The sequence below is a fragment of the Dermacentor andersoni genome, chromosome 8 (genome assembly GCF_023375885.2).
Source record: "Dermacentor andersoni chromosome 8, qqDerAnde1_hic_scaffold, whole genome shotgun sequence".
Classification (NCBI taxonomy): Eukaryota; Metazoa; Arthropoda; class Arachnida; order Ixodida; family Ixodidae; genus Dermacentor; species Dermacentor andersoni.
In genome coordinates this window covers 30184201-30256289 of record NC_092821.1, presented here as the reverse complement: position 1 = coordinate 30256289, position 72089 = coordinate 30184201, and the positions used below count along the sequence as shown (strand labels likewise).

At 45.6% G+C, this 72089-nt stretch overlaps 2 protein-coding genes across 2 annotated transcripts; both read right to left on the bottom strand.

The window, feature by feature from the left end:
- Positions 1-3821: 3821 nt before the first annotated feature.
- LOC126526200 (sulfotransferase ssu-1-like) lies at positions 3822-5956 on the bottom strand. Its single transcript, XM_050174141.2, has 2 exons — positions 5225-5956; positions 3822-4257 (listed from the first exon to the last, which is right to left on the bottom strand). Exons 1-2 carry the CDS (start codon positions 5842-5844, stop codon positions 3930-3932), a joined length of 948 nt encoding a protein of 315 aa, XP_050030098.1. The 5' UTR covers positions 5845-5956; the 3' UTR covers positions 3822-3929.
- A 38023-nt stretch (positions 5957-43979) lies between these two features.
- Positions 43980-70286, bottom strand: LOC126526203 (NPC intracellular cholesterol transporter 2-like). The gene is made up of 6 exons (XM_050174144.2): positions 70218-70286; positions 69622-69763; positions 69292-69478; positions 49049-49147; positions 46635-46813; positions 43980-44466 (listed from the first exon to the last, which is right to left on the bottom strand). The coding sequence occupies exons 3-6, from the start codon at positions 69386-69388 to the stop codon at positions 44383-44385; spliced, it is 459 nt and encodes a 152-aa protein (XP_050030101.1). The 5' UTR covers positions 69389-69478; positions 69622-69763; positions 70218-70286; the 3' UTR covers positions 43980-44382.
- Between the last annotated feature and the right edge of the window lie 1803 nt (positions 70287-72089).

Sequence of the window (72089 nt, the reverse complement as noted above, 5' to 3'; positions counted from 1 at the left end):
ACACAGGACGGAAATATTCAGTTCTGCGCACGCCAGCGGTACAACCCCGCTATAACCGAATACATATACCCAAGAGTGGATATAGTGCACAAGGTTAACCCTCGCTGCCTACGAAGTCGGAAGTAACACGAAAATAAAGAGAGGACAGGAAAGATTGAAAGTGAGAGAAAGACGAAGGTTGGAGGGAGAGAGAGACAGGAAAAGGCAACTACCGATTTCCCCCGGGTGGGTCAGTCCGGGGGTGCCGTCTATGTGAAGCCGAGGCCGAAGAGGTGTGTTGCCTCCGCCGGGGGGCCTTAAAGGTCCAAACACCCAGCTTCGGCTCAACCCCCAGGATCCCCTTTTCCCCAGACACGGCTAAGCCGCGCACGGCTACACGCGGGAGGGTCCAACCCTCGTGTGCTCGGGTCCGTGGTGTCGCAACACACCAAACGCCTGCTGACGCAGACACCCCTGCGGGGTACCATACCATGGGTTCTGCTGGGTCAGTCGCAAGTGGGGTTCACGTCAAGTAGATTCTTCCTCATGCGTGACCGGCGGTAGCGTTCGAATCTCGGACCCTTGGACCCTCAGGCCGATACTATAACCATTACGTGACAAACACACGTGCAATTTGCTCGTTCAGTCACCAACTAGTTCTTTCACATGGTCGTCACGTGTTTATGATGATGATTTCTATACTATGTCACATAACCATGTGCCTGGTATCTCGGCGGATAAGTTTGTGGAAGCTTACGTGTGCGCTGAATGCTAGTGCCAGCCAAATGGCCGATATAACTTTTGTGCGGTGACTGACACATTGTGCATTACCACACCTCGATGCGGAGTAACCAAAAACAAATCAATAAGTTTCTACCCAAAACGTGAACAGATAATGTCAGCTCACAGGTATCTCCAAAGCACGCCGACCTGCTAATGCACTGGCGCTTGATTTGCTTAATACTTATTATTTGTTTTTATTTATTTATTTATTTATTTACTTACTTATTTATTTATTTATGTTTCAATTTGGGTTCTGCCACTGCGTGTTGCCTGTTCTTTGTCAATCCTCTAGAATGAATATGTGCCACTATGGCACAAGAGCTATAGAACCCTTAACTGTAGCAGCGAAGTCTATGTCCTATATTTTTCTGTGCATACTTTTGACTTCAGTATTTTTCCCTCAGGAAGCGCCGTGCATGTCCTACGTGCTCCTCACACCGTTGCGTACACCTCTCACACTCTGCCTCCGACTGACTCGGTGAGTTAGTTTTTGGAACGATTTTTGAGGAGTGTGCATCATAAACATATATGTCTCATGGTATCAAAGTTGTGGCCTTCCTGATGGGTAACCATAAATATTGCATGAAGTTTCATGCCGCATAAAATGGAACTAATCACAATTGTACACGAGGCCATGAATTGCACAGAATTGAATTCACTGCTTCACTAATTCTTTGTTTCACGTAGATTCCAACAAGCGTATAGAATTTTTCCTGGCGCATAGTGATCTAGGACCTGCATTTAACGCAAACAAATCAGTCAAAAATATAATGTCAGTACTGCTTTAAGCGCATAGCATGGCACGAACAGAACACTTTGCTGTGTCAGGTTAATAAAATGCATGCCAAGGCTCTTGTCGTGTTATATCAAGTGCACCCGTCATCGGAAATTACAGATCAATCATCTAAACAAACACAACTCAGTGTTGTACTACCTCGTGTATAACTACAGGAGTGCTGTTAGTTCAAAACTAATATAAGAAAAAAATGAGACGAATTCTGTTCATTGTTTGCCTCCTACCTTGTTCGAAAATTAATGACTATAAAGCCACAACAAAACTTTATTGATTTCGGAGGATAATGTGCCCGGTTCGTCTTTGGCATCGTGTGGTGGGCCGTCGTCGGTACCTCATGCTGGGCCGTCTTGTAAAGCGTGTGAAACCACCGGCTCGGCGGCCAGAGACACCGCGGAAGACAGATGCGGAGATGGCGCAAACAAATGCTGATCGCACAGAACGCCAGCGTTGTGGGCGACGCGCAGACGTCGAATTGCGTGCGCGGGAAGCTGTGGCAAAACGCCAGAAGCAAAGTCTACAGTCTGGCACTCAAGCCTGATGCCTTCAGCTAGTGAAGAAGTGTTCGAATGGTTTTCTGGGCTAATGAACTGTGAGGCCAGGCTCCCAAGATATTTGCTTCTGTGAATGGCCTATCGTTCACTCTATTTAAGGCACACTGGAGAGTCAGAGGTTGGTTATAAAAGCGAGAACAATGGCACAGAAGATGACTAAATCTCCTCACATTTGCACTTAGCGCACATCAGTGAATCCGCCATACCCATACGATAGCTGTAGGAATTAGTGAATGCTACTCCTACCCACAGCCGACACAGCAGAGTTGCGTCACGTCGTGAAAGGTTTGCTGGTAATTTCAATTTCAGTTATGGGTTGAGGCTGTATACGCGACAGTTAGAGTTCTGTGGTGCTTGCCAGTAACTGAACATGAAGGTGCGAGCGAGACTGCGAAGCTCTCTTGCTGCGTCTACACTCGATAAAGACATCCTGTAACTAACTTAGTGCATGTGAAAGTGCGATGTAGACTCATGTTTTCCTCTCTCTCTCCCTCCTTCACTCCACCTTCCCCCTCCTCACGTGTAGGGTAGAAAACTGGGTTCAGTCTGGTTAATCTCCCGGCTTTTCCTTCCTCCCTTCTCTCTCTCTCTCTCTCGCCCCCAGAGGCGAAGTCTCGCATCGCAATGACTGTGTTACGTAGTGACTGTGTAAGAATAAAAACCACTGAAAGGAACAATTAAGCTATCGCGTCGTACCCTTAACGGCTCAGGTTAAGTGTTCCCCTATCTTTTTAGTAAGCTCGTTGTTCTTAGGCATTTCGCCTTGAGATATCTGATGCCAGCCGATCATGGCACACTTTCCAGAGCCTAGAAAACGCTTGTCACTTTCACTTTCCCTTTCGCTTTATTTCCTTAAAGACCCCAGTGGGAGGTGTTACATAAGGGGTGGGTCGAAAACAATATGAAATACAAAGAATATAACATGAACAATATTATTAGGCGTAACGCGAGGCAAGTGCTTCTATGAAGGCTGGGCCTAGAAACGAAGCTCTGCGCAAGGCCGTTCCAGGCTTTGGCTGTTCTGGGGAAAAGAAGACGGATAAGTGAGAAGTACGCGTGTGGACGTGCTGGACACGCGTGATGGTGGCAAGATATATGGCGCACGATTAAGTACGCTGCGGCAAAATTTATGAAATAAAGATAAGCTGACAATTAAACGGCGATGGGAAAGGGTTTGTATGCCAAATTGTACTTTTAACGAAGTTACGCTGATATCGTATGAAAAAGCGGAGTGAATCAACGGATGACACGATTCTAAAAATCTCCAAGTGCGCTGATGAGGAAATACTTGCGAGGACTTCAATTGGCTGATGCGTATTCTAGTTTGGGTCATGTAAGTGTCTTATAAGGTAATAGTTTCACATGCTTTGGAGCATTCTTTAAGCGACGTCGTAAGAACCCAAGTGATTTGTTAGCTGATGAGACCAGGTTGGTCACATGCACACACCATGTAGCCGGTGTGGTCACTGTTGTGCTCTATTCACCGGGTCATGAAAAGGCGGTAACAAATGATCACTGTGCGTCGTGTTTCTCCAAAAGATAAGTTAAAGCACTGCACATCTGAGGCCATGACTTCTCAGGTTTCGGTAGCAAATGAAGCGAAACGAAAGGGTTGACATCCAGACTCTGAGTGAAACGCAGGACCGTTCATCATCTGTGACAGCAATTCAAGGAGCCAGCATCCATGGCCGTAGCCGATGCACTACAGGACATCATCTTCTTTATTTTCGAACGCACAAAGGATAGGTATTACAGATGTACGTATAACGCATTGCTGTGAGCATATGCTACAAACACTAAGCAAACACTTTATTGAGCATTTACAAGGCTGCTTGCAGAACTTCGTGCCATTCCTTATTCCACAGATCAGGTACGAAATGCTTTCCGACAGATTCCTCGATTTTTGAAACGGTTCTTCGCAGTTGCTTTTGCGTGAAAACTTCTTTCCAGGCACCAACTTCAGGCCGGCACACCAGGCTGAAAGTTCCATCGCCAACGTCTCTTTCCGTTAGCCCAGAGGACGCAAGCGCTGGGCTGCGGAACATCATGGAAACCATTTCACGAGTTTCTATCTCAAGAATACTTCGCAGGAACGCAGGTGTACTATGCCGTACAATCGTGGCGAGAAGCCCGTTGTCCTTCCGCAATCTATGGAGGAGCAAAATTGAATTGCAGAAGTGTAAGCGAGGACGTGATGCAGTGGCATTATAAGTAAGCAAATAAAACAATTGTTAATTTAAAAAAGCAAACCTAAAGGTTAGCGTCTTTATGAATAATGTATCTTGCAATGAGAGCTTCTTTCGTACTAATATAGCGATCCCATGTTCGATATGGACAACCTATTCGCTTTTATTAGAGCGTTCCTAAGTACAAAGTTTCATATGTCGGCCAAACTTCAAGTGCCTTGTACCTCTAGCAGCCGCTCAAGTAGGTGATCGTCGTAAAATTGGCATTTTTACCTGAGGACAAATGACTGAAAGCGACAACAAAGTCTAATATTGCGCTGTGGGCCTTTCCATGCTCTGCATGAAATGTGCTGCGCTTAGGTCTACACCGGCAGCGGGGTTACAGGCGTCGCACATCGTTGGTGCACGAGGTTATAACGAAAGAAAAACGTCGGCGTTTGCCATCTCCTATTGAAAGTATTAGACACATTTAGCTTAACATTTGCTATCTGTTCCGCTCAAACCAGTATGCATCACGGTCTGGTATACGCACATAGTTCATGAGTATAAGCGCTAATGTGCGCACGCGCCATGCTCATTCAGGCAGCCCCAGTGAGAACGCGCTACCCTGGCTTCTGGAGAGCACAGTGAGCACAGCGTGAGTCGGCATTCACTAGGCAAACTAGTTGTTACAGCCAAACGTAGCTCGTGCCTACTTCAATACTTCACTGTGGCACCGGCAACAGTGCAGACGCACCTCGAGTCTTGGCTTAATTGTGTCAGAAACAAAGACGCACAATATACAAAATAATGCCACCTTGCTTTCGGGCATTAGAAAGTTAGGTACACATTACTGCTAAGTAGAAGTTCGAAACTGATCCAGTTGTACAACTTGACCACAAATAGGGATAATTTCACTTCAGGGAAAAAAGCAACACCCCTGAACGCACCTTTCGGCGTACATCTCTCCAAGAAAGTCAGCCAAATCTAGCAGAGTCGCTGCAGTGTCGCGCATCATGCTTTCGTAAGTCGTGAAGAAGACGTTAGGCTCCCTTCTTCTCGTGTAGCCAGAGAGAACGTGCTGGAAGTAGCAGCCATTTGTAAGGGAGCCTTCGAGAAACATATCCAGAAACTCGTCGAATGTTTCTCGCATTGGGCGAAGCGGCATTTTCTGGTTCATGACGTACTGCGAGTAGCAAGCGTCCCACGGGTTGCGTGCGACGTACACGTACTTGGCATCGGTGCTGACGGCTATCCTACCCATGCGGATGTGCGTTCGAAAGAGCCGGGTACAAGACTTCTCTCCTGGCCAGTTTCCACCGCAGTCCTCCAGAAAGGGCGCCCTCGAACCGAACTCGCGCAGGTCTTTGGCGCAATGCCCGTCGTGTACTATGAGCTGTATCATCTGCTGCATCATCTGCATGCCGCACTTTGGGTACACAACCTCCACGATGTCTCCGGCCCGCGGCTGGAACTGGAGCGCCTCTCGCACCTTGTCTGGATCACGAAAGAAGATGTAGCGCTCGCCGTCGATAAATTGAAACATGGCTGGCAAGCTTTCACTGGCCATGGCGCGGTGTCCCTCCTGCGCAGTGCATAAAAGATTGATAATAAGTCTGAGCTATCACCGTATCACCCCTAAGTGCTTCGGTAAGTGCCGTCGCAACACAGCAAGCCTCAGCAGAAGGCCGACGCCGTAGCGGCATTTGCAAAACATTTGTATGCTTCCTCAAGCGCTTTGACCGTGTTTACAAGGTCGACGCGTGAAACCCGCCTTTTTCGTTCACAGCGCCTTGATTGCATAGCATAAATATGGTATTGCGCAAAAGACGCCAAATAATATAGAAAAACGTCCAGGAAAATGCGACAAGCACTGCGTTTATACGGATCGACTTTGGCTTTTAAAATAATGTGCCAAATGGTCGACCAAATTCAGACCCGGGCACCCTCCTTGAAGAAGTGATCTGCCTTATCTATATAAGCTTAGAAACGAGTGAGGCCCTTTATTACCTCGTCAGGTCTTTCTAATACCACCATAATAATGCATGAACCAAATAGCCCAGAAGTAGTCGTCTGTATGACAATAAATAATAAAGTGCATCTGTTTGACAAATATTTGTGAAGTGAGTACTCAGTGCCAGTAGCGGACGCTCCTTCTGGCTCAATTCTAAATGGCGACAAGCGATTGTATGTTGACAATCGTATGTTGAATTCGTATGTATGTTGCCTGCAATAATAACCACTACTGCAGGTTTTGTGCCATATTGTGCCCAATTACATACATATGTTGCGAGACAAAAAGAAGCATTGATATGCTGATATCGTGCGCTATAGTTTAGCGCAGCAATAAATTACAGGACGTATTCTTGCTTTTGAATCCCTTATGCCGCATGCCGTCAGCATGGCCTTCAATATTTAAAGAAGCTAGCCTGAGAAAGCTGTCGCTGGAGTTCGATTTGAACGATTTCAAGTTCGGTCACTGGCCTTAAACCTCTAAATGACGTTATGCGCAGCCGTTACCTTACTACCTGCGTCGCCACTTCCTTCTCAATGAAGTAACTTCCTACTGTCGTTTAAATGTATCCCAGAAATTGTTGACACGATCTCGGAGGTACACGTGTGCAGTGTATGATATTTCCGTGCGCTTTGTAATTGTGTCCGTCGCATAGCAACAAATATACGATGGTATATAATTTTGCTCATGAGTATCAGGTTGCGCTTATGTGGTCCGTATCTTGCTTTCGCGGCGGTGCCTTTAACGTGCGCAGATCGCGCTCATGTCGTCCATGCCCTCTGTGTGCATTGTGCGACCCACCAAGATTCCCCGAAAAAGAATACTTTATCTACATGGCGTCATCACGTAATCACGTCACGGGCACGTCATCTACATGGCGTGGCGGCGGGTCAAAAGTTAACGGCGATTCTTCAGCGCTTATATCGTCACTCAAATCACCGCTGTCTAGTTCGAAAGAGCCAGATAAGGTGCCTGTGTCGTCGGAAGACATCGTTAATTTGCGTTTTTTGGCGTTAGCACCACGTGCAGTACGTGTTTACCATGCGTTCTGCGAATTTTACATTGCGGTTTTCTAGGCTCGGACGTCGTCGATTCATTGTTGAAAACACCCGAAGCAGCCACCTGTTTCAGTTTCGGCCCACCGTTAGTTTGCGTATTTAAAATTATTGACGAGTGTCTAAGCAAATTGAATCACCTAACCGGCGATAGGACTGTCGAGGCCATTTGAGAATGATAACATCCTAATATGTTCATTATGCAAGAAAAGGCGAGGCGTGCAGACGGCATAAGAGAAGGAAAGTGGACAACACGAACACCGGAGATTTGTCATGTGTCCTGTCTGCACGCCACACCTTTTCTTGCATAATGAATCCTTACCAACTAGCGCAGCTTTCTCTCGTTCTAATCCTAATATGCTTAAAGAGAACTTGTTGGGCGAGTTGGTACATATTAGCGAACATTGTTTAACTGCGCTAACAAACGGACCACAGTGACAGCATGGGACAAGGACGGGCGCAGACTTGCAACTAATGTTTATTCCACAAAGACTACATATAAGTACACCCCCGACATACACCACTGCGCGTGCCGAAAATAAGAAAAGATAAAGGAAAGAAAACCTTGTATATGCAAAACGCGACCTACCTACGCTCGTCAATAAACCTCATGTCGTCTAACAAAGGATTATAATACTAAGTTTTTAGACAGCGCTATAAGCTTCTGTGACGACCATGTGTGCTGAAAATATAACCAAGAAATTCTTGCCCTACGACTCGGCTCATTCGAAAACGGTAAAGCGGGCAATAGCCACCCAGTGTATCATATCAGTCTTGAGAAAGTCCTGCACACGCAATATACAGGAAAGCTTTGACAGGCAGATTGTTAGGTTCGAAGAAGCAGGTTTCCCGCAATCAGTCATTTCAGCAGTAGTGCAGGCAGTGCTTAAGAAGATAAAGAGGGAAAGCAATATTACTGAAGACGCAACGGAGCGCAAGGATAAGAAACGTAAAGTTGTGCCTTATGCTCACAAGACTTCCCACAACTTAAAAAAAAGGTTGTGAAACGGTATGAAGTTGAGATAGCGTTCTCGGCTCCCGGCAAGCTCGCTGGGCTATGCTCGCGCATAGGAAGAAGTAAAGATAGGATCCAAGGGTGCGGAACAAAACACGCCATTTTCCACGTCGATTGCAGTGTTGGAGTAGTCTATCAGATACCTCTATCATGCGGCAAAGTTTACATAGGCCAAACAGAAAGGTGCGTGCATGTGCGCTTGCGTGAGTATGAATTGTCTATTATAACTAAAACGAATGGGCACCTGCCTATCCACTGATTGGCGTGCCCGTGCAAGCCGATCATGAAGGAAGTAAAGATTTTGTGCCGCTGCCGAGATAGCCGAGCCAGAGAGCTACTCGAGGCGTACCATATTAGAAAGAAGGGACAAGACTGTGTCAGTGACACCTCAGTTTATTTACACAACAGTGAGATGAGGTTTATTGACGAGCGTAGGTAGGTCGCGTTTTGCATATACAAGGTTTTTCTTTCCTTTACCTTTTCTTATTTCGCGCACGCGCATAGGTGTATATCGGGGGTGTACTTATATGTGGTTGTTGTGGAATAAACATTAGTTGCAATTCTGCGCACGTCCTTGTCCAATGCTGTCTCTGTGATGCGGTTGTTAGCATAGTTAAACAATGTTCGCTAATATGTACCAACTCGCCCAACAAGTTCTCTTTAAGCATATTAGGATTAGAACGAGAGAAAGCTGCGCTAGTTGGTAAGGATTCATTATGCAAGAAAAGGTGAGGCGTGCAGACAGGACACATGACAAGAGAAGCTCCGGTGTTCGTGTTGTCCACTTTCCTTCTCTTATGCCGTCTGCACGCCTCGCCTTTTCTTGCATAATGAACATATTAGGATGTTATCATTCTCAAATGGCCTCGACAGTCGTGTCGCCGGTTAGGTGGTTCCATTTGCTTAGACACTCGTCAATAATTTTAAATACGCAAACTAACGGCGGGCCGAAACTGAAACAGGTGGCTGCTTCGGGTGTTTTCAACAATGAATCGACGACGTCCGAGCCTAGAAAACCGCAATGTAAAATTCGCAGAACGCATGGTAAACACGTACTGCACGTGGTGCTAACGCCAAAAAACGCAAATTAACGATGTCTTCTGACGACACAGGCACCTTATCTGGCTCTTTCGAACTAGACAGCGGTGATTTGAGTGGCGATATAAGCGCTGAAGAATCGCCGTTTACTTTTGACCCGCCGCCACGCCATGTAGATGACGTGCCCGTGACGTGATTACGTGATGATGCCATGTAGATAAAGTATTCTTTTTCGGGGAATCTTGGTGGGTCGCACAATGCACACAGAGGGCATGGACGACATGAGCGCGATCTGCGCACGTTAAAGGCACCGCCGCGAAAGCAAGATACGGACCACATAAGCGCAACCTGAGACTCATGAGCAAAATTAAATACCATCGTATATTTGTTGCTACGCGACGGACACAACTACAAAGCGCACGGAAATATCATACACTGCACACGTGTACCTCCGAGATCGTGTCAACAATTTCTGGGATACATTTAAACGACAGTAGGAAGTTACTTCATAGAGAAAGGAAGTGACGACGCAGGTAGTAAGGTAACGGCTGCGCATAACGTCATTTAGAGGTTTAAGGCCAGTGACCCAACTTGACATCGTTCAAATCGAACTCCAGCGACAGCTTTCTCAGGCTAGCTCCTTCAAATCTTGAAGGCCATGCTGACGGCATGCGGCATAAGGGACTCAAAAGCAAGAATACGTCCTGTCATTTATTTCTGCGCTAAACTATAGCGCGCGATATCAGCATATGTCTCGCGACATATGTATGTAATTGGGCGCAATATGGCACAGAACCTGCAGTAGTGGTTATTATTGCTGGCATCACGGAGGCCCCAACGGCCGCACAAGTATACAAATGGCGCTGTCGGCTCCGGTCCCACGCGACAGGTCAAATAAGGCTTGTTGTTCTTGCTCCGTCTTCAATCGGTACTGCGAGCTGCTTCGATGTGTTTGTTTGATCGTGTGTTTTTAGGTTTGCTGTATTGAAATAAGACGTACGTCTCGTGTACGAAAGTGCCAGAAGATGGTTTGCGTCTCGCTGTAAACTCGCCGTATGCGTGGCGCGCCAGCTAAATGTAGGCCAACGATTTTCATGCCGTGGAGTGCGTTCGCTTTGTCTCTGCTGGTTGTCGTGGAAAGTTTGATGGACGTCGCAAAGAAATAATGCGTATTATTAGCGTGCCTCAGCTCATCCACTACGCAACGGCTTGTATGCTGCGACTAACATCGTCGACGCAACACTGGGTACTTGGAGAGCGCCTTTCGACCTCATCGTACTGTTAAAACGGTAAGCAGTCGTGCTCGCCAACTACACGTGCGTTCATGCGTGTTGTGCCTGCTTCTCGTGTGTGCATAGAGTGCCTTGCGAACGTAGGAAATGGGACACCAACGACGACTGTGAAACCTGTGCTGATGCTTGCTGCGCGCTGGTTGTCAGAATTTTGTCACTCAACTCTATTGCCACAATGCGGAATTGATAATCCTCATAAGCGTTTCCTTCCGCTGAGAAACGTTTCGCAAATGGCGTTCACCTTGTGCACCTGTGCGTGAGCTCCCGCTTGTCTGCTAAAATTGCATAGTAACGACCCGTCTGCCTCGGCCGATTCTTTCTTCAATGACGTTTTCTCGCTTATAAATGCTTCGACATTGTGCACAATCTCTGCTTGCGAGGTTTTTGGTTAACGAACAGTTCTAGGGAAAAATTGTAAGCTAATCACAGCTTGCTGCTAACAGAGCTTTATTTTCAAGACAAGATATATTGGCATAACTTTGACTTAACTAAACATGACAGAGGCAACTAATGAAAAAAAAACAAGATTACATTGTAATAGGCTGCTGCGGCGTGTCGAAAATTTTACTTTGACGAAGAGGTCCCTATTATCGTAACATTCGGTTATTTCAACCTTTTCTTCACTTGCCACATTAGTTCAAACATTGCTTTCGTGACTGTTTAGGTGCTGCTTGCATGTGTTCACGACAAGACAGCATTATTGTCCCAGTGCTATAAGCTAACAAAGAACTCATTTTGTAGTGGTGAGGCCATGACCCACAACATAAACCACAAGATAGAGGAGCCCCTAGAAATGCAGACCCCGTGGATATATGGCTGCAGCAGTATGGCGTGTGATTTGGATGGCCATGTCAGGTGTGTATGAAGTGCACATGTTTCAAAAAGTGGCCTTGGTATCATTCATTGTGAAGTTTATCAACGCATTACTTAATGCAAGTTACTAAAGAGCATAAATATTTATGCACCTTCATTGAACTTGCTGCTTATTTGTGTGCATAGCCATTTGCCCACATTTTCGTGTTCTGTACAAAACTATACCCAACCTTTTTAATTTATTTATTTAGTTGTTTGCACACACACAGTACACAATACTGTGTAGACCCATAGCCTTGATGGCTAGTTTGGGGTCCAATAAGAATTTTACATAAGAAGAACAGGGTACGTATTGTACGTGACAACTTAAACACATGTTATGAAATCATTTTTACATGGAAAAGATAGAATAAACAAAAGACTATATCATGAGATCAGGGGATACAAATAGAAAGACCCTGTGAGCATCCGTAAAATATGTTTAGTATTTTTTTCCTTGCATTAGGGGGCTTGGCTGCAAGTTAAATTATATATTTTGCTTTGTACATAGCATATCTAACACTTTTTATTGTGTTTTTATTCTTTAAAACTATTTCCTATGCTGTGTCTTTTATTTACGTTTTTTTCTTCTGTTTGTGCTACAATCTCACGCAGTTTTCTGTGCATGTAAGAATTCAAAGTACAGTGGGCTAAATACGTCGCAGGTCTAAGCATGTAGTTTGCACACCATTGGTTATCATTGACATGTTTAGTTTCTTTATTTCTGTCTCGTTCTCGTAATAACAACCACTGGGAAATACACATTTGGTGAGTTGAATTTCTTGAAAATCAATATGAAGGTCGGTATTCTTTATGCTGCGTTTACTTCAGTAGTAAATAAGCACAGACTGATTTCGATCCCATGTGATGTACACAGGATACCGTTTTTTGTTGTTGCATAAAAATGGGGGCTCACTCACATGTCTTGCAATATATGTGGTATGCCTCACTGATTTCACTGGTAGATATTTTATGGTAGATGAAAACAGATGAACGATGGTAATACAACATGAAGCCCCGTTGTGGAAATGTCCGGCCAAGTTGGACGACCATATTGGTCTTTTGAATGAAATATGGTGATCTCTTAGGCACATGATGAGGCACCTGCCAGTTTACCCTATGTATGCTTGACCACGTGTGAAAGGGATAAAGTACACTCCTTATGACACACACTGGACAAATTTGGTGGTATCTTTCACCGAGCAAGCCGCTCTTGCCTGCTTGCCTTTCTCAATTCCCTTGCGCACTGCCCTGCATATTCTGCATACTTTCTTTTTCTCTGGATATATACGCATCCTAACAAGGAAGGCTTGATTAAAGATACAACTAAACCCGCCATGGATGATTAGTGGATATGGTGTTTGGTTGCTAAGTACGAAGTCGGGGGATCGAATCCTGGCCACGGCGGCAGCATTTAGATGGGGGCGAAATGCGATAACACCCATGTAATTAGATTTAGGTGCACGTTACAAAACCCCAGGTGGTCCGAATTTCCGGAGTCCCCTACTACGGTGTGCCTCATAATCAGATCGTGGCATTGGCACGTAACACCCCATAATATAATTTTTTTTAAAGGTACCACTAAATTTGCCTTGTGTCGGTCAGGGGTAGTATAGCCTATTCCTGTGATCATGTGTATATTTTGGCAAATGTACATGCAGTAGATTGGCTGGTGCTTCAACATGTGCCTAGGAGAGCACCATAATTAACGCAAGGGGCCGGCATGCTCGTCCCACTTGACCATGCTCCCATGGGACTGGGGCTGCGCACCGGATTTAGACTGTTCATCTGTTTTGTTCACCTCCGGCAACCAACGGACCAACGAGATCGCTGAGAAATACCACATAAAAACAGTGGGTCACAATCTGGTAAATGAATTCTCCGCAACCTCTAGTAGTAAGAAATTTCTTTGTTGCTACTAGTTTCAGGCACCTTATTTCTTGCCAAATCTTCTGCTTGACCTATAGAGCAGTTATGCAAACAATTTTCGAAGCTGAGTAATTCCGGAGTATAATTGTTGTTTTCTTTTTTGCACATGCTATGTATTAAGAGGGATCCTTCTTAATTAAAACTGAATTAAATTTTCAGTTACAATTGCGAAGTCTCATCATTGTGCTCAAGATACACATCAGTGCACATACCCGTATTAGATCAGAAACTAATTGCTTCGATAACTTAAAAAGCACAAATATACTGTGCCCATTGTATCTGACAGTGACACTGCGACTGTGTTTCAAATACCACATATTGGCAGTTATCCAACATAATTTGCAAAAACAATCATAAAACATTATTTGTCCCCATGGAATGGATACTTTAACCCATTATCACGATTGCTGAATCTCAAGCTCCACATGGGAAATTTGCTACTGGCATAATAAGCATAGTACATACCAACAATGGCTAACAGCGGATGGAATATTATTTTTGTCTACCGCTCAACAATAGAAGGCAGTAGGTAATTCCCTTCTTTTCAAAAAATTTGCCTGCTATCACAGTGTGACATCTGTATAGGATTCTTAGCTCATGGGTGTTCCTGCTTGCTTATGTTATAAATGGGAATGTGTTGTCATTGCAAGATACATTTTTTGTAATTAGCAATGACATTCGCGTGCCAGGCACATTGGCCCAGTGATAATGTCACAGAATCCTGGGAAAGTGAAAATATTCTCAAAGGTGATTTTCAAGATAGCTGCCCCTCTATGTCAGAGTGGTCAGGGAGGTCGGGCCGTTCTGCCACGTTTTTGTTATCACTTTTTCTGAAATCCTTAAATGAAACTTAGCATAGTGCTAAAATTATATAGATATTTCTGGCACGCTTGTGCCTGCTAATACATTATGGCTGAATGTTCATTACATTTTTGAACATTTTTTGAACAGGGTGGCCGGTAAAAGAAATGATACATTCGTGGGCATTAGCAGGGAACGCAACTAATCTATTCACTTTAAAGAAAACCAAGTGATCTTGCAGTCGTATCGCTTGGTACAGGTAATCGTAGTTCCGAATATAAAATATACCAAAATTTTATTGAGATCAGTAGACATCGAAAAATCGCCGGATTTGCCCATTAGGGCAGGCTGTGCGATTTTAGCGAGAAAATAATTTTTCTTGGATGCTCTCGTATCACGACATGGCGCTGCGGCCTAAAGCCTGTGAAAAGTGAGAGAAAGCCTAGGCGATGCCATTAAGCAAGCAGCCTGAACAGAGAAGATAAAAATCAACGTCGGCATAAATACAAGGTCGGCGAGATCAGCGGAGATACACGTCGTTACAGTCGGTAAAACAGAACACACATTGTTATGACAAATGTTTCATAAAGCGACTGAAAGCAGTTAAATTCATAACACTGCTTGCACTAGATTAAAATTGCATATAACACAATAGCGAACGCGTGCTCAAGCTCGATATTTAATGAACGTTAGATGCGACACATATTCAAACACACACAGTAACCACAAGGTAACATGGCTTTCATCTGAGAGTGTAAAAGTTACAATGCACACGATCTGAACAAGAAATTCGCACAGCTAAGGAATAGAAAGTCCTATAGCACTACCTGTAGTAGTACTTCTATAGTAGTATCCCCCAAAAATGCATATTTGACGGTCCTACAGCTTAAGCGCCTTCCACGCGAAAAAGCTAAGGCATAGCTGGACTAAAAATATATTACGCGAATAAATTATCGTGAAAGCATAAACTCATTAGTGCGTACCTAGGCGAGGCAGCAAAAGCACTCTAAAATTGTGCACCTAAAGCTGCGTGGGGTTTTTTGCTAAAACGTGAATTAAGCGAGCCCTTCGTGACAACGTCAGTAGTTCGAGGGACGAGTCTATACCTTGTTAACAGTGGCGCAAGTAAAGACGTAGTTTGGAGGTAGGAAACTAACAACTGATGAGATATAAAATTTTATTGGAACCACCGCTGAACGCGCACCAAGTGTTCTTGCGTTTACTTTGGCTGTATTAGATGGCATGCAAGAGCGCTAATAGATCGAAGCACTCTCCAGATGTTTCACAGGAAAAACTCGCACCAACATGCCAGAGCCATTGGCTCAGTAGGTATGCAGGTCTGAAGTTTGCCCTTACTAGGAATCATGCAGCGAAAAAAAACCAAAACATAAATTGCTCACCAAGTACGCTTTCTACTGTACCTCAGGGCTGCATAGGGATAGGTGCCGCATGGCAAGTGTAAAAGAAACGACCGACAACCACGGCTAAGCTCGTTTTTATTACTCGAGCTTTGATTTTGGGCTGCACAGCTGTACCTGCAACTCGCGCCGACAGGATCTAAGCGCTTAACAGCATGGACACAGGACTCAAGCGCAGCTGTTTCATTTTCAACTCTGACATGGCATGTGGCAGCAGACTCAAACTGCACATGGCAGTGCTAAAACCGCACCTAGAATTAAGAGACTTAGATGGCCTAGTTGCTTGCTGGCTTGATGGAACATGGTTATAACTGCGTGTATTGAGGAGGTGACACAGAAAGAATGCACAGAGAAAATCGCCCAACATCAACTGAGCGTTACTGTGGAAAAATTGCACGAGCACAAATTGCTACGCAGAAATATTGCAAACAAGATTGCCACAGCGCATGGTGCCGGCATGAAAATGAAGGGAGAAGGTTGCATTAGCACCACGTCACTTAATTTTTCAGAGGAGATATATTTGCACATTAGGTTTCGGTGTCCGCGGAGACGAAGAGCGAAGAATGGTACTATACCCTAGATTATAAGAGGGTATTTAATCTAGCGAACACCAGGACATTAGGTAGAGATTTGAGACATAATGATAATCTGGTATGATTTCACTGACAATGTGCGCTGTTGAAATGTTGTTGCCAATGTTTCTGCGCTGCAATTTTTTTCCGCAGTAAAGCAGAGTTGAAATTCGGCAATTGCCTCTGTTCCTTCTTTCTGTGTCTCATCCCCAAAACGATTCGCTATAACCATGTTCGATCATGTTTCCAGAACCATTACAAGAACACGCCGATGTGCAGAGGCAAACGCATAAAACCTGCAGAGCATGGTTGTTCGATATTTGGTTTTATTGCTTGTTCTTAGCTATTTATTTATTTTGACAGCGATGCCAAGAGATTTCTTTTACTTTCACACTTCTCAACAAAATAAATGAGCAATGAGTGTATGGAAGCAGTTCCCCTCTTTCCCCCTCGGCAATCTCTAGTAAATCTAACATGGCCGCAATCAGTGTCCTGCCCTGCAGGGGCGTCTGCGTCAGCAGGCGTTTGGTGAGTTGCAACACCACATATCCGAGCACACGAGGATTCGACCCTCGCGCGTCTAACCGCGTGCGGCTTAGCCGTGAACGAGTAAAAGGGGATCCTGGGGGTTGAGCTTATCCTCACTGTCTGGACCTTTAAGGCCCCTCGGCAGTGGCAACACACCCCTTTGGCCTCGGCTTCACGTAGATGGCACTGCCGGACTGACCCATCCGCGAGGAATCGGTAGTTGCCTTTTCCTATCATCCTCTCTAGTCTTCGTCTTTCTCACTTCCTTTCAATCTTTCCTGTCTTCACTCTTTTGTATTTCTATCTTCTAGGCAGCAGGGGTTAATCCTGTGTGATTAGCCAACCTAGGCTATGTCATATTCGGTTATAGTGGTAATGTACAGCTGGCGCTTGCAGCAGCTGTGTTACAGGTCCTGCAGCGTCCCCTTGTAGTATTCCATGGTGGGTAGCTGGCGTTACTGCTGAAAAATACACACTCACTTATGGCTAGTACTTTCCCCGATTACCTGATCGCTCCCTGAAGAGGGGGCGCACCGGTGAATCCTTGCAGTCTTTTGGTCGCCAAAAAGCAAGAATTGCCCGATTCTAAGTTATCCGTTCCTAAAAATCAGAAAAGACAGTAAGAATAATTTCACCGATTGTAGTAGCGAAATTTCTGACAGAAACTCTTGGAGCAGGCTATCAAGTATCTAAGATGGCGAGCGGTGTTATTCTGGAACTCCGGGATAAGAAATGACATCAAAATCTGTCTAAGCTACTGTCATTCGGGGACATCCCGGTGACAGTTACCCCACACCGCACCATGAACACAATTCGAGGTGTCGTTCTGATGCTGTTGATAATCTCATGGAATTGACTGAAGCCGAACTTGCAGAGCGTGGGAATGATGAGAGTGTGGCCAATGTCAAAAATATCAAATGAGGCGTGAGGGAAGAGAGATCAGCACCAAGCACCTAATACTTACATTTGGCTCAAGCATCCTGCCCGATGCTATCGAGACAGGGTATGTGAAGATCCAAGTGTGACCACATATCCCAAATCCTCTGCGGTGCTTTAAGTGCCACCGATTCGGGCACAATTCAGAGAACTTGCGAAGCCATAAGATTTGCGCGCAATGCAATGCTAACGAATACACCTCTGAATCATGTCAAAACTCTCTACTGTGTAACCTCTGATGGCGAGCACGCCGCATACTCGCGGTCCTGTCCATCATGGAAAAAAGAAAAAAAATTGTAATAATCAAGGTAAAGGAAAACGCATTATTCAAAAAAGCACGTAGGTGGGTATCATACCTGCCCCAAAACAGCTTTGGCGATGTGGCGCGTCAGTGGGCCGCGACACAACGGCTTCACGCGGCTGTCCGGACCACACGCACTGAGCCGCCAGGGACAGACAGACAGAAAAACTTTATTCAGACAGAAAAACTTTATTGCCGCCAGGGACGCTGTCCGCCCCCTCGGCGGATGCAACTAGCGCTGCTCCGCCGCCCAAGCAGAAGTGGTCATCCACTTCCGGGCTGGTGGCCTCAACAGTCTCGTCCGACGTGTCAAAGACTTAAAGTCAAACACGGCGCATCTCAAGAGCTAGGGACACAACAAGCAGCCAGCGACCACCTAAGGAACGGCGAGATTGTCGCTACTGCTAAAAAAAAAAAAGAACAAACCCGCACCGCAGGGCCTGACAATCGCTCTGTGAGATTGATTACATTCCCTAAACACACATCGCAAATTTATTTTTCAATAAGGACACGCAAGTATTGCAATAGAACGTTAGGGGACTTCACCGTAACCTCGAAGACGTTAAAGAGCTTCTTTGTAGTTATAGACCGAAAGTGGTGTGTTCAGGAAGCGCATCTGAAATCAGTGCACACAGACTTTCTGAGGCATTACGCCATGCTTCGCAAAGACCGCCACGATGCTGCGGCATCGGTCGGAGGCGTAGCAATTGTTTCAGATAAGTATGTTGATAACAGAATTACATGCCTCGAGGCTCTGTCTGTGCAAGCAATTCTATTCAGTAAGTTGATAGCCATCTGCAGCACTTATGTACCGCCTGATTCTCACCACGCGAAAACAGAGTTTCAAAGCTTCATTCACCAGCTCCCGGAACTATACATGATCACCAGTGATGTTAATGCCCATCACACACTCTTAGGGGAGACTCCCAGTGCGGCACGAGAGGCCTGCTAATAGAAAACTACCTAGTAAACTCCGGTGCACGCCTCTTCCATAAGAAGGTACCAACCTATTAAAAGCTTTATCGTTATTCCTATTAATAAATAAATCTGTCGATTTGCTCTGCTTCCCTTTTCTTTGACTTAGATTGGAATGCAATCAAAAATTTATTCGGAAGTGAGCGCTTACCAGTAGCCCTAAACTTGGACAACATGACTGTCCTCCGCATGCCGATAGGTGGAAAGTAGCCACCGCCAACATGGAACATATTAAAAAATCTACTTTTTATCACTGGATTTCATCAGCGAATTCAGTATAGACGACGTAGTAGCGCATACTACCGATCTTATAATTGAAGCAGCTGAGAAATGCCTTCCACAAACTCGTGGTCGCTCATGCGAAAATGAGCACCCTAGTGGAATGACGACTGTAAGCAGGCACAACAGAAACAAAATAGAACATAGGACATACCGCGCCGATCACCGACAGCAGAAAATCTCATTCAATTTAAACACGTCATGTCACAGGGAATGAGCACTCGGAGACAGGCTAGGAGAACAAGCTGGGAGAGGTTCCTATCAAACATAAATTCTTACACGCAAGAGACGATTGTTTGGAATGGTCTCAGAGGGTTAAACGGGCAGCAAATTGAGCCATTGCCCTTGGTCAATAACCACGGGAATACTTTGAAAGACCAGGCCGACGCCACTAACATACACTTCGAACGTGTGTCAAGCTCCATACACTACCAAGATCCATTTCTTAAATACAAGCTAGCAGCAGAACTTAAATCAGTGGACCATAAATGCCGACCGAATGAACCGTGCAACCATCCTTTTAATATTGCCGAGCTGAGAGCTGCCTTGAGCGCATGTAGCAGCTCGGTACCGGGAGCTAACTCAATCATGTATGACATGACTAAAAATCTGCACACGGACACACAAATGACACTTCTGACACTTTTCAATTCTATTTGGGCTATTGGATAGCTTGCCTCCGCGTGGAAACAAGGTATTGTAGTCCCGATCTTGAAGCAGGGTAAAGACATATCCGACTGATCAAGTTACTGCCCAATAGGACTCACAAGCTGCTTTGCAAGCTCTAAAAAAATGATAAGCCGTTGTCGGTTGCACGTTCTTTAAGTGAACCAAATGCTTGACCCTTATCAGTGCGGTTTCAGGGAGGGTCTGTCGGCTACCGACTATCTCGTGCTTATTGGCGCAAACAATTGCGACGCCTTTATCAGTTCTTTCTTTTCCGTGTTTTCAGACATGGAAAACGCATACGATACAACTTGGGGATATGGGATTTTACGAGAGCTCTCAGAAATGGGCACTCAAGGCAACATGCTGAATGTAATGGAAAGTTGCTTATCGCAGCGCACATTTCGTTTTAGACTCGGCAACGCTCTATCCAGGTCATTTATTCAAAAAAGTGGGCTACAGCAATCTGGGGTATTAAGCTGCACACTTTTTATTGTAAAAATTTACTCTTTGCGGTCATGACATTGGCGGAATACGTTTTATTCCGTATACGTCGATGGAATACTGTTAGAATTCAAGTCGTGTAACCACGAAATCTGTGAGCGACGTGTTCAGGTTCGCTTCAACAAAGTTTTTTTTATTATTATTATGGGTTTTACGTGCCAAAACTTTATGATTATGAGGCACGACGTAGTGGAGAACTCCGGAAATTTCGACCACCTGGGGTTCTTTAACGTGCACCTAAATCTAAGTACACGGGTGTTTTCGCATTTCGCCCCCATCGAAATGCGGCTGCCGTGGCCAGGATTCGATCCCGCGTGTAGAACTGCAAAGACAGCATGTACCGGTGACCACAGAACTCAAATTTTTAGGCATCATACTCGACTCAAAGCTAACTTTCACCAAATAAAAAGTATTTTAAATACATCTGCCCAAATGTTATTAGGTACGAGCAATGTAATTTGTATACCCATACGCTTCTTCTTGATAATGCCACACATGATCCTGTCTTCTCCCGGCGCAGAGCTTTTGCAGGCGTTCAATGCTGCTGTAAGCTCAACAATGTTGAATGGGCGGTTATATAAATCGGTTGCTATGCATTTGCGGTCCAGTGTCTTGCGCTCTTCTATTAATTTGTGCTTAAGGGATGTCTACGTATGACACATACCAAGCTATATACATACTCAAATTGTGCTCCAAGACCGTCTGCCTGGTCTTCCAGCCTGTTTCCTTGATTATTTACCAAAGGCAGTGGGTGCAATTCCTGCCCCTTTAGTCTTTTGAGCGCATTCCACACTTTTGTTTCTTGAGAAGAGGAATTTATTCACGAAAGAAAGCTCTCCCGCTTGCTCTCCTACACTGCCCTCGCGTGCGCCTTCCTTGTGATTTAGACTTTGTGGAATCAACAAAATTTTCTGCCCCATGCAGAATGCCCCATGCTTTGTTTTCGTTCTTCCGAACTTACCTGCAGTCTTCCTTCCACCAGGGAACTCGTCTTCCACTAGAGCCACCTTTTGTTAGGGGAATGAAGTTTTCTGCTACGTTAATGATAAAAGCGGTACAATATGATACGATATGATCTATACTAAAATTACTTACAAAATCTCGTGATTCATTAAAGCATTTCCTATTAGTCAGTCAGTCAGTCAGTCAGTCAGTTTTTATTTGCAGGAAAATCACATCATCCTGCGGTTGGCAGAGACTAAAGGCAAGATTGCCTGACGAGGTCTCTGCCCCCGTAACAAAAGGAGCAGTCCACAGCAGTACAGCAGAGAGCTGGTAACAAAAGAGAGGCGGCGTTACAAATAGTACACGCATACAGCCTACATCATACATACATCATACATTCTATACAATATGGGTGCACTTAAACACTATGGACAGTTTATTTTTTTAAAAATCACATTGAAGATTCGCTCATATCACGAAAATACTTAAAAGGAAGTCAACAATTGAAACGGAAATTTACATTTGTCATTGTAACTTAACAATTTCAACGAAAAACAGAATCGACGGAAAACAAAATGGACCGCAGTTCACGTTTGAACGTTTTTCTGGGTAGGCAGAAATCCAAAATAGAAGCACAGTTATTTAACATGTCTATTACCTGATATTCCAGATTTTGTTTGCCATAATTTGTTCTGACTTTTTTATTTCTGCGTTTGGGGTTACGGATATCATATTGCGCCAAGACAGGTGTGTAAATACTGTGGAGTTTCTGTTTATAAATTCGCTGTGCCAGTATCCATAAATAGACTTTATTTGCAGGTAAAACATCAAATCTAGGAAATAGTGGTTGTGTCGGCAACAAATTAATAGGGCTGGTGTGGTTCACAAAAATCCGGAGGACACGTTTTTGCAGCAGCTGTAGCCTATCATAGTTCCCTTTTGTCGTTGTCCCCCAGACCAGAATGCCATACAAAAGTTTAGAATAGAACAGGGAGTAATATAGTGATTGCTTTAGCCAAAGGGGTATAAGAGGAGCTATTTTTCTAATACATCCAACAGACTTCGCGAGTTCGGAGAGCAGATGATTGACATGGGGGGTCCAAGACAACTCTTTACTAAACCATACCCCAAGTAACTTTTGCACACTTACTTGTTCTAAGTTAGTCTAGCTAGTTTCCAGCGAGTAACATGCGGAAGGGATTCATGCTTTGTTTCTAGGCTTAGAGTTACTTGGAACTGGTTACTTCCAAATGGTCTCTTGATTACATGTCATTCTAAGTAAGGCCATAGAGAGGCACAGCCAATACAGGTCTGTTGATGAATATGAATTATGACGAAAATTGCAATACGATGGTTTCTCCTTATTGAAGAGGCACGCACCAGAGCTGCCAAGGAAATTTGCTCTAAATCGACCTCTCGGGTAACATCGCCAATCTCCCCACAATGTGTTGCAAGCTTTGAATTCACGCACAGGTATCCACGGTGCCGTAAGCTGATCAACGACATTATAGAACTTTTTCCGAGATGATAACTTGGGGGCCCACAGTGACAAATTTAATAAGAAGTATTGCCAGGACTGACACTGCCTGAATCGCCATCTAAAGGGCCACATGTTGACAAGCTACAGACTTCTCTGCAACTATTGCTACGCCACCAGCAGACGCGATAGCATCGTCTCTGTGTTTCCGAAACATTTGCTTGTGTAGATATAAATTGTGTCTCTTGAACACTCAGCAACTTTGGATTAAACCCCTGTAGGATTTATTTAACGTCATCGAGGTTTTCGAGAATTCCTCTGACATTCCAGTGTAATATTTGTGTATCCATGCTTAGTGGGGATTTTGTGCTCTGTGTTTAGGAAAGAGGAGTTAGCTCACAAAGACCTTTCCGGGTGCCGTAATGCGAAGTTTGTCTCTTTTGGAGCGGCCGAGAGATACGCGCCGCTCCTTTGGCGCAAAGCGCGCCGCTTGGGTCGCTGTTGTGTCCATTACATCTTCAAAGCCACTGGATACGCGTTCTAGCGAGCGGTGTGCTTGACAAAAAGGCCTCGTCTCAGGGGACGAGGCCTTTGAAACGCCCAGCCTGGAGGTCAATGGCTGCTTCTTCTGAGACGGCAGCGCACCTTGAGCTGCCGCCACCTGGAGTGCGGATGGCTTCACTGCCGGCACACTGTGTGTGGGCCGGACAGCCGCCAGAGGTAGTTATGGCGCTGCCCCTGACGCATCACTCCGCCAAAGCTTTTATTTGGCAGGTATGCTCCCTGCCTGCACGCCACTTGAACGATATGTTTTCCTTAACTGATTGCTATGTCTTCTTTCCTTTTTCAGGATGGACAGGACCATGAGTATGCGGTGTGCTCGCCATCATAGTTCACTCTGTGTGGAGCATTCTCTCAATATTACAGTTGATGTTCTCGGGCAGTACATTTTGCAGAATTCTTGCGGCCTCGGCAGTTCTGTGAACTGTGGCCAAATCTTGGGCAATTAAAGCATCGTAGAGGTTTCGCCATGTAGGGTCTGACCCGAATTCTTAAGTACCTTGCCTCAATTAATAATAACTAAATATATTACGGAGTTTATACGTCCCTAAACAGCGATCTGATTATGAAGCACTTCGTAGCGGGGGAATCAGGAAATTCGGACCACTTGCGGTTCTTTCGCGTGCATCTAAAAATAAGTACAAGGTTGTTTCCGCATTTCGCCCTCATCTAAATTCGGCCGCCATGGCAGGGATTCGATCCTGTGACCTCGTGCTTAGCAGCCCTACACCATAGCCACTAAGCAACCACGGCGGGTACCCTGCCTCGATTGTCTCAGGCAGCACACTTGATTCGAAAGTTATAATTAAGTGCTACGTTTCGTTCTTTTTATCATCACCCCTCCCTTTCATTCTCTTGACACTCAACACATTCTGATCACTGCAGCCTTCTAATAGGTCAGCTTCAATCAGTTTCGTTTGACCAGCATAGGGAACCACTCAACGGGCTGTGTTCATAGTGCGGTGTGGTGCCATTGTCACTGGGAGATCCCAGAATGACAATAGACTAGACAGCCTTTCGTATTGCTCTTTTCGCGCAGTTCCGGGGGGAGACCACCGCTTGCGAACTTCGAGACTTTACAACCGGGGCCAAGGACATCCGTCAGTGTTTTGCAGGCAGAAAAGGCGAGATCATTTTTACTCCCTTTTGTTTTTTTCACAGGGTGTACTACATGAAATCTTGGACAATCGTCAATATTTCGCCCAAAAAACTTGAAAACTTATTCGCTGCGTCCTCGTATCTGTGAAAAATTGGGGAGTGGAGGAAAGAACTTCCCATATGTAAGGTTCAATTATTCGGCAGCAACGCCACCGACCAGCATTGAGCCCAGTGAGGAGACCCTGTAGGACCTGTAAACACAGGTTCCACAAACGCCATCTGTACACTACCGCTATAACCGAATACGTATAACCAAGGGTGGTTATGAAACACAAGGTTAACTTCTGCTGCCGAGAATGTTGGAAGTAAATGGAAAAGCATACTGGAGAGATTAAAAGTCATGCAGAAATACGAAGACTCAATAGAGGGACAGGAAAGCACGACTTTCCTCCAGGTGTCTCCGTCTGGAGGCACTATCTATGAGAAGTAGAGGCCAAATAGGTGTGTTACCTGCGTCCGTGGGCGTCAAAGTTCCAAACGCCCGGCATCGGCTCAACTCTCAGGATCCCACTTTCCCCAGACGCGGTTAATTCGTGCACGGCTACACGCGGGAGGGTCCAACCCTCATGCGTTCGGGTATATGGCGCACCCCAAACGGCTGCTTATGCAGACGCCCCTGCGGGCACTGCAGAACACTTGTGAAGGCCTGAGTGACAAATGCGACACAAGCTGCAATGAATGTGTTCGCTTCGTCGATGAAAGCAGGCCTCAACCACAGCCACAGCCAATCGGTCTGAACCAGGTGCTACAGAGGTTCCAAACTCCGTCGCTCCATTTCTTGCTTTTAACTTAAAAGAGGACATGAATTTTGCATCCAAGGCTACTTTCCTGTGCACAGCTGCATGAGTGCGTCACCCAGCGATATTTGTGCTTTGCTCTCTAGTTCCACATGTATGACTTTCGGAATGGGAGAACGAATTGCAAATTCAGTGTACTTTCTCATGAAAGCATTCTACCATCAAAGCATATTTCAGTGTAGTGCGTTTTTGAGCATTGTCCATAGTAATGTAGTAGTGTATGTGTATTTCTGCACAGAAAGCTTGAAAGACTGTAAGCACATTTTTGGTATTGTAACGAAAATCGGCAATTTGGCATAGAAGGCGCTACTGTTTTTACCTTCCAGAGACTTTTCCCATGGCTTAACTTTTCTGTGCTGACTAAAATTACATGCGTCTATGTGGCCAATAAATAGAAAATGATGTGATAACTTCATTTGGAATCCGGCGATTGGGAGGCCCGGGCCTGGAGCCGCCTAGATGGCCATGGGAGCTGCTGCTCCCGTGCGGCTTCGTTGGCTCGCTGGACGGCCCAACGTTGGTCTTGGAGTTCTGAGCTGAGCAGCACGGCCGACCACTGCGCCCATAGATCTTCGGGGGAGACTGCTATTTTATTTTGGTATATTTCACATCCCCAGAACATGTGTTGAAGGGTGGCTCTAACAGACTTGCATAGCTTGCACATATCGCTCTCGTATATATCGGGGTAGAAAGTTTTTAGTTTCACGGGACCCGTATAAGTTTCTGTTTTCAGTCGCCTCCAAGTAACGGACTCAGCTCTGTTCAGTTTAGTGTCAGGCGGTGGTAATACTCGCCTCCGATTTTGATAGAATTTGGTAATATCGCTATATCACCTCTGGCTATATCAGCCTTCACATTCATAAGATTTGATTAGCACGTAATACAATCATGATTGCTCATGCGCATACAAGCAAGCGCACTTTCAACAAGTCGAATATGGGTGACTTGACACTGCAATGCGCTGAAATTGGCTGGCTGAAACTTATCAACCAACGTTTGTCTCAATATTGTCGCACACTAGCAATTCTATTCTTTCCAATATGAATAACCATGGCCAATACGACACAGCTAGACTCTTCGGTGAACCAGCTTGTCCTGCGCCCGAGCTGTATGTCATCCAAAAAGAGTAATACACTGCTATTATTCTTGGATTGCATGCTGGCTTCGCTGACACGAGTTAGTCAAGGTGGCAGAAATATTCTGTGTTTATAAACGCAGAATACTGGAAACTTTCTTCAACCAGCAAATTGTAGTTTATCGCCAGGGATCCAAAAACTTGTGCAAACTTCAGTAGTGCTCCCACAGAATGCTTTTCGAGTCAGCCGCTGTGTCTCGTCGCCTGATTTTTCTAAAGAAACATCTATGTTACTGAAGGTTGAATTCACTGAGGAGCAATCGGCACAATGTAAAGAATAGGTAGTAAGGCATGCTTGCTGAACACCACGCGTTAAAATATGTAGAAAGGGAGGCAAAACATGCGTTATATGATCACAATCTAAACTCCTACCATGAGTTTCCGTTGTCATAGCAACAGATCTCTTCATGCTTGCCTGTGCGTACTAAACCAATCTCATTAATTCAATCAGTAAACGAATGGTTACTACAAAAACCACTCTTTGAGAACTTGTTCTGACTACATCGGCATTTGCTACCGCAATCACCGCTTCGCTTTTCGGACGAAAGTGAGCCTTTTTATTATTGTTAAAAACAGCCTCGTACCTTGCCTTGTTCCTCCCCGGTCAAAAACGAGGTAAATATTGAGCCTTGATTAAAATCAAAACAATAGCCAGCGCTACCCGTTGGCGTTTCCACGCTGAAGGGATCGGTTTCTGACGTATGTAAGCTCCGAATACATCCAGCAGTAACCAGCGAAAAATGTTATATGTTCCGCGTGGTTGTACTGTGGTACTTACCGGTAGTTTTTGTTCAGCCTATCAATCATCGAGCGGCCTACCTTGGACGTGGAGGGCTCCACGTCTGGTGGCAGTCCGGCGTTCAAGTTAGCCGTAACGCCCCGTACACCTTCGCGTTGCGTGTCGTATCCCGTAGGTGTCGCATATTATTTGCGCATAGCGCTATTAGGCTCTTTGTTGTTGCCGCTGACTAGTTGGTCCATTTTTCACGCACGGAAGTGAGCGTGAACCCTTCGTCCATACACGCTGCCATTTGCTGGGTGAACCAGCAAACCGAAGTTGCCAAGCTCGGTTTACCACAACCGCGGTTTCGCATGCCGTTAACATACGTGAACCGCGATTACGTCTAGCCGCGGTTATATTAACCGTCGTTTAGGCTGCCTGTGTAACAAGGATACCACACCTCAGGTTCGACGAGCCATTGGAAAAGATAAAATAACGCAGACAAAGAACCGGATGATACCCACGCATCTTTGAACGGCAGAGCTCCAGAAAAGAAAAAAAAGTAAGGAAAGAAAAAAAGAGACCTCATTTTACTCTGTCCTTGGTTGCTGCGCTACTTTGGTGACTTACATAATGAGGTACTTGACAAACTTAACGTGCAGCACCACATACCTGCTGAAGTCTCACGTTTTAGTTTGCCATGGTAACTTTCTTGTGAGGTGCTTTTGCACCGCAATTTGCACTCGTTTTCTGCTTTGTACCCTACGTGATGCCATGAATGTGGCCTTACTCGCGCATGCGGCGGCCTCTATCGAGTGCACAGGCACGAAAATACGTTTCCCGGTTCGTCAGACCTTGAACACACAGTGCAAAATTACTGGAAGCGCCGTGTCCGCCTTCGCCCCGTCGTCTGCTTCACATTCCAGTGCTTTTATTGGTGCCGTTCTCGGCGCTACTCTATTGCGCTGCCAGCGCCTTACGACGGCCGCCCAGTGCATTTACACTCTCTTTACATCCTCTTTAAGATGTCACCCATGTTGTCTGGTGCACGCTGCGATCGTTCCTCAAAACCGCGTTTCAAAGGGGATGCCAATACATCATCATCTACTCAGAGGTACAGCAGTCGCCCACAGACTCCAGTTCAGGACTCGCCGTAGTCTGGCGATAGAGGCGAAGCGTCTTGCTCTCTCCGTGTGTCTACGCATTCTGTCTGGACCCTGGTGGCCGGGTTTTTAGTAAGGAATGCTCTTTATTCAACATTCAGTTGTGTTTTTGGTTTGATCCTCTCGCGGTAAATCGTTATGGCAACAAGGCGCAACAGTTTCAGTTGTACCATTTCGCAAGTACATGTTTTTTTAAGATTTTCAAAACAATCCTAACACTCCTTACTCCCTTCTCTGAACAATCCCGTTACAGCTTACTCGGAAATATTTTTACATGTCGATTGTCATGCATGTCATGCATTGCGTAGTGTCCTTCAATGTCAACAAACTCAGCTTCTACTGCATATAACTACAGACAAGTGGTAAGCCTGACACGGTAAATGAAGTCTGTCATAATAATACACAGATTTTGGTATGCTTGCACAAAAGTGTTTATAGTATGCTACTTTTTGTGTTACATGAAGAGATAATACTGGATCTGGGCAGGCCATGCAGTGCGTAGCTTAAATAAGCGGCGGACCATTACAGTCACAGAATGGGTGACCAAGGATAGGAAGCGTTGTCAAGGGCTGCAGAAAACTAGGTGGGTTGATCAGATTAGGAAATTCGCAGGCGCAAGTAGGAATCAACTAGCGCAAGACTGGGGCTACTCGAAGGGCTACTCGAACCTTCGTCCTGCAGTGGATATAAAAATAGGCTGATGATGCAGAGCTTCTCTATTATTTTGCCTTACACGGCATCTCGAACGTTGTCGTTTGCTTCATATGTATGAGGCATGTATATAATATGTGCGAATTTTTCTAGTTCAATTGGTAAATGAAATTTGTTCTAGTGAAATTTGGTAGAACCTAGGATATATTGTTTTTAAGTATTAGTTCAATTCAATCAAGCAACCGCTCCTACATTCATTTGCATTTTGTATTTTTAACACCTAGGAGTGCACCTCAAAAGCTAGCTTTCTAGAATACAGTGCCCCATTATTGCGAAACATCACGAAAACATCAATTAAATTTGCACCTTTCTCCATTCCTCTGCAGATTTTTAATGGGACCAAACTCAAATACAAGTTTACTTATGTTCAACTCAACTCAACAAGTTAAGTTCAACAAAACTCAACAAGTTTACTTAAGAAAAACTGGTAGGGAGAAAAGGAAGAAAGGGAAGTGGAACGAGTGTGTCCAGTGCTACACTCCTCAACTGCTGCGACCCAGACATTGTGCAATCTGCAGCCCTCTCATACCCACATGTTTCGCTGCAGGGCACATTTCCTTGATTCGGTCCACTACACTGTCATGCTTAGAATGGGCTGCTAACCGTTCCATAGCTGTTCGTTTGTCTTGCGTCTGTTGGGTCTCAAAATATCAAACGTTTATTCAAACATATTTTTTTAAACATAATTAGGCCATTATTCCCTACTCAGCAGCATTTCAGTATGTTTGCCCATGTGCCTTGGTCCGCGTCTCTAAGAACATAACGCCATTTGGTTAGTTTAACAGGGCTAAACTTAAAAGTGCATATACAGCTGTATGTCCAATAACACATACACTTTCAGTGAACACACAGGAACCTTCTACACCGACCCCTTTTTTTTTCTTTGTACAGCTGCCCACTTAATACAGACTACTCCAGTTGCATTATGTGCTGTCCACGTTATTGCCTTAAGTTGCGCTTTGTGAAAACAATGAAAAAAGTGATCGTTACTACCCACGCAATCGCGTGGCTAAGAAAAACCGATGCAGGGCGAGTTTATAATAGTGTCTCTATTTGTATATCTAACAAAGCGCAACTGTATTCACGTTGATTGATAACACCCTAATAATATTCCTCAATCGCGAACATTTACGCTTTCGATAAATCGTCTTGTAGAGAACAATTTTGCGTTTGTAGAGGCAAATATTGCCTCTTGCGCCCGTACGTTTTCTTCCAACACCAGTACCAAAGCCGGCAGGTTGCTCGTACATGAATAGAGGCTCCACGGCGCTGGCGACCCGTGCTTCAAAATCGTCCATATGCGCTACAGCGACTATCATAGGTCGACAAAATAAATAGACAAGCCTATGCTACACTAGGCTGGTTGGTGCATTCCTCTATTTAGAAATGTTTATTTCAAGAAGAGACGATAGAAGAGAAGAAGAGTCACACTCACTGCACAATTCCACCAGGACGATAACATATGCACAGTACGAAGCACTGTATACACGGCACGTCTTCAAAGTAGCGTCCGAGTACTCAATCAACACCATATATCCACACAGACACACGAAAAAGGCCCAGTGACACATAAACTAATTGTCACATATGCAAAGTGATATTAAAAAGAAATCGTACAGCACTTCAGATTAAACGAAGTACGCCCATATGTGGAAGTACAGCATACAACTTCATTCTTAAAGGTCCTAGCCACGCGCAAATAACTCATTGAACTTATTAAATTTTTCAAAGCAAATTGCTCTAGAAAGCTCATAAAGTACGAATTACGCACAAGCTAAACACATTATACCATCGAATTGTAATTCGAATATACAACAAAACATAATTCTGTTACGCAGAAGCGTTTTACCAGATGCAGTTTAAGGTCTGTCTGAGTGGCTGCGACCGCTAGGCGGCGCTGCTCTTTTTGGTGAGCTTGGGAACCAAAGGTCAGTGGGTCGCCTCGCATTGGGCGCTCACGGGAAGACTACAAATAAAGCTGTGCAAGGGGATATGGGCTGGACTAGTTTTGAAGTGAGGGAAGCTCGCAGTAAAATTGAGTATGAAGAACGGCTGAGGAATATGGAAGAAAGTAAATGGGCTTGGAGAGTGTTCAGATATCTGTACAGGAAAACATTGATTCACAGTGCGGGAAAAGAACTAGGAAGCTTACCAGCAAGTATGCGGCCTGTAAGGTGGACAACACAGCAACAAAGAAGGTCAAGCGGAAAGTCAAAGAGGCTGAATTAATTTCATGTGTGGCGGCAATGGAAAAGAAACCTGCCATGAGATACTACTTAAGAGAAAAAAACGAATTCAGGGAAGAAACCATCTATGATAACTCAAAGGGAAGCTCATTACTTTTTGAAGCGAGATCGGGATGCTTTAAAACACGCACCTATAAAGCGAGATATAAGACGGAAGAAGAAGCATGTGCTTGCTGCGGTAAAGCTAGGGAAACTACGGAGCATGTTTTATTAGAATGTGAAGACGTCTACCCAGCGGTCGATTTAGGCACCACTGGCCTCCTTGAAGCCCTTGGATTCAGCGGGAGCAGTGGTAAAGCAAACGTGTCCGCAATAGACATTAGTAAGAGGCGACTGGAGGATTGGTGGAAGAACAGTAGGGAAACGACAAAAGACGGAGACGTACAAAAGCACAGTTCGCAATAGGGTATCAGAAAACTTGGGCGTGGTAGTTCAGAGTCTTTTTTTTTTTCTTTTTTCGTTCTTTAACCTAGGTAGGATATTAGGCAGTATAGTAGCAAGAGCTTGGTGGCGCAAGCCACCACCCCGTTCCAAAGGGGACGCTCATAATATCCGGTATTGTTCAAGAAAGGTGATCGAAATGACATCAAGAATTATCGCCCTATCTCAGTGTTGTCAATATTTTCAAAGGGTTTAGAAAAGATTATTCATGAGCGCCTTTCAATATTTTTTTTCAGAAATACGACCTTTTAACCCCAGCTCAATTTGGATTTAGAAAGCATAGGTCTACGGAACTAGCTTTGATAGAACAAAAAAAGTTTATTTTATCACAGTTTTCAAGTAAGATGGTTGTACTGGGCCTGTACATTGACTTCTCGAAAGCATTTGACTGCATTGTTCATTCCATTTTACTCAAAAAACTTGAATTCTATGGAGTGCGTGGCCATTGCTGGAATCTTGTAAAATCTTACCTTGGCTATCGGCGGCAGTATGTTCAAATAGGTGAACACTGTTCCGACCAAAAACCGATTGCAAGAGGAGTGCCTCAAGGCAGCATTCTTGGACCTTTTCTTTTTAATATCTATATAAACGATCTGGTAAATACATGCGCTGAAGCCAAATATATGTTGTACGCCGACGATGCCAGCATATTTTTTTCGCTACAGACTGTGAGCAAATCAGCTATATAGCAAACTCCGCCCTTGTAAAACTTCTGGAATGGTCTGTAGCAAATCAGTTAGAGGTTAACACCAACAAAACTAAGGCTGTGCTATTTAGACCGAAATCAAAGCAGGTAAATATGAACGTAGATCTTATCTATGGCACCAGAAAAATAGAAATAGTAAGTAGTATTAAAATTCTTGGGGTCACGTTTTCGCAAAATATGCTATGGGATATTCATGTAGATTCTCTTTGCACTAAACTGCCAAGTGTCGTTGGTATTTTATCCAGATGTAGGTCGATATTACCTTTCAGCGTAAAAAAGCTGATATATAATTCTCTTTTTTACTCTCACCTCTCACTGCTTTTTGGTATGGGGATCTACCACAGTAACTAACTTAACAAAGGTGTACGTCCTACAAAAAGAAATAATTAGGCTGCTTTTTGATGTCCCCTACAATTCTCATACATATACTCTGTTTATTAAAGCAGATATAATGCCTGTCTGGAAATTGTTTAGCTATAGACTAATTGCTGCCTTTAAGTGCGAATTAAAAGAAAATCGAAATTTCTTTCGCAACCTACCCAAGCTAGAAATAAAACCTACATCCTATCATCATCATCATCAGCCTGGTTACGCCCACTGCAGGGCAAAGGCCTCTTAATCTCATCCGCCCACCTAACTTTCTGCCGCCCCCTGCTACGCTTCCCTTCCCTTGGGATCCAGTCCGTAACCCTTAATGACCATCGGATATCGTCCCTCCTCATTACATATCCTGCCCATGCCCATTTCTTTTTCAGTGGCGACGAGGATGGGATAGGACCGGCTGCACGATGACAGCCAGGCCACCTGAGTTCGACGACACCACCAGTAGCTGGAACACTTACCGGGTCCGTTTGGAAGCCTTTTTTGAGGGCCACAGCATCACAAATCCAGGGAAACAGCGTGCGCTTCTTGTGTCAGCACTAAGTGACAACGTGGTTCGCGTACTTCAGGGCCAGTGCCAGTCAGAATCGGTGAACCACCTGAGCTATGAGGCCGTCGTACAGCACCTGGACAACCACTTCGATCCCCAAGTCAGCGAGATAGCAGCGAGCTATGCTTTTTTCATGCGGAACCAAGCGGAAGGCGAAAAGGTACGGGACTACATAACCGACCTGAGACGTCTTGCAAAAGATTGCAGTTTCGATAAGTTTTTGGATCGCATGTTGAGGGATCGGATTGTCTGCGGAATCCGTGATGAACAAGCTCGACGACACATGTTGTCCCAGAAGAAGTTGACCTTGGCGGAGGCCGAAGCTTTCGCTCTAGCAGCGGAAACCGCAGAAACAAATGTTCGGGCTATGCAAGAGAGGAGGTTCAACGACAACGGTGCTGCGAACTTCATACAGAAGCACAGGATAAATCCGCAGAAGTCCGGACGTGGGCATGGATCCATGACCGAGGCTACGCAATGCCCAAGATGTGGCTCGAATCATGTTTCGGAAGTGTGCAGACACAAGAAAGCGACGTGCTACAAGTGCGGCAGGAAGGGACACCTGGCAAGGATGTGCTCTAGTGGTCGCGCTAACCCCTCAGGAACGTACGCTGTGAAAGAGCTAGACGGCAGTGACGAAAGCGGAGAAGAAATGCTCTACGCTTTGGTGGCTCACAGCTACAGTAGTAACGAGTCCGCACGGCCATTCGAAAGGGATTTCATCTGGGAAGGCCGAAAACTGCGAATGTTGGTGGATACAGGATCCACTATCAGCGTAATTCCAAGGACGGTATTCGAAAACCATCGCGAATGGTGGCCGACACTGGAGAAAACTTCACTGCGGCTGACATGCTTCCTGGGGCCTCTACCGGTCCTTGGCCGAGTGGCTATGAAAGTCGAATGCGATAATACGCAAGTAGACAGCTCGCTAGTGGTAGTGGATTGCGACGGGCCTCTGTTGTGCGGCCGGAACACCATCCAAGCCTTTCGGAGTGCTGGCATAGCGCTACTGGATGAATGCGCGCCACAGAGCGTGAATGTGGTTCACTGCGACGCAGAGACAGCGAAACTTTTGGCTAAATTTCCAGAAATTTTCGAGGAGAAGTTGGGGTGTTGCAAGGGGCCGCCCGTGAAACTACACAAAAAGGAGGCCGCTGTACCACGCTTTCTCAAGGCTCGACCAGTGCCGTACGCGCTTCGGGAAAAGGTGTCTGCCGAAATTGACCGCCAAGTACAGGAGGGAGTGCTTTCACCAGTGAGAGTTTCCGAGTGGGCTACGCCCGTCGTGCCCGTAGTGAAGCGAAACGGTGATATTAGACTTTGCGGCGACTTCAAGCTAACCGTTAATCAGGCGACTCATCTGGAACAGTACCCGTTACCGAAAATTGAGGACATCTTCGCATCTTTGTACGGGGGGGAGTTGTTCACCACTTTGGATTTGCGGCATGCGTATAATCAACTTCCACTGGACGACGAGGCACGAGAAATGGCCGTGTTGAACACACACAAAGGGTTGTTTGCATACAACCGCCTCGCGTTCGGAATTGCATCGGCTCCGGCTTTGTTCCAGCGCCGCCTCGAGTCCGTTCTGCAAGGCCTCCCGCGCGTCAAGGTGTACTTGGATGACATCATTATAGCCGAAAAGCAGAACGACAACTCAACTCTCCGGCAAGTCCTCGAGCGGCTGCGCGACAATGGACTCATGTTGAACCGTGACAAATGCAGGTTCCGCGAGAAGCAAGTTTCGTTTTTGGGCCACAAGATCGACGCAACTGGCCTGCACCCTCCTGAGAATATGGAAGCCATCACCGAGGCACCAAGACCGGAGACGGTGAGCCAGCTAAAATCCTTTTTGGGATTGCTCACTTATTACGCCAAGTTTTTGCCTAACCTTGCAACCACCTTAGTCCCACTCTACAGGCTGCTGGCTAAAGGAGTTCGATGGCAATGGAAAGCCGAACACGAGAAAGCCTTCCAGGCAGCCAAGCGCGCTATGGTGGCAGCGGAACTACTCGTGCACTACGACCCCGAAAAGCCGTTGCGGCTTGAATGCGATGCCTCGCCAGTTGGAGTTGGCGCGGTGCTGTCACACCGAATTGGGAACACAGACTATCCCATATCGTTCCGTTCGAGGGCACTGACACCTGCTGAGCGGAATTACTCGCAATTGGAGAAAGAAGCACTGGCCTTGGTGTTCGGCGTTACTAAGTTTAGAGATTACTTGTTGGCGAAGCATTTTACTCTGGTGACGGATCACAAACCACTGACCGGACTGTTTCACCCGGAGAGGCCGATACCGCACATGGCAGCAGCGAGAATTCAACGATGGGCATTGCTACTGTCGGCTTACCATTATGACCTCGAGTACCGCCAAGGACAGCTAAATGCTAACGCAGACGCTCTCAGTCGCCTTCCACTGCCATGCTTAGGTGACCGAGGAGGGCAAGAACCCATGGAATACGTGCTTTATACGCGGAGCCTAAATTCCATGACCCTTTCCGCTCAGCACTTGGCGGAACTGAGCCGATCGGACGATACGCTGCATCAGATCAGGGGGTGGATCACGCATGGCTGGCCGCGGCAGTTATCGGTGGCACAGCAACACCTGATGCCATACTTTTCTCGCCGTAACGAGCTCACGGCCTGTCACGATCTGCTTTACTGGGGCCATCGAGTAGTGCTGCCAGAGGCGGCGCGACGATGCATGCTAAAGGAACTGCACGAAAGTCACCCCGGTATCAGTGCCATGAAGCGCACAGCGCGAGCGCTTTTTTGGTATCCTGGACTAGATAGGGACATCGAAGTGTTGGTTAAAAGCTGCCCTCAGTGTATACAATGTTGGCCCATGCCGGCTGCTGAAGTTCCGTCTCCATGGCCGGCGAGCAACAAACCATGGTACAGGTTGCATATGGACTTCGCGGGCCCCATCAGTGGCTTCCAAGTTTTTGTGTTGGTGGATGCCGAGACGAAGTGGATTGAGGCCATACCTTTGAAGACCGCCACAGCGGAGACGACCATTCAAGTACTTCAAGGTATTTTCGCACGTTTTGGCCTGCCCTACTGCTTAGTATCTGATAACGGACCACAGTTTTCAAGTGCCACTCTGTCCAGTTTCTTGAAGGAAAGTCAAGTGAAACACATCAGAACAGCCCCGTACCATCCTCAGTCAAATGGGTTGGCGGAACGGGCTGTACGGACAGTGAAGGAAGGGCTTCGAAAGAATCCGGCAGGTACATTGCAGGAGCGACTAATCAAGTTTTTATTTCGTTATAGAACGACACCATTGGAAGGAGGAAAATCGCCCGCCGAACTGCTGTTGGGCTTCCGTCCCCGAACCAGGCTGACAGCTTCACTGACAGACAAAAAGGTGGCAGAAAATGATTGTTCCGGTGAGCCTATTCTAGGAGCAGCAACAGCGCCAACACGGTATCAACCTGGCAGGCAAGTATGGTCACGCCAGTTTCAGTCTGCTCGGAAGCGGATGCCGGCGACAGTAGTGTCCACGACGGGAGCACGCATGGTTACATTGGAAACACCGGAGGGACCGCAGCGGCGCCACGTAGACCAACTCCGGCCACGGCTCGGCACAGGGTCGTCACCTAGCAAGCCGAGCGAAGTCCAGACCGGCGACGAAGCTCAGTGTAGCGCCGAGCAGGCCGCAGCTCATGAAGGTTCGGACGCACGGGTTGTCGGCTCTCAAGCCGAAGACCAACAGCCACCTCGTCGTTCGACTCGCCTACGGAAGCCCCCAGATCGTCTCTCTTACTCCAGCTTAGGGGGAAGGGATGTAGTGTTATCAAGCACGCGTGATGTAACGTTATCAAGCCCGCGTGCTGATGTATAGCAAGAGCAAGACAGATTACACGTGTCGCACTCTTGCTATCATGTCCAGTCATGTGACCCTTTTCTGTTTCGTATAAAACTAGCAACACCAAGCAATAAAGCGTTCTTTGATCTGCCGCTACCCGCCGGCTACGTTCGATCACTTCAATTTCAACTAAGATGTCAGTAACTCGCGTTTGCTCCCTCACCCAATCTGCTCTTTTCTTATCCCTTAACGTTACACCTATCATTCTTCTTTCCATAGCTCGTTGCGTCGTCCTCAATTTGAGTAGAACCCTTCTTCGTAAGCCTCCAGGTTTCTGCCCCGTAGGTGAGTACTGGTAAGACACAGCTATTATACACTTTTCTCTTGAGGGATAATGGCAACCTGCTGTTCATGATCTGAGAATGCCTGCCAAACGCACCCCAGCCCATTCTTATTCTTCCGATTATTTCCGTCTCATGATCCGGGTCCGCCGTCACTACCTGCCCTAAGTAGATGTATTCCCTTACCACTTCCAGTGCCTCGCTGCCTATTGTAAATTGCTGTTCTCTTCCGAGACTGTTAAACATTACTTTAGTTTTCTGCAGATTAATTTTTAGACCCACTCTTCTGCTTTGCCTCTCCAGGTCAGTGAGCATGCATTGCAATTGGTCCCCTGAGTTACTAAGCAAGGCAATATCATCAGCGAATCGCAAGTTACTAAGGTATTCTCCATTAATTTTTATCCCCAATTCTTCCCAATCCAGGTCTCTGAATACCTCCTGTAAACACGCTGTGAATAGCATCGGAGAGATCGTATCTCCCTGCCTGACGCCTTTCTTTATTGGGATTTTGTTGCTTTCTTTATGGAGGACTACGGTGGCTGTGGAGCCGCTATAGATATCTTTCAGTATTTTTACATACGGCTCGTCTACACCCTGATTCCGTAATGCATCCGTGACTGCTGAGGTTTCGACAGAATCAAACGCTTTCTCGTAATCAATGAAAGCTATATATTAGGGTTCGTTATATTCCGCACATTTCTCTATCACCTGATTGATAGTGTGAATATGATCTATTGTTGAGTAGCCTTTACGGAATCCTGCCTGGTCCTTTGCTTGACAGAAGTCTAAGGTGTTCCTGATTCTATTTGCGATTACCTTAGTAAATATTTTGTAGGCAATGGACAGTAAGCTGATCGGTCTATAATTTTTCAAGTCTTTGGCGTCCCCTTTCGTATGGATTAGGATTATGTTAGCGTTCTTCCAAGATTCCGGTACGCTCGACGTCATGAGGCATTGCGTATACAGGGTGGCCAGTTTCTCTAGAACAATGTGCCCACCATCCTTCAACAAATCTGCTGTTACCTGATCCTCCCCAGCTGCCTTCCCCCTTTGCATATCTCCCAAGGCTTTCTTTACTTGTTCCGGCGTTACCTTTGGGACTTCGAATTCCTCTAGACTATTTTCTCTACCATTATCGTCGTGGGTGCCACTGGTACTGTATAAATCTCTATAGAACTCCTCAGCCACTTGAACTATCTCATCCATATTAGTAATGATATTGCCGGCTTTGTCTCTTAACGCATACATCTGATTCTTGCCTATTCCTAGTTTCTTCTTCACTGTTTTTAGGCTTCCGCCGTTCCTGAGAGCATGTTCAATTCTATCCATATTATACTTCCTTATGTCAGCTGTCTTACGCTTGTTGATTAACTTCGAAAGTTCTGCCAGTTCTATTCTAGCTGTAGGGTTAGAGGCTTTCATACATTGGCGTTTCTTGATCAGATCTTTCGTCTCCTGCGATAGCTTACTGGTATCCTGTCTAACAGAGTTGCCGCCGACTTCTATTGCACATTCCTTAATGATGCCCACAAGATTGTCGTTCATTGCTTCAACACTAAGGTCCTCTTCCTGAGTTAAAGCCGAATACCTGTTCTGTAGCTTGATCTGGAATTTCTCTATTTTCCCTCTTACCGCTAACTCATTGATCGGCTTCTTATGTACCAGTTTCTTCCGTTCCCTCCTCAGGTCTAGGCTAATTCGAGTTCTTACCATCCTGTGGTCACTGCAGCGCACCTTGCCGAGCACGTCCACATCTTGTATGATGCCAGGGTTAGCGCAGAGTATGAAGTCTATTTCATTTCTAGTCTCGCCATTCGGGCTCCTCCACGTCCACTTTCGGCTATCCCGCTTGAGGAAGAAAGTATTCATTATCCTCATATTATTCTGTTCCGCAAACTCTACTAATAACTCCCCCCTGCTATTCCTAGTGCCTATGCCATATTCCCCCACTGCCTTGTCTCCAGCCTGCTTCTTGCCTACCTTGGCATTAAAGTCGCCCATTAGTATAGTGTATTTAGTTTTCACTCTACCCATCCCCGATTCCACGTCTTCATAGAAGCTTTCTACTTCCTGGTCATCATGACTGGATGTAGGTGCGTAGACCTGTACAACCTATACTATACGTCAGTCTGAATACTGGAAGGTGGTCACTCCCCGTGCTAACTATTCTATGGTTACACTATCGTATATTTTGCCTAAACTTCTCAATGATCTTAATAAATGTGGAATTCATTTAGGTCGCACTACAGTTCGCGAACTGCGCCACGTGATATGTTGTATTTTTTAACAATTCTAATATTGATTTCCTTGTGATACATTAAATCGAATCAATTTTGCGTTTCTGTATGTTTGTATTCCTGTATGTTTCATGTATGCTCCTGTACTGCCTTGCAGAAGGGACCGTGGGCTCTAGTCAAGCTGTTCAGCGGCTTTTACCCACGGCCCCTCCATCGTTTTGATGGAAATAAAGCTTATTATTATTATTATTATTATTATTATTATTATTATTATTATTATTATTATTATTATTATTATTATTATTATTATTATTATTATTATTATCCATCCAGTGCTTGCCTTAATTTCGGTTGCGGTCCTAGCAAACGCTGTGCGACAGATGCAACGGGCGGAGCATCCACGCATCAAGTACATATACATTGTGCGCGCATGTACGTCACGTGTACACGGACATGTGCGGAAGTAAACCAAACATCTTCATCCTATAGGCCCTCGACCAAGCGCAAGGAACTTATTAAAGAAATTGAATTTTTCAGACCAAATTGCGTTATAAAATTCAGAAATTACAATTTACATACAAGGTGCAGGCGTGATAGCATCGAATTGTAATTTGATTATAGGAGGAAAAATAATTCCGTTAAGCGGAAACTCAGGGTCAAAGGCTTTTACCAGCTACCGTTTGATGTCTGTTTGAGTGGCCGCGATCGCTAGGTGGCGGAACCTATTTTGGGTGAGCAGGTTTTGGGGTGCATTGAGTTTGTGGCTCTCTCTAATAAATTCGTGGTGAACTTCAGCAATCTGTTTCCAATGGCAATGGAAAAGGACGCGAGAACGCTCCTCCTGGGAGCACCAAACAAGAATGGCTCATCGCTAACGGGTCCTAGAAGTTGTCCTTTGAGGACACGCTCAACTGGAAGGAGCTGTTTCGACTTTGGTACCAGTGAAACTCTTGAAACAAGGTTCAGAGGATTCTTAAAGAGGCATGGCCTGAAAGATGTTATGACTTACTCTATCAGTTTATCTAGAGAAGTGGCAGGCGCAAAGCCCTACAGAGCCAGAATGAAGACTGCAAAGAGCAAAACGGAAAAACATGCCATCTACTCCGATGGAGTGACTGCCACAAGTACTTGGCACCCATCAAACAGTGTGTCTGAAGTTCCTGTGTTGGAGTTTTCGAAAGGTGCATGGCTTTCGTGGGAAGGAATGTTGCCAGAATAGAATGGGCACAACGCCTACAGCGAAAGGGTGAAGTGTGCCATCTACTCCGATGTAGTGACTGCCACAAGCACTTGGAACCCATCAAACAGTGTGCATGAAGTTCTTGTGTTGGAAATGGCTTTCGTGGGAAGGAATGTTGCCAGAATGGAATGGCACAGCGGCTACACCGAAAGGATGAAGTGTGCAAGCATCGAACAATAGCTCAGAGATTACTAGACATGGGCATGCAGGTTTCGCATTGAGACTGGTAATGGCATCAACTTGAACACAGCAATCCTTGACACAAAATTTGAGATACAATAAATGTTTATCCTCATCTGTTCATGTCTGTCAGTGAGATATTGATGACTATGAACCGTAATGTTCGCAGCTGCTGAAGAGTCAGAAGCCTTGTTAAAGAGATCAGGAGCAACACATTGAGTGGGTGAGAAAGGGAGGAAAACAGAACAAATAAGGACAGTGCTTGTTTAACACTGGATTGTGCAAGCCGATGCAAGAGGAAGTCACAAGGACATACATTGGACCTACAGTCACCCCTACAGGCTACTGCTTCTGGTACAAAGTTTAGCCAGTCTGTGCAAAGCTCTGAACAGCTTTTATGTCGTGCGGAAAGCGCTGATCAATTGAGCGGCAGCGGCTTGGTCCAAGTCTTCTTTAACAGCGAAGCTGTATATGGCTTGTATATGGATTTTCGTTCTCCGTGAGCAGAAACTTTGACCACCAATGGGTCATACCCCAGTAAGCATTCAAACTCCCATGAGCAACCAAAAATTGCAATGGCTCATAGCCCCGTAAGACGGAGGCTACATGCACTCAGCAAGGTGAAGCGTACAGTGCTTAAATTGTTTTCTAATCACGCATACAACATACAGAACAGCATGTCGAAAACTGTCATCACCAATGGCTCATGCCCCAGTGAACAATGACCCATACCGTAAGGAAGCAAAAAATTCAATGACTCATACACAGTCCCGTAAGGTTCGTGGCTACTCACTTTGTGGGAATTAGCTGTGATGACGCTACCCCTCTTGTCCTTGTCGGTGATCTGAATGTAAATGTGTCGGTACCGAAAAGCGAGAAATTTACGCGTTCCGTGTTGCAGACATATCCCTTTCCATGCCACACCGATTGGGCCCAACCGACCACCCAGCGGCGTACATGCATCGATTTGACATTGTCAAAGAATGTAATTGCAGTTGCGAGTGAAATAAGTAGCACCGATCAAGAAATTAGTGTGCCCCTATAATGACCACCCGTCAATACAATAAAAGAGTTCGTACCTGTGTTCATCAGTATGAGTCACTTTCGCATCGTATGCTAAACAGCTTCGCTGGTCGAGCACTTTCACAGAATAGAATGGCTCATAATTTTTCATTTATTTGCGTGTTTGTGCAGCGCGTGGCGTGCTCTTCACTTCAAATTTTGCCGGAGCTAGCACACGTCGTTTAATGGCAGAGAAAGATGTGGGTGCAGGCGGTGCATTATCGTGCAATTTGACGCTGCTGCATCCAACGTGACGTGACAGCCGTGGCGATTAAAGCGGAGGTATATGCGAAGAACCCTTGCATGGTGTTTGTTCACTCTTCGTAACACAAGCTCTGAGTGCACCGCATGCAGTAGTGTTGGTAGCTTGGAATGCTGTTTAAATGGCAATATGGTGCAACGCTGTCTCGTCTGACAGCTGCCTGGTATGAATACATCGCGCTGCAAAATTTGTTTTGAGGGCTTCTAGAATTCGGTGAATAGGTTTCGCATTTATTGTATTATTGTCAGTATGTGTTGGCCATACAACTTTTATCCATTGAAACATACTTTCTAATTCGGTCATCTATATTGGTTTTAGAATTGTACGCTAATAAAAGTGAAGTGGCTTTTGAAAGCTCTTTAGCAGTGTCATTAATTCTCATCTTAATCTGTCACGGTCATTACCAGCCTGATAATGTTCACTTTGAGAGAGAGGCCACTGTTATAGACACACGCTGGCGCATAAACTGAGGTGAGCTGCAATCTCAGAAAAAGAAATTTGCGGATCCCACGTACTATGAGAATCGATGCAAGCGAAGCTTTGTACGCTGATTGCTTTGATTGGCGGTAATAATTGGTGATGTTGGCAGCGAATGTTTAATTTTTTCATCGTTTCGTACAATACGAAAGTGGTCAGCTTATGTTAAACGTCACCTCTCGTGCACCACTGATGTTTCTTCGCGTAGTCCAGCGAACAGACAGGAATACGTGTTGCTTGAGGCGTTGTTGTACGTCATTGTTCATAATCTCTTAGAGTAGAGCATTACCAATGCCTCACATGGCACATCACATCGTGGCAGAAGTGTCAAAATGTAATTGAAATATGGGGCCGTGCCTAATTCAACTAATTGTTATAGAATAGAATGTATAGATTGTGTACATACATTCGCAGTATGCACCACGTTTTTCTGCGTAGCGAAGACACTCCTGTCCCGCGCGACGCTTCTGTCAGGCCTGAGTGCCCTCGACGTTGAGTGGACGCTTTGGAGCCATTTTTCTGGCGCGTGTTTACATGCTCATTCTGCATACGTGACGAGCACGCTGTTGAGACGCCGGTTCCAAGCGCTCTCTTCAGGCTATGGACGATTGTAATGTTTACACTATCAAAGCCCAGCACCTGCATTTTTGTCGCACAGGAAATCAAACGCAGCACGTGCCATACGCACAGGCTACGCATCCCGGCCCGCGGTGGGGCCGGTTTGGATGTGTGGAGGCGGGCGCCATCTGCTGGTGTTGCAAGAAACCCAGCGGCACGCACGGCAAGACAATCACAGCACCAGGAAAGTCGAGAGTAGAGTCAAGAAGGCTGTGGGTTAAAACGTGTTCTAGTAGCGGTCCAAATGACGGACCTCAGAGGAATTTAAACATTCGAGCCAAGGAACGTAAATCACGACATCGCTTCGACTTCCTAGTGTGACGTGATTATTTCTTTATTCACGTTTTCCCGGACAGAAGTTGCCTCCCCACGAAACACAGGTGGAGGCGGTTGCAATATGCTGCCGTATTCTAGGCAGCGCAGGCTGCTATCAGAAACAACTTCACTACCAGTTTATATATACCTTGTATACTGCAAGGTATATATACCTTGTATATACCTTGTATACCTTGTATAGGTCATTCCTGGGTGCCACGAAAAGGAAATTTCATCATTGTCCATCGTTTGCAAGAACGAATTTGTGAAGACAGAGTTGCGAAGAATTGCACTTTTGTGTTTAAAGCAGGACCACGAGTCATTCTTTCGATCCGTGGACGTCATAAGTTGGTGAAGTGGCCGCAAAACGGAATCGTCGTTGGCCACTGTGACTATGATGTTCAGGCAATTTTCACGGGCACGTAGAAACAGAAGATCGTCGTGCCGTTTCCTGCCTTCAGTCGAATTTCCGATTTGACTTGAAGCTGCAATGAAGCGAAAAACATGCATGCGTAAGTGAAGTTAGTGTCAATAACCTTTAAAGGGGCCAGCAATGAAATCTCGCCGCCTGTAATGCATACGGTTAAAAAAAAAGTGACCGCGTCTCTGAAGTGAACTGTTGACAGTGGTAACCCCATGGCAATGCAATAGTAGTATACTTTTGTCACGTACTGCGACGGTCACATTCGCACAGTGCATTACGAGTTTCCTTAAGTTCCCGACTGCATCGCTAGAAGCTTAGGTTCCCGACTGCATGGCTAGAACAAATTTTCGCTGATATATAGGTGTTGCACAATTGCACAATTTTACCGCGCCTTTACGACAAAAGTACGCTATTGTCAACTGTACAGAAACACAGCGTCTGCTGTCGTCTTCTATGTGCAGCGTCTGCACATAGCTTCGATCGTGGCAATGTGCGTTGTCCTTTTGCGGCAGAAGCGCGGGAACGGCGCAGATCAGCTGCCGCCCGCAGTTTTTGAAAACGCCTTCTGCTCAGCAAATATCGTGCAGGAAAGACAAAGAAGCACTTACAAGATAAATTTCGTTTGAACTAGTTGATTTCAACAGCCGCCAAATACGAGAATCTGGTCAGCGGAAAGGCACAGGCATTGTTCACAGATGTGGGTGAGGCATGTTACCTCAAACTCTGACGGTGTGCCCTAGGAAATTTAGTGGTGGTGGCTCCCTATTTTGTTGCAGCGCGATCTCTGCAACCGACAATATCAGCAATACATCCAAATGTGCGCATTTTGAGAAAAAAAAATGAAATTCTGAGGTACGTATCACGGCACAAAACAAAGCGCGCCGGGGTGGAGGACTGCGGAATAATTTTGATCACCTGGGGTTCCTTAACGTGCTCCCAGTGCACGGTACAAGGGCGTTCTTGCATTTCGCACCCGTCAGGTTGCGGTCACGAATTGAACCCAGACGTGGTCCTTTACAGCGCCGCGTCTTAGCCACAAAGCCGGGTGTGCACATGTTGATGCGTTGTTTGTTAATCAATGCTCAAATGCAGATGATAGTTATGACCTTCATGTACCTGCAGTTCACTTTCTCCGTAAATTCGATGCTAGATTGGTCTTTGTATTAAACAGCCCTAAATATTTTTTTCAGAAGAAGAGCGCATTTTTCCGACGTAATGTGTGATCCATCATCATCCACCATTGAAATATCGGAGGCCGTGCTAGTGAAATGTAATTTCAAAATTTTTCTTTCTTTCTTTTTTTTTTTTTTGGGGGGGGGGGGGAGGGCGCTGTAGGAACATGGCAGTAGTCCATTCCCACAGCTTGGTGTTTCGCCTGAGATTGAGGCGTCGCTACTTATTTTGCAGCCTCAAAAGGTCGTTTCTTTTTATTTCCCATCGTACACAGCGATCTGTATAACCATGCTTGCGGAAGTCTAGTCGAAGCGAAATACTTGGTGCGTGCGCATGTATTAACTAAGTCATCTTTCGTTTGATAAAGCACCAGTTTTAGTTGACTCACTGAGGTGAAAACAAAAGGACAAAAGATTCAGTAATGCTTTATCTTCCGGTGTTGATAAATAAGCTGAACTTTTATTTTGTTACAGTTGCAAATGTACTTCTCGCCACATATCGCGAACAGGCAGACATTTCGAATGCAGCAGACAGGAGCAAGCTGTCATTAAACCGAGTGTTACCGCACAAAGCGCTGACATTATCAGGAGCAGGTGTAAAAAATATTATCTAAAATTTTCCCTTGACGTGGGGCCGGATGAACTCGTTGAGTATGCAGCAAGTCTACAATTAGTTCATTGAAACCGCGAGTACTAATTGAGTAGGAAGTCAGCTTGGTTCAGCCAGCGCGTGTTCAATTACTGAAAAAGTGAATTACTGAAAAATTACCTCTACGCTGTTTATTCTGAAATGCCAAGATTCCTTTTTTATTTTTTGCGCACACTAATTTTTAGACGTGAGAAGGGACTAAGACACATCGTCTCATCGTCCTTTTCAGTATTAACTGAAGCATATTACTAGGGGCTTCAGGTGACATGATACACATCGCAATAAAAGAATTGACTTGCAGCGACAGAAGAGCTGCTGCTGTGATTTCTTACACTTCGCCTTTTAAAGCACTGCTACGTATCATGACGGCATCGAAACATCAGCATTTCCTCGTAATGACAAACTCACCGTAGGGAATGACGGCAGCACTGAAATCTCCTTTGCAAAAGTGTACTGCTTTCCAGCTTCCAGCGGACACGCTAGACCACTTTTCGCGCAGGCGTTTTTCTTGAAGCCCGGCAGGGGCAGCCAGGTGCCGGGTGACAGTTCCCCTTTGAACGTCGCCTGAAGTTTGTCAAAGCTGGCCTCTGCGAATATTGCAGGCAAAAAGTAAGCGATTTCGTTACTACTGGAAAAATGAGTCACAGCGCCTGTCAAGAGACTTCAATAATAATAATAAAGAAACTAATTGTCCTTCGCAGTTTGCATACATCTAATAGCATAAACGTGCTCGAAGGGTGACCACCCAATTCAGCTTTCAGGTCCCGTGCTAGCTTACAAACCTTTCTAGATTTAAAGTGAGGAGCACAATGCTCTTTGTAAAAGGACCTTTGGCCGCCTCATCTCGGTATTCAAGCACCGACGCGACTAGGTTATAATTTCCTTTTCTTTGCAAACAGAAATTAAGAACGTTTGCTCAGGCTTGCCCCGTTCACACACGCACGTGAAATTGGCTCATGAGCCAACTGCTCCAACGATTCAATTTTGATATTTTTCACAAATGAGAAAGATCACTAAGATGAATGTTCGGAATACGCTTTAGATTTCCGTAACCTTTATGTGAAAACTTAAATTTCTTTCGAGAAACCTTCTTAACTCGCTTAGGTGGGCTTCAGTAAAGGTGGACTTGGCTAAAAAAAGCGCAAGTATCTCCACATTATGAAACGTGCGTGGCTGGGACTGCCCCCTAAGTATGCGAAAGTAATCAAAGGTAACCATTTTTCGCGTCACCATTGTGCCCAAGCAGCGCGCACGTGCTGTGGTACCACCCACAATTCAAAAACTACTTCCTCTTGGAACTTCTTCACATCATATGATTAGCTGTGGCAAACACTGCAACGCAGCATGATGCGACTCGTCAGCGTCCCACAGTGCAGGCTAGCCTCAGTCTGCACACTAGAGCAAATACTTGACAGTTGCTAAAATTTACCACTGATCGATGGTGTTCTAATTCTGGTGCGTCTCGACGACACCAGGCTCATAGCACTTTCGTTTCTTCTCTGGAGGAAGCCCGAGACAAAGAGACGCGGTATTATTTTGGTATATTTTTAAAATACTTTAATTAGTTGTAAGCGATAAAAGAACCCGCGAATACCCGGATGCAGGACCAGAAGCAAGCACACACAAACAGCCGCCGGACTTACAACTTCTGGTCCTGCGTTTTGTTTTCGCTGCTTCCTCTTTCGTTTAAAATGTGACAACTAGCCCAGCAAATCACGCTTCTGAACCCCTTTAATTTAGTTAGTCTTGCAGTACCTTTTTTTTTTATTCCTACTGCCCTACCTTTAGCTGCCATTGTTTAACTTTAGATTTTTATCCTATGTGCTCTTTCTATACTTCCTGAAAAGTAGGCTGGCGTCATGGCCCGTCTTTACAGTGGCCAGTTGTCATGCCCATTCTTCTTTTTTCTCTCTCTCTCTCTGTACCAGCATGCGATGTGCCAATGTGCATATGTTTTGAAGCCATATATAATAATTATATTATAAAGTTTTACCGTCCAGAGGCTAAGAAGGAAACAGTAGGGAAAGGCTTTGAAATAATCCCGACTACTTGGGTGTTCATGAGTTTCACATGAAGATCAGCTCACGAACGCTTTTTTAGTATCGCTCCCGTCGAAATACGAATATCGAGCCGGCGGCCTCACGTGCTGCAGCAGAGCACCGTAGACTGTGAGCCACAGTAGCACTCATGAAGTGCCTGCTACAATGGTTAAACCGGTAAAAGCAAGAGTACGCTATAATGAGATTGATTTATTGTGCGCATCATTTTTGGACAAGGTGAAGGCACCTGTTTCGTCCCTGGCGCGTGGCCCACCTTGGGACACTTTTCCGAGATCTACTTTGGCCATGACATACTTTTGCATGTATAATGTATAAGTGAACGGATCTAGTACTACACATGCTGGGGATTAAGTTTCAAGAACGCGGTAAGAATATGTGATCCAAGGTAACAGTTTCTTACCTCCAAGATGCGCGATTATTCCGTCCAAACTTCTAGCTAGGCATATATGGCTTTAAACACACATTTGAAAAAAAGGAGGTCAAAAGAAAAGCGATCTTCTCGCACTTATTTTCTGATCTCGGCAAGTTGCACGGTTATTCCATACCTGTTTACCCATACCGCAAACTCGTCTTGACTTTTCGTCGTACAGACACACACACGCACACACCAGAAAGCATCTTAGGCTTAATTACACGACAGATCTCATGATGCCGACCTCATGATAATGAATCGAATACGGCGCAGTAAATCAATATACGCTATCGGGATGCAATGTCAGCATATCACTTCACGTTGTGCGTTGAGCAGATAGTGCTTCTCACCAGGAGTGAAGTCCACTTCTATGCGGACAGTCTTCCCTCTCTCGAACTTGCAGGGCAACTCTGGGCACGGGCTCACTCGCACTTCCTTGAAGTCGCCTCCTGGTGGAAAAAAATACACAGAAATTTTGTGTTGCCTCATAATGTTGGCTCTACACAAAGTATCACAGCGCAGTACGCCCGGATCAGTGCGTCTAAAGAGGAAGCTTCAGCTCGGGCCCAACTCCGACGCGGCCTATTCAAATGCATGTAAAACGCAACATATTTTACTGGGATAATGTCTGCACCGGTTATAATGAAATTTGTTGCATTTGAAAGAGAGAGTTAAGTTCTAGTGACTCTTGCAAGCGAAATTTCGATTTAGAGCCTGAATTTTGTTGAAAAGATTGTCAAAATTTGAAAGTCTGAAAATAAATAGAAGCACGAAGTTCACAAATTAATATTTCTGCATCAACAACAGATATCGCGGTTCTGTAAGCGGCATCCACTATAGCATTGAAGGCTGGCAAATTTCCTACGTAACTTATTATTTTGCGTGAATTTGTCACGGTATGCACAAGGGTTCTGCAAAAGCTGGATTTCCATATTAGTACATTTTTTGATATTCATGTGTGCCATGTCAATTTTCTCCGCTTTAGATGCACCAATAGATGCAATTCCCATAATTGTGATATCATTTTTCATTTCCGAGTTACAGAATTGTGAACTTGATAGTTTCGTTTTCTGATTATTTCTTATTTCTGCCTCTTTTTCATAAAAAATTGCCGACCTAAATAAAAAATTCGAAAGCAACAGTCACTATAATTTCAATCTTTCTTTTAAGTGCGACAAACCTCGCCACATATGGGGCAGTGGTTGCCGAGAAAAGCGAATTCTCCTTTTACATGTATTTAGACATATAGGAGCACCCGAGCTATAGCTTCCTCTCCAGACGTAGTCGTGGCCGACCAACGTTCGCCAGAGCAATTTGCCCAGCACTATCGGGATAACGCACGCGCAAAAATACGAAATTAGAGTTGCTATAGTGTCTACATATCAAATAACAACATGAAAAAAGGCATGAAAAAGAGAAACTCTGTAATGGCTGAGCCAGCGAGTGCTGACGCGAGACTGAATAATACGTGATACGCCAAAGGGATATATTTCGAGCGCAAACATGTGGCAGAAAATATTTCGCGAGCTAGGAGAGAGAGGATAACAACAAAGCCGTAAAAAGCGGTCACACAAACAGAGATTTCGAGAAACCATGTACACTGCAGAAGGGGTCATGGCCGGAATAATGAAACGATTGTATTAGAATTGCAATTCCGTCCGCTTGTAATATCACCAAAGCCGGCCGGTCGCGAGCCGGTTGACAAGAAACGAACAGAATCAAGCGAAAGGAAGCGTGGCATTATGACGGTTCATCTTGCGCAGCGGCTCTTTGCGACAGAAAGGTTGACCTTCGGACGCACTGTGCAAACGATTACGAAGCTGTTCGATGGCCTCGGCGACGCTCGACGTTTACGTGGTGGCTTCCGCATTTGGACGCCGTCTTCCGCATTTCGACGCCGTCACAGCAGTGGTAGCTTCTAATTCAGCCACAGGCAGCACTTTTCTCGTACGATGTGGCAATGAACTGTGTAACGAGGAAAACTGCTGCAGTGATTCTCAACCCCCGATTATCGAAGCTGAATATACGTTCCAATAAAAAGTTCGACTGGAGAGGCGACTACACGTAAGCGCCGAAGAATTATTTCGAGTAATTTTCTTTAAGTAATTTAAGGTGTTGCAAATGTTTTACACTGCTGTAATGGTTCTAAAAGTATTGTTTTGGCGCATTGGTGGGGTCTTTTTTTGTGCATGAATGGTGAAATCACGCCTCCTCTGATGCACTTGTGTGGTGCGTTCTAAGCGTGAATTGGCTGAAGCGGCGCCTCTTCTTTAACGTGCTTTACGGTACACGCACGGAGGGAGCCCGAGTGCCCGTTTAACGTCGCGCACAATGGTCATGTCATCAAAGAACAAGGTAAAAGCAGTAACTTAAGCACCGCAGGTAGCTAGTTTAACAAGTCCGCCCGTATTTTGTGGTTATGGATAGCACAGGGACTTACTGACCCGCTTTATTCAAGCTATCGAAGAAGGGCTTTCGCATTTACGGGTATATCCGCCGCCGGGTGGTGCATGAATCAAGCCCATAAGGGCACCGCTTACTTACATTCCCACAACTGCAGCCTACATACGTACATACATTTGACAGCAAAAGTTTACAGGCCGCGCCATCAGCGGAAAATGAAAATTTATTTCCGCGGTACCGTGCAAAGTCGAGTACTCTCAATGCATTACATTGGTCGAAAGGGCGCTCTAGGCTATGCCACTTTTCTCCGTAGTTTAGGCATACAGGCCGAATACCCTCCTGCTCGCGAATTGACATACTGCACACATAACCCACTTCAGGCGCCAATTAATTCAGTACAACGAAGTGAAGTTTACAGAATTTGGACTTCATGTGCGAACGCTATACAAGGACGTCAGATGTGACGTCAACTGTTTCATCTCTAGTATCCTTGTAAAGCACTCGTCCAGCCACTTGGAATACTTGCTGGATGTAAAGCAAACGCTAAAAATTAAAGGGAACCTACCACGTAATAGCATACCGATACAGCGAACAAGCACCCAGACGTCAACATTTCAATTCGCTTACCTAAATTATCTTGCAAATAATATTCAAATCTGCAGCCCAGGTTCAATCAGTGCTCCTTCGAGATGTTTGCGAAATTATTTAAATGAGATTTTCATCAGTTCTTTCCTTTAAAAGCACCATCTTGCATGACGAATTCTGCACGCAGTTCCTGAAGGCATGCTTAGTGCAATTTTAACAGGAAAGTTTGTTCAATGAATTTGCAATAATATTCGAATATCTGTAAAAGATGGCATGTTATTTCACAGCAATGACGACTTCGCAAAATGACCTCAGTGCCTACAATGACTGTAAAACGATCACAGCGTCTGATTAACGCTCATAAAATGTGACAACCACTGTTTGCATGTTTCGTTTACAGATGCAAAAAAAAAATGAATTTGGGCGGTAATCAGGGCAGCGGTTGAGCGCAAGACCTGCAGGCGTTTTGCATGAGCCCCCTGAATGAAGCTAACGACAGCGACATTCGTTCGATATAATCGCTGCCCGAGCCGACCAGGAGGTTCAGGCCTGGCTGTACATGGAGCGGAGTCACGTGACTGTGCTTACACCGTTTTCGCGGGAACAAGCGCACGAGCCGGCAGCCCGCGCATTTTGTTTTCTTGTTGTTGTCTTTTCCCCCGCTTGCGACGGTGTTACGGCAGTCGCTCTAGGTTATTAAAGCGCTCGCGGAGCGCACTATCGCAAAGAAAACTGAGAGGGCGAGAAGCAAGGGGAAGGGCATGCGGCAAGGGTAGCTGGAGAAGGAGAGGGTAAGAGAGGAGGAAAGTCACTACCAGGGCCCGCACACTCTCAAGTTCAACAAATGGCCACAGAGGGCGAAAAAATCGACCGCGCGGCGCTGCTAAAGAAACAGGCATAGTATACCAATTAAAATGGTTCCCCGTTGAGCACATTATCTCCCGCTAGAGGCGCCGTAGTAAGCGCAATTTTAACCTACAAACTTTCTTCAACAGTAAACGAAGCGTTGTTATTGCATGATAAAGACTACAAAATTATAATTCCTAATTTTACATTGTACGCTTAATTACCAACTTTGTTGTTTTTTGTCATTTTAAACGCAAAATAGCGTTCAGCATCATCGACCCCCCACGTGACCTCTGGCCTGGATTTAAAATTTTTACCGGTATGTTCGCGTGCGCGGCAGGTACGGATTCCTTGGTTCGTACATTGGTTGGTTATTTTGTGCTAACACCAGTTTACTGCGCTTCGATGTCTCGCGTTATTTAATTTGGGGTGTAAGCCTGAAAGCTAGGTTTCAGTCGTGAGCCATGTGGAACACGTCTGCATCGAAATGGGAGCAGGGTCCTGCTGCAACTGGGGACAGCAATACCGGTGAGTCGTTTGACATCACTGCTTCAATCGGTATGTAATTTATTCGTCTCGTTAACTTAACGAACTAGATGCTGCATTACATAAGGGCAGTCAGGACCCTCCGTTGCTGTTTCCGAAATAAACTTTCAGTTGCGAGGCCATCATTATACACACATTCACGAAAGAGAAACGATATCGGAACGCGCGTCACATTTTTCATCTCGTTGTAGCCGTAGCCATAAGTGACTGAGTTGCCTTATCAATATATTTTTTTTTCGAGTCCGCCGGCAACATCTTTCGTTCACAGAACCGAATAACCTTTTGATAAACTGAAGCTAAAGTACTGAATTTAATGTATTAAACAGTTGCACACATGATAATTCACCCATATTTGGTACCTGTTGGTTCCAAATGTTCTTGCTGTTCAGTTTGGCTTACCTCAGGACATCTATTTTTGCAGTAGTGAAGCGGTGCATCACGTTCATGCACAAAAAGAATGCATCATTTCTAATCGCTTCATGTCTTTCATCTATTTGCTTGTGAAATCAGCAGTGTGATCTCTTCTAGTGTATAAACGAGCGCACAAATGTACTTATTTGTGATCTTAATAACACTTAAGCTGTTGACATGCATTGTAGTTACGCAGACATCAATTTTACGGAGAGTAACCATAATTATTTACCATGCTGCTTAAGCACCCTAGAACAAACAGTACATTTGCATGTGTTCTGTAGTCACAAACCATTGCAATGTATATGTCGCACCTTTACGCATTTTATATTGCAAAATTGTGCTTATTCAATTTCTGATGCAGTCAAAATTTCTGTTCCAGACATGCAGTAATGAGGATGGCACCAGTATAAAGCAACACACTCCATGCACTAAACAGAAGCTGCTGCCTGCTACAACAAGGTCATTGTGTGGACTTTGGCTGCTACTACAAGGTAAACAACACCTGGTTCAGAAATAAATATGCTTGATATATGCTGTATTGGCTTGCTAGTATTGAGATACATGTCAGTTGTTTGTAGCAGATGACATGAACATTTGTTCATGTTTACAGTTCAGCATAATTAGTTCGAACATAAAAGAAAACACTACATGAGTTTGGATAATCTCTGCTGTATCTCATGTGCCATTGTTCTGCTTCAACAGAGTCTGTGCCAAGTACATCTTGGTCATCACGGGAGCCCCCATCTACACCAACAGGAAGGGGCTGGAGCTGAATTCACAATTATTATTCACAATTATTTGGATGAGATATCAAGTCTACGGACGACTGTTTCAAGAGTGAAAAGAGCCTACGCCATCATTCCACCAGCACGGATATTGGCCGAGTCATCCAGGTACCTCAACAACAAAAATTATTTGTCTTCAGATGTACCTGCAACCTCTGAACAAGCACAGATGACGCTGGCTAAGAGTGTTCTGTCAGCTTGCCCTTCCTTAGTGAGCTTCCTGGCCTTGCCAGTTCTTGCCAAGTGTAATTTTGTTTCAATGAATGCAAGCTTTTTCATTCCACACTTTTGTTAGAGATCATTCCTATTCCTCATACAAACAATAAAGGTCAACTGATTCTTTGCTCATACTTAATGCCAGTCACTGTCTAGTAGCATAACATATGTGTAGCAGTTCTTTCTAGTGTATGTTGCCATGTGCAATTCCTCTCCTGAAATAGCTGATGCAGCATTGGCGTGTGTCTTGCATTAACCTTTACACTGTGTGCTATGTAGCATTTAACTTTTGTTAATGTTTTTGGCTTTCAATGCTTGCAAGGTAGAGTGGCTTCTTTCTTGAATGCAAGCTTTCTCATTCCCATATTGAATTCCTAGTCTCATTCAGGATTGCTATTCTTGCTTGACAGCCTGTGTTTTTGTGCAAGCTACATTGAAGTGATTGATTGCAGAATCTGGTTTCGGCGCTGTCCGACTTGGTACTTGTCACCGTGTTACGTTTCTCATATGTGGGAGCCTGGTCAGTTGCACTGGGAAACAGTCTCTCGAGGCAAGCACCTGCTCCTACAGTCCGCACAGTGATATAGACTGCGAATTTACACGCACACCGTGGTTGGTGCTCCCCGTTCCGTCCTTTCCTGCTGCTGCCGTGTGCAAATTTTGCTTGTGGTCTTCCTCGGCCATGATTTGGCGTCAACGGAGACTCTCATACATAATTACATGGTTCTAAGTGTATGAAGTTGATATCCACATGTGTGGAAAGGCCTGCAAAAGTGACTGCAAAATAGTGATGTTCACAAAACCAACCATGCCCATATATAGAGAATGTGGGGCACCAAGTGTGAGTTACACATTAGTGGCATGCAAAAGAACAAAAAGAAACATGCAGGTTGGAAAGGTGGTAACGCTAAAATGCCGGGCACTCCATGTCGCTGTTGGCTGTGGCAGCAGATGCTTGCGTCACCCGATTGCTTCGCAATGCAAGCTGCTCATATTCAACGCCAACTGTCGGTGCAAACATGTGGGACACACTGTCCAATCTGCTTGCGCTGGTGGTTGTTGCTTGTTACCAGACTGCAGTGTGCGACGAAGGCAAGCACTATGCCTACAGTCGGACGGTTGAATGTGCCGCAAGCAACCCGTGTGCGTGTATGCTCACTGTTGTCATGTAGATCGTAGCCAATGCATAGTGCCAATGTATAGATTGAGCATTATGTTAGAGTATGCCGAAGTGATTGATTGCATAATCTTTTTTCAATGTTGTCCCACTTGGTCATGGTTGCCGTGTTACATTTCTGGGATGTGGCAGCCTGTTCAGTTGTATTGGCCAATGGCCTCTCGAGGTAAAGCACCTGCTCCTGCAGTCCACACAGTGACACAAACTCCCTGTTTACATGTAGTGTGATTGGCGCTCCCTGTTTGTCCTTTCCTGCTGCAGCCGTGGGTAAAGCGTGCTTGTGGCCTTCTTTGGCCATGATTTGGCGTGAACAGAGACTATCATACATGATTACATGGTTTGAAGTGTATGAAGTTGATATCCACATGGGTGGAAAGGCCTGTAAAAGTGGCTGCGAAATGGCGATTCCCACAAAACAGACCACATCCACATTGAGAGCAGGTGGGGCATCAAGTGCGAGCAACACATTAGTGGCCACCGAAAGAACAAAAAGAAATGCGCATGTAGGAAAGGAGGTAACACTAGGATGCCGGGTAGTTCATGTCGCTGTGTTGGCTATGGCAGCAGGTGCCTGCGTCACCCGATTGATTTGCAGTGCAAGTTACGGTGACTGTCAGTGTAAACAGGTGGGGCACTGACCAATCTGCTTGTGCTGCTGGTTGTCACTCGTTACTAGACCACCATGTGCGACGTAGGCAAGCACTGTGCCTGAAGTCGGATAGCTGAATAAGCTGTATGCAATTTGTAGTGCGTGAATGCCCACTGTTGTCATATGGATCTTAGCCAATGTACAGTGTATTGTCTGAACCTTATGCGGTGATTGAATGCAGAGTCTAATTTGATAATGGTCGCCGTGTTATGTTTCTTCGATGTGGCGACCTGGTTAGCTGCATGGGCAACAGTCGCCCGAGGTAACCATCTGCTCCTGCAGTCCACACAGCGACAAAGACTCCCAATGTACAAGCACCGTAATTGGTGCTCTCCCCATTCGACATTTCTTGCTGCAGCCGCCGGCAAATTATGCTTGTGGGCCTTCATCGGCCGTGATGTGGCGTGAGCGGAGACAGCACACGTTATTACATGGTCCAAAGTTGATAGCCACATAGGTGGAAAGGCCTGCAAAAGTGGCTGCAAAATGGTGATGCCCACATTGAGAATGTGGGGCACCAACTATGAGTTACACATTAGCGGCCCCCGAAAGAACAAAAAGAAACGTGCAGGTTGGAAAGGCGGGAACGCTAAAATGCCGTTTAGTCCATGTCGCTGTGTTGGTTGCGGCAGCAGATGCCTTGCGTCACCCGATTGCTTCGCAATGTAAGTTACGGCGACTGTTAATGAAAACAGGTGGTGCACTGCCCAATTTGCTTGCGCTACTGATTGTCGCTCGTTACCAGATCGCCATGTGCGGCGACGAAAGTGAGCAGTTTACGAGCTCGCGTTAATGGTTTCAGCGCATCTCGACATGCAAATTTTATTTCTGATCTTGTATGAGAAGGTGCACTGCTTTTTCTTCTGCCAATAAAGTCGCACGTCCTGTTCACTCACTTGTGGCTTGTTTGTATGGGCGTCAGTAGAGGCTCTTTAGTCTCCTGGCCATTAAAACGCGGCAGCTGAGGCATGCCGCAAAGCCAGCGAGGCGAGCACGGCGCGTACCCAGCGTACGGCACCGGTATAAAGCGGCCATATTAAATATTATACTAAAAATAAAAAAAAGACATTTCCGCTTTCTGTTTAAGTAGCGCCATCTGTCGGGCCCCCCGCTAAGTTCTATGCGCTGCCGCTTCTTATTTTCGAACCACTGTGGAAGGTACAGTTTCCCTTCTCTAAAGTTGTTCTTTATTCTATGTCACTACCTTCAGTTCACTCGTGGTGGTTAGTTCCGAAGCTTGCGCAACGACGCCTCGCGGATCGTGGCACCTTTGGCGCGATGCCGTGGTTGAGGATGGACACGTGTTTTATGCGTAACTCCCTTCTGCGTTAAGGTGACGCGACTACAGGCGTCAGCGATAGATTTCACTTCTGCCTGTGGCACCGAAGACAACATCAATGAGGAGGCAGGCTACTTTTGCTTGTGAAAGCTTACAGCGTTAGCTAACTAATGGTTTTGCATAACTGATGCCATCTCGCCATCTCGCGACAAGCGCACGAAAAAGAAAAAGAGATCTTGCGCGGGTGACGCACGCATAAGTAACTAGTGCCGACCTAAACGGAGACAGAGGCGACGAAAGCTTTAACGCGACAGCGTTAAGGGCTTCGCGACGCAGGAAATCCGGTGTCGGTGTTCGTTTGAGAAAAGTCATTCTGAACCACGCAGGCCCTTCGGCTGGCGATAGGCGTTACTGCCCTGATTGAATTTCTCAAAGTAAAATGCTTCTGAAAATTCGTAAACTGCGACTTTACACAGAACCTACAAACATGATAGCTTCGGAATATAATCTCAATATGCGAGAAAACATAATTCTGTTACGCGGAAAGTCAAACGAATTTTTCCAGCTGCTGTTTGAGGAGGAGCGGCGTGCCCCGCTCGAGAGAGACAGAGAGAGAGAAGGGAAGAAGAAAAGGCAGTGAGGTTAACCAGACTGAGTCCAGTTTGCTACCCTACACGTGGGGAGGGGAATAAGGAGTGAGAGAGAGACAGAGAAAACGTGAGTCGATCTATACCGCACTTTCACATGCACTAAGTTAGGTGTAGGCTGTCTATAGACGGGCACTCAAATATGTTGCCTTCAGGTAGTGAAAAAGCGCTCGAGCTGCTTTCTGGGCTAATTAACTGTGAGGCAAGGCTCCCAAGATCTTCGCTTCCGTAAATGGCCTGTGATCCAGTATATTCAAGGCACATTGGAGAATCTGACGTTGTGTGCCCCGCTCGGTTTCTTACAACACCATCCAGATGGCGATAGCCTCCGCGCATCAGGGGCAGCGGCGGCCGGAGGTGGGGGCGGGGGGGGGGAGGGCAAGAACAACACAGAAAGCTCCCCTTCGTCCATAGCGTTGGCCGCCAGCGTTCCCAGGAAATCATTACGGTTACACAATCTGTAGATTTTTCAAGTTTAAATTTCTCTCAGGAAGTTCCACATAGAGCACAACGTCAATTCCACAGGAGCCGTACCCCTCACGCTATTGGTTGCAGCGACGCTGAATATTTCCGCTACCTCGCGCTTCTTTTGTGCAATTCAAATTATACGTCCCTTTTCTTTTTGCCAGTAATCTTCGCCAACCTGTAACGATATGTGAATTTGCTTCACGTGCTAGCCGGGCAACGTACTTAGCCAGCAATTACACTTTTATGCTGCCGGAAAGAGAATATTTTCTTTCTTTTGTTCGCAAATGCATGAAGGCCTTTCCAAAGAGCAACGTCGTACATCCTAATCATGCCTGGTGCAGTCTCACTATTTAGTCCTCGTTTTTATTTGCTGCGAGTGTCATTTCTTCGTACTTAGTTTCATACTTCGTAATTGGTGTTTATGCCCCAAACAAAGAAGCAGCCAAACCTTCGCCATCTACATGCGTAACTGCCATTATTGCCCGACATTGGGATGCAGACTTGTGTTCGTCGTGCGGGACTGGGATATAGAAATACGGACCCTTTTTGCGGCGATCCCGCGGGCACGGCCATCTTTGATCACGTGGTGACGCATCCATTGCTTGCCTCCGCACCCTCCATGTTTACAATGGGTGTGCATGACGGTTGGTGCGGCTCAGCAAATCTCTGATTCGGTGGATATCGTGTACGTGACTGGGTGAATGACATGAAGCTTTGGCTGCAGCTTTAGGGGACATGTAAGGGCTTTCTGAGCTCAGTGAGCCTTGTCCAAACGGTGCGACCCGCGCATACGGTGCATGTATACAGCAAAAGCGACGCTATGTATGTATTCCAAACTGTCCGAACTTTCCCCTTATGAATTAAATTAGCATGAGTGTATTTAGCTCTTCGTTTTCATCTTAGCAAATACTTTTAGGCAGTGACCTGTCGCGTTTCTAACTGAGTAATGCTATCCTGGTGGTCACTATCCGATTGGTTTATTTTCTGCCTTATCGCTCGCGTGTGTATTCAGTTGCGATTGATTTGTTCTTCCTGGGCACGAGCCTTGTAACGTAGATGTTCTGTACGCTGTTGTAGCTTGTAGCAAATACGTATTATCGCTAGTCACTAGCTTACCCTGTGGACCGTTACGAAACGTTCAGCCTCGCGTATTTGTGTGCTCTCGTTGTAGTCGCCGTCACCCATGCTTCGGCACACGTATTCAAGCTTGCGCCCCTTCACTTATTATTGACGCGTCGGCGATAGAGCGCGTGTAAGTTTGCGTACGCGTTGGGGCAGAAACGTGTCGATAACGCGCGAGAAACTTACTATTCCAGGAAACGGCGCTACTCCCTTAGACACTGTGTAACGAGCGGCACTCACTCTTGCCGACGCTCCATAGTTGAAGTCCTTGGTTTGAAGGTTAGCGATACAACGCTGGCGGATCACTGAATTTTGTCACCCGTGAATACGTGCATCGCGAGGGGCTGGTAATATAGGCATTCCTTACCTAGCAGCGGCTCGTTATAGTGGCCCCACAGATTCATTGCATTCCTTAAAATGCTAATCACTGTTTTTACAACCAAGTACCGCACATGTCTTCCGTCCACCGCTCCACGTTTTGTAGCATGAATAGAGCATAGAGCGTTAGCGAACACCCAGTTGCTTTTCCGACATCTGATCGCACAGAAGCATAGCACAAGTTACAGTCGTTTCGTATTCCTGCGCTTTCGCTGTGGCAACGTGTGATGGATGGATGGATGGATGGATGGATGGACGGACGGACGGACGGACGGACGGACGGACGGACGGACGGACGGACGGACGGACGGACGGACGGACGGACGGATGGACGGATGGATGGATGGATGGATGGATGGATGGATGGATGGATGGATGGATGGATGGATGGATGGATATTATGAGTGTCCCATTTAGAACGGGGCAGTGGGCTGCGCTACCAAGCCATTGCTTTTATACTGCTTAATACCCTACCTAGCTTAAAAAAGCAAAAAAAGAAAAAACCCACGGTGAATTCCCATAACAAAATTTTCTTACCCCCTATTGCGAACTTTGTTTTTGTACGTTTTCATTTTTTGCGGTTTCCCTTATTTCTCTTCCCACAATCTTTCAATCGCCCTTTACTAATCACTATTGCGGACGTGCTTACTGTAACGCTGCTCTCGCTGAACACAAGGGCTTTAAGGAGGCCACTGGTGCCTAGATGGACAGCTGGGCAGATATCTTCACATTCCAATAATACATGCTCCATCGTTTCCCTCGCTTTACCGCAGCAAGCACATGCTTCTTCTACCTTCCTATATCTCGCTTTATAGGTGCTTGTTTTAAGGCATCCTGATGTCGCTTCTAAAAGTAATGAGCTTTCCTTTGAGTTTTCATAAATTGTTTATTTCCTGATTTCGTTCCTTCCTCTCAAGTAGTTACTCATAGCAGGTTTTATTTTTTCCATTGCCGACACCCATGAGATTATTCCAGCCTCTCTGACTTTCCTGTTGACGTTCCTTGTCGCTGTGTTGCTCACCCTACAGGTCGCATACTTGCTAACGAGCTTCCTAGTTCATTCCCTCCACTGTGATTCAATGTTTTTCCTGTAGAAATACTTCAACACTCTCCAAGCCCATTTACTTTCTTCCGTATTCATCAGTCGTTCTTCATAATCAATTTTACTGCGAGCTTCCCTCCTTTCAGAACTTCTCCAGCCCATATCACCCTGCACAGCTTCATTTGTAGTATTCCCGTGAGCGCCCAATGCTAGGCGTCCCACGGACTTTGGTTGCCTTCGAGTCCTGATTGTACTCCTGATTTCAAGCTAACAACCACATTTCCAAAAGTAAGTCCTGGAACCATTACACATTTCCACATACCTCGGAGGACCTCGTACCTATTGTATCCCCATAGCGCTCTGTGCTTCATTATGGCTGCATTTCTCTTCCCCTTTACTGTTAATGTTTTTTCGTCTGTTTCCATATACCTATTGCCTTCGTTTATCCATATACCAAGGTATTTGTATTCTTTTACCCGAGGTAATTGCTGGCCCTGTATTGTCACTGTCTGTTCATGGTTTTCATTGAATACCATAACACCTGATTTTCTAACGTTAAATTTCAAACCTAAATTATCGCCTTCCTCTCCACAGATATTAGCCAGACGTTGAAAATCACTTTGCTTGTTAGCTAGCAACACAATGTCGTCCGCATAAAATAAACCTGGAAGCTGCTCCTCTACTACTGCATCCGCCTCTTCGTATGAGAGCTTAAACCCGATATTACTTCCTTCTAGCGCCCTCTCCATCCTCACCGTGTACATCATAAACAGCAGAGGGGATAAACGACACATCTGCCTCTGTCCCTTGCTGATACCAACTTTCTCCTCGCTCCTCATCCTTTCGCATTCAACGCAAAAGGTATTTTCTATGGAAATATTTCCGAAAAGCTGTAGACGATCGTCGCCTAAGCCTTCCCTTTCCATAATATCCCCAAAATGTTGCGGTCAACGTTGTCGTACGCTCCTGTAATATCGAAAAAAAGCCACATATAACGTTCTGTTTTATACACTTGATATTTCAATACACTGTGCAAGAAGAAATAAGCTATCATTCAAAACGCCTACCTATTCTGAAGCCACTCTGAAGTTCTCCCAAAATGCAATTATTCTCTGCCCATGCTTGCAGCTTTAACTCAATTGCCTGCATTGCTAACTCTTATATTACCGATGTAATAGTCAACTGTCTATACGAGTGAATTCTATCTTTCTCGCCCATACCTTTATAAATCAAATTTATTCTACTTTGTCGTTAACTGTCTCGTATTCGTCTTTCTTTGAAAGTTTTTCCACTGCTTTCACCAGAGATTCCTTACTTTTTGGTCCTAGTTCATTAATCTGCCTAATGGGAACCTCATCTAGCCCTGCGGCTGAGCGCTTACGAATTTCCTCTTCGACTTTCTTCCAGTTGAAATTTGTCAGCACCAGCCCCTTTTCCATCTCGTTCTCTTTCAGGCTCTTTTTTTCTTAGAATACAACCTCGTCATTGTCTTGCAAAGATCCGGCTGTTACGTTCCATTTTAATTTAATGCCGCTTCCCATTCCAATTTGTTTCCATCTTCGTCTGGGATACATGGTTGTATTGTTGTTGACTTCCTGCCTAATAATTTTATGTGGTTGCATACTATTGTAGTTGCGGCCTTCTTTTTCTCACGTATTTCTGACAACCAACGTTCACTTTCACCTTTTAATTATGCTTGCACCAGCATTTGAACCATGGACTTTTTCTCCCGGTATATTTCCCATTTACTGGTTACTTCATCCTGCGGTAACTGCGCCTTCTTTGCCTGCCTGTGCTCTCGAGATGCTTTCTGTCGTTCGGCGATCTCTTCTCGTATCTCCTTGTTCCACCAGCTTTTCGGTTTCTTTTTTCCTTTCCAACGAGCATGTTGTTTCTCGTTCCGTTTTGCTGTTGTTATTAAACTTAGAAGCTCACTATATTCCCACTCGTTACCTGGCCATTTGCCAATTTCTTCCTCGAATCTAGTGACTATATTTTTTATTTGTTCGGCGTTCAAACTTGGACTGGCCATTTTGCACTCCTTGCTCTCTTTCCCAACTAGATATTCCATTTTCAAAATGATGCGTTTATGGTAATTCCCTATGCTGCTATACCGTACCTCATCAATGACCATTTCTCTTAACTTATCGTGAATTCCTTCTGTCATCAGACAGTAATCAATGGTCGATTGCCGGTTTCCCATTTCCCACGTTATCTGCCCTTCACACTTAAACCCTGTATTCACGATAACGAGGTTAAGTTGCTCACAAAAGTCTACATTGACTTCCCGTTGTTGTCGGTATAGCCATCTCAATCCTGTATGTGGGCATTCATGTCTTGTAATAGGATAATTTCGTCATCATTCCCGAAACCCCTAATATCAGCACATACGCATTCCACTAACTCTTGGTTCTTTTCTGTGCAGTTATTTCCGGTCAACAAATACATTACGCCAGGCCAAGTTTTTTTTTTGCACACTCATTGTACCTGATAGCCATAGATGCTCTTGATATTGTGAATGTACTCTTTTCCATTTGGCTCCCTGATGGATGAGCATTACGACTCCCCCCCCCCCCCCCCCCCTTTCTTTCCGACTTAGTTCTGTTGCACCCTTCCCAAACATAATTCTCAATGACAGGCGGCTCTTCCGAGTCTCCAAGGTGCATTTCTGTACCCGCATACACCCCTATTTGTTCTCTAACTGCTCCTCAATCTCTGCCCACATTGCCTTTCTTCTGCCGCCGAGCGTGTCGATGTAGCCTATTGCATTGGGAGCTCTCTGTCTTGTTTTTCTCCTTTTTCTGTTATTGAGGGCGATGCTATTCTGAGGTTCCCCTAGGGGACCTTCTTCATTACTACCTACTGTGGCCTCCTGAGTGGGCCCCCTAAAAAGCAACAGCGTGACCAGCAAGTGGCCAGCCCACTTCTCGTCCAAACCTGTAATTGAAGTGGACCCCGTCTCGTTGAAAACCACCACACCTTCTCGCTTTCGGTGGTGCACCGTCGAAAGCACCATCTCGTTTCTCCGGCGCAAACTGCTCCGCGAAAAGGGTCAATCTGCGGCAACTTTGCCTCTGTTGGAGCACAACTTGTGAAGCGTTACCGATTTCATGGCTCGTTTCTGCGCGTTTGACGCAATCTCGTATATGAAGATCAAAAGAAAGCTTGCAAAAACTTCCGTGTACTAACGAATACGTGGCTGGAACATTTCCAAAGTGCCATCAACAATTTCTCTGACGCACCAGCATGTTGGTAAAGTGCCATAACAGAGATAAATTGAGCTGGTACGCGAGTCTCTCCTTTTTATTGAAAGGGCGCTTCAGTTTTCTCGGGCATATTGCTTTACAATCACTACGAAACAATCCGTGGGTGACTGAACCAGCTTTAAACAGATCATTTAAACGACATCTTGATTTAAAGTAGTATAAACGAAAAGGATGCAGCTAGTTAGAGGACGTCAAAAACTGCGCGATAACTGCCAGAAAGCGTTCTAACTGACGCGAATTATGTTTAAATTTTGAAGATTTTGCGCGCAACATTAGAACAGGGGCATGGAACAGTAGCCATAGCTTTCAGCTATCACTTCCACAATTCGCGGCGCAGTGACTTCTGACGGAACCGACCAAGAGCACTTCGAATTAACTTGCGTGACACACTTATCACGCTGATTCTGGCAATTATATATATGCAACTTGCTGAAACAACAAATAAACTTTTGTTAAAAGTTTATTTCTCAATGTCCTGTAATTTCTCATGTACGCTCTGCAGTTCTTGTGTGTGCGCGTGCGCGTGTATTGAGTTTTATCACAATCGCGTCTCGGGCAGGCCATACCTGGGCAAGCAGTGCAGCTATCATTTAGTGTTCTTTTATATTTTTTTTCCTTAGACTTAGTACTAATTTTATACCCTACATATTCTTCGGTAGACTGATGCACACACGTATGATAGGTTTTCGGATGACTACATGCAATGCGTCTGTAAATGGGCCTACAATTGTTTTCAGTGTCAACGTTCAATATTGTAGCCACTATAGATTCCTCAAGCATATATATTGCATGAAATATTGATGTGCATGGGGTGAGCTGCATAACGAGTATTTAATAAAAATGTGTTCGAAATTCCTTATAAACATAGGGATGATGAAATAAGTGTTTCCTCTCGATTGTTATTTACCATCGAGGCGCAGATTTTAAAATGACCAGATGTAGTATATACTCAAGTAATGATGCAAAAAACAGGCTAACTCCTTTTAAACGAAACGATGCCTGCAATTTATTCCGGTGAAAGAATTGAAGCGTACCACACGATGACCGTTTCCAGAATTCCAGAAAACTCGACAGCAAGATTTTTTCCGGCGCTGTGAATTGCGGCCAATTTCAGACAGAAAATGGAAACTGAACAGCCGAACAGCGCAACTGTCCCACCTTTAGGCCACTAGTGAAAATACCGTTTGTGCTTCACCGGGGGGCAATCATCAAGCAAGCGCCCTTATCAAACCGCTCTCTCACTCGCTTGTTGCTTGGCCGATGGTGAGGCGCAAGTAGTCACCTCACTCATGGGCGTCTACTAATAAAGTGACAGCTGCGCCCGTTGGCTGTTCAGTTTCTGTGTGACATTGGCTGGAATTGATCATGCTATCAAAAATGGCACCTTCAAGTGTTCTGGAATTCCGGAAGCGGTTATCAGCTCCACAGGTGGTGCTCCTCTATTGAAACCAGTCGCACGGCTCTTTTGGTTAAAAAGTGTTTTGGTTCAATCTGCACAATTATTTCAGTATTTACTTGGCCGAATCATGTTCAAATGTATGCGGCTGTGGTAAAATCAATCTACAAAAAATAATCTAAACACGTAACCTTTCCTATTTTGGGGAAATTTAGAACACATTTCGTGACACACCCGCATACTGTGATAAAGTGAGTATTTTTGTCTAGCTTATGGTGTGTTAGAGTTTGACTCAATAGTCAGCTGACGCTAAAAGATGGAAATTTTGCCATGTCGGACAAATGGTTTTTGCTGAAGTGTTTAGGCTGGGTGGAATGGCAGACATAGCAAGGAACGCCATCAGAATGTTTTTCTTTTATTTGCTTTGTCTTTACACCATATAACGATGTGAAATGGTTGGAGCCTCACAGCACGCCGCTGATACGCAACTTTCCAAGCAAGAAATGTATGTGTTTTGATGTAATTACGCATCAATGCGAGAACATGAATTGGTTGGGTGTGCGACCCCACCGCCATCAGAAAGCCGTGACTATAAAACGGCCCACAAATTACGTCATTCTCCCAACTAAGAATAAAGTCGCACTTTCGCCAGAATGGCGAAGCATTGATTGCGATAGCAAAGAGGTAGGCAGCTAAACGAAGTAAGGATAGTAGTTTTATCATCCGTATTAACTTGGAAAGATTCGCTTACTAACTGAATTAACAAGCATGGTTTCAGCCCACACAAGCAAACATGAACACCTAACACTCGATGAGCGCGGACACTGGCTATTAGAACACTCGTGTTAGCAAGCACGACAGCAGCAGCGAGCAAAGTGACCTTCGTTCTGTCTATCGCTTCAACTCAAGAGCGGCGAGATCACTGCGCGAACAAAGGTATGAGCCGTCTGCAGATCCCTTTTAGGAATGGTCAATTAATTTTTTTTTTATTCAATTAACCATTATACAGTCATCGATTTAGCCTTTCATCGGTTAATCGCTTCGGACAGAGTGTTTTTGATCGAATAATTCATTAATCGAAATTTTTGCCGGGCACGTTAGAACGTAAAACATTAAAAACGTTGAACCATGGTTATATACTTTGCTAGAAACCTATTTCAATGTTTGAGAGGTGGAACCAAGTTAGAAATAATAGTGTATAACGTTTGATAAAGAATAATCTTTAATTTGTTAAAGACCAAGTAGAGTAGGCTCTAGTGGCCTTAGAAAAGATTAACAATATATGACATAAAATGGCAAATTGAACAGATATAAACAAGATACATGGCGCTAATGAATCCCTACACTGCACAGTAGAACAAGCATTCAGAAAAAGGGCAAAAGTTAAAGGTGAAGTCATACTAAGGTGTGCAAGAAATTGCAAAATGCACAGCGGAAAAGACAATTACTGGTTTAGGATTTTAAGCCACAGGCTCTTTTCTATAGAGCGAAGGAAAGTCAATTGGCTAGGATGTTTGGGTGTAGGCGACAGCTTCTTTGAATAGACGCTCGGAAGAATAGACGCTCGGAAGCTATAGATTTGCAAGAATCAGCACGAACTAGATCGCTAGGTCAAATACATGCTTCAATCCGACGCGACTGCTGTGCCACGTCTTCAGTGGACTGGGAGTAACACGACGATCAATGACTGGGTTTCTACAGTAGGCCGTGAAATACGAGGACATAGGCTCCGGCTTCGGGCGGCATGAGAAGGGAGGGGAAGGGAGCGGAGAGAGGAAGCGCCCGGGCTCGACACCACTCGGGACTCGCAAAAGCAGTCGTCGATCGCTCCTCTACCACGGCCGCGCCGTCATTGCTCGTGCTCTGCCACTCTAGTGCGGTTTCAAAACTTTGACGCCAGTTCTGTAAAACTCTAGAAAACGATTAACCGAACATGTCTAAACGATTAGGTCGATTAACTGAAAGGTGGACATCGATGACGATTAATCGCTTTGCGGGATACTTTTAACCGATGAATCATTCATCGATATTACCGACCCTAATGTTTTTCAAGACAGGGCCCACGCGTCCGCGCGCACTGTATCAAAGCCCCGCGCACTGCGCAAAGTACGTACTTGTTGGTAGAGTTGAAGCCGTCCCCCCCCTCTCCCTCCTCTTCCCCAAGGTGGTGGCAGCTTTCCCAAGCTGCCACCGCGCTTTCCTCCCTGGAGAGCGCGAGATCGAACCGCGATCGTTGGCTCCCCTCGCGTCCGTTGGCGAAATACGCTGCTGCTGCCGAGGCCTTATTCTTTTGTAAAGCGAGTAGGCTATACAGGCAGCGATGTCTACATTATTCGGTAGTGGCTAGTAATGGATATAGCACAGAATTAGTGTGGCCTTCAGTTAAAGGCAGCATATTGCCTTAGAGCACACGCGCATATGCCTCTCTGGCCAATGTGGAAGTTCACGGCTGTGCAACGGAGTTCTTGTGGTTGTTACCATTGGCACATCGATACTCTCCTGTGCAGTGCATTGACGCAGCATCAACCACTAATTCTCGTCTTGCGCGTTAACAGTCAGCCGCAGTGTTCATACGAAAAAGGCGGTCCAGCCGGACAAATCATGCATATAACCTTATTTTTTCCCGTCGAGCGTCGATTGTCGAGGGAGGAAATTCAGCTGGCCCTTCTCGGTTAGAAGTTACGTGAAAAGGCCACGGCGTAATCCAGCATTTTCTCTGAGGGCGTGCACGATAGACTTTTGCCCCCCACTGCACTTCTAACATCCTAATTCTTGTATATATATATATATATATATATATATATATATATATATATTGTGTGAAGAGCCATATTTCAGAAATGCAAATAGTGGGGGAATGAATATAGTATAAGGTAATGCTGTTAAACGGCTTAGTTGTCTCGCATATTCTTCATTGCTGCCCCCCATCGCTATGTTGGCGCGCAGAGAGAAGACGCAGACGTCGAACACACTGAGTGTTTGTGGCGTTCAGCGCTCCCGGTGCGCACATATCCTGCCTCTGTACAGTTTACATTGCGCCTGAACGGAAAACATCGCGCACCCAGGCGCCATCTAAAGAAATAAGGGCGGTCGTAGCTAGCCCAGCAAATTCGCTAAGGTTCACCACTCGGCGGGTGGGTGGAGCACACTAGAAGTTGGGCTGCGCAACACTTGGCGAGACACACAGAAACAAACACACACACACACACACACACACACAGTGGAGTGGTCTGTTTGTTTGATGGGATGAGAGCATGTCTGAAGGTGATGGGATGTTGAGTGGAGGTCCGCTGTGTGCGCTTCTATTCTGTCTATCCCGTCAAAATGCTTCGCAGTCCCACTTCCAGTAAGCCCGGCAGAAACCGCAGACTCACCGCACTTCTCCGGCGTGACGACGTCGAGAGCGGCCACGGAGTAGCCGGCGACGAGCAGAAGGCCCAAGGCAACGGAGCACGCTGAAGCACGAGCCATGACGGACGTATACGCACGGACCGGGCTGATGCGTGTCCTTTCAGAGCGTATTTGCGGACGACTGCGCGCGTTCTGCGCTCACCGCTTCCTCTTGAGACCAAAAAAAAAGAAAGAAGAAAGAATAAGAAACGTCCACCGCGTAAAGAAAACTGCGCCCGCTGCACGCATTATCGCTCGCTCTCCCCTTGTAACCTTAACCCTCTCTCTCTTTCCTTGCCCACCGATCGTCTTACCTAACAGGCTGAGTTTCTTCCTGTTCACGTCATTCTGGTCCGCTCTCCGAGACAGGGCAGTCGTCGGCGCCTTCCGTGAGTTCACTGGATCGCGCGATTTCCGCTTCGCGAACTCCCGCGAACGATGTGGCTCCAGGCAGACCTCGGGTGAAAAAAACGGGCAGCGAAATTCGGACACATTTCGCGAGAAGAGTCGTTAGAGCGCCATTCCTGGAATTCGTGTAATTCCCAACCCGCCCCTTCCCTTCTCGCATTCGATGCAACAGGCGACGTCATTCAGATCCCAGCACACGTGAATGCGTCTTTGGCAGCGACATCTGTCATGCCGGTCACATACGTAGTCCAAACATGGAGAGCGTAATTGGACATCGCTCGAATGCTATACCGCGCTTAATTAACGACGAGATCAAGGTCGACTCGTAATTAATGATGTTCTCGAAGGCGCCGCGGAAACGCGAACTTCATTACCGCAAACTCATTTTGGTGACTTGTATGTCCGCAAGGACACCACAACATGGTCGAACGATGTCGCAAGGGCGAGTAAGTTTGCCTACGGTGCCTCATTGTTGAGTCGCTGAACAATCTGAGAACGATACCTCGAGGTGGCTCCTGTCGGTTCTGCCAAACCCGTTGAAGAGAGTGAAATCGTATTTGAAAAAAGGAGCGAGAATCTGGAGGTTGTTGCAGCGAGGTCGCCGTGAAAGGAGGGACGATGAAAAGAGAGAGAGAGAAACGAAACACACCACGCACGCGTTTCAGCTGTTGCTCTCCCCCAAGGGAAGCGTCACAATGAACGCACCTGCACGTGCCGACAGCACACTTGCGCGTACGCAGTTTCGCTTCAAAAAAGCGTGAATGCTTCGTGACTCGTGTACCTACCCGAGGCTCCTCAATGCCTAGTAACTGACGAGCATTCTTTATTGCTTTGGGTTCCGACGTTACCGGGACAAACGGAGACAAACATGACCAAGAGTTTCCTGAATGAGAAGAAAGCTTGAAACTCCTACATAAGAATATCCTACATGGCTCCCTCGAAGGATATGTGTGTTCTGACTATCTACTGCGGCCTTTCCCTCCCACTTCCTTTCTGCATGTCGAGTATCATATTGGCGCTAAACACACGCCGGCATAATATCCGCGCTTTCCCTCCCTCACACACAAAGACGCACCGACTGCCCATTTACATTTAAAGTGATCAAGCAAGTAGGCAAAGAACCACACAGGCAGTAAGGGCCAGTTATGATCAAACGCAGTGTGAACGGATGCCGGAATTTTCCGGGGCGTGGCAGAGTTTGTAATTGTTTACCTTGCAGAAGTTACGATTAATGAGTGCTCTAAATCTGCAGCGCAACTTATTCCTCTTGCGCTTTATTCTCGCGCTTTCGTTAAACATGCGGTACGGAAGAATGGTGACTCGAACAGCTACACATTTCCCGGAATTTTAATTCCGTATTTTACGAAACTGGTGCAAGGCACCAACTTCACAGGAAAAGGTTGTGCTCCGAATAAGAACCCACTTTAGTTGTGCAACTACAACATGCTAAATCAGACAAAGAAACATCATGTTCCAAAATGCAGGAACTATATCGAAACCATTAAAAATTAAACCGAACTATGGGCTTCGCGGATATGATCAAACAGCAACTACATCGATGCTACTGTTACACCAAATAGGCAGTGTATTCACGATACACGTACTGCAGCCGATAGAGTTAATAACGCTTGCGCTACAGTTTTGCGCAGTAGCGAATAGAGAGTTTTGCTTTAGGGGACGCAAGGCGTTGGGGCCGCTAGCGCTTGGGTGCGTTTGGGTTTGCGTACGCAAGCAGAAACACCTTATAGGTTAGCGTCCTGTTACGAACCCATCCATTACAGGCCGCAAACGCTAGCCGCAGTGAGGTCGCATGCGCTCGCAGCGCCGTCAACCTCTCATCGTTGCTGCGTTATCGTTTTTAAAAATATGAAATCAAGCATATGAAGTAAAGCACATTTAAAAAATTTTATTAAAAGCAGGTAATAGAGAGGTTTAGCGTGTCCAGTATTTGGGTAAACGCAGACTTTGGGGCGTTGGGGCGGAGCCGTAAACAGGAGCGACCTGCATGGTGCAGCCACCTGCTGGCGCCGGGCTCAAATAGAAAAAACAGCTAGTATCGCAGTATCCAAGTGTATTTTACTTTGGCTGCGGGTGTAAATTTTTGGCAGCAACACGATTACGCCAGTGCCGAAAGTTTACACCAGCAGCGAAATAGAATAGACTTGGTTACTGCAATATTAGCTGTTTTTGTCTGTTTGAGCTTTTCGCCATCAGGTCGATGCGCCATGCAGGCTGCTCCCGTTTACTCCCCCGCACCAACGCCCTGTCCACCTGCGTTTACCCGAATACCGGACACGCTAAACCTCTCCAATATATATATAAACGACGTCTGTCGACATTTGGCAAACGATCTATAAGATTATCTACCCGCCTA

Coding starts and splice junctions, on each gene's coding strand:
- LOC126526203 (XM_050174144.2), bottom strand. CDS start 69,388: ATGGCTCGTGCTTCAGCGTGCTCCGTTGCCTTGGGCCTTCTGCTCGTC. Junction 49,148..69,291: donor CGTCACGCCGGAGAAGTGCG/GTGAGTCTGCGG, acceptor TTTTTCCACCAG/GAGGCGACTTCAAGGAAGTG. Junction 46,814..49,048: donor AGAAGTGGACTTCACTCCTG/GTGAGAAGCACT, acceptor CAATATTCGCAG/AGGCCAGCTTTGACAAACTT.
- LOC126526200 (XM_050174141.2), bottom strand. CDS start 5,844: ATGGCCAGTGAAAGCTTGCCAGCCATGTTTCAATTTATCGACGGCGAG. Junction 4,258..5,224: donor GGAGAGATGTACGCCGAAAG/GTGCGTTCAGGG, acceptor GCTCCTCCATAG/ATTGCGGAAGGACAACGGGC.